The sequence below is a fragment of the Scyliorhinus torazame genome, chromosome 17, assembly GCF_047496885.1.
Source record: "Scyliorhinus torazame isolate Kashiwa2021f chromosome 17, sScyTor2.1, whole genome shotgun sequence".
NCBI classification, from domain to species: Eukaryota; Metazoa; Chordata; class Chondrichthyes; order Carcharhiniformes; family Scyliorhinidae; genus Scyliorhinus; species Scyliorhinus torazame.
Window position 1 is genome coordinate 17,181,848 of NC_092723.1, and position 72,089 is coordinate 17,253,936.

Here is a 72,089-nt window from a genome sequence, read left to right on the forward strand (position 1 = left end):
CGCAGACACGGGGAGAATGTGCAATCTCCACACAGACGGTGACCCGGGGCTAGGATTGAACCCGGGTCCTCGGTGTGTGAGGCAACAGTGCTAGCCACTGCGCCACCCTGAAATTTGTTTTACATAGAAGAGTGTGAGGCTGTGGAATTTATTCCTGGAGTTAACAATTGAAGCAGAGAGCATGGCAATATTTAAAAATAGCTTTAGGGATAGGGGAATAAAGAACTAGGGGTGATAATCTCAGGATAAGAGGTCAGCAATTTAGGACTGAGATGAGGAGAAATTTCTTTATCCAGAGGCTCGTGAACCTTTAGAATTTCCTACCCCAGAAAGCTGTAGATGCTCCATCATCGAGTGTCTTCAAGACTGAGATAGACCTTTTGATATTAAAGGGAACAAGGTGTAAAATTGGAGCTTATGTAGAGAATTAGCTCTGATGTTATTGAATGATAAAGCAGGCTTGAAGGGCTGAATGGGTTACTCTTGCTCCTACTTCTTGTAACGATGGAATATGCTCTTGGAGTTAGAGATTGGAAGAGACCATGTCAACATGTAACAATAGGTTATTAAATAGATCGTTGAGAGAAAGAGGGAGGAAGGGGACAAAGGAATTTGATAACAGGGTGGGCATATGGGATCAGGGCCCATGTTGAGGAACAATACCAACACAGACTGGACAGATTTGTGAGGAATTCTATCTTTCTTGCTCCATAGATGCTGAGCGGCATGTTGTGTTTTTCTAGCTTTTTCGGTTTTCAATGAGAAAAAAGTTGCACTTGAGGGAGGAATACAATCAGTGACTATTTGAGGGTGATAATTTAAAATCAATGCCCTGTGGGGGGAGGGAGGGGAATGTTCATTTAAAGGGAAAATGATTTATCTCTCGAACCGTGCACATTTATTGACAAGGAGTAATCCAGCCATCATGTGACTTGTTCACTGAGATAGCAAAGTACACCCACACAAGTCAAAGACAAAGAAACAATCACATCATTGAAGCATAGAAAGGACTGTGAATTGTAAACTAGTCTCCAATTGTCTGTAAATTTACATTTTGGCCGTAAATCAAAATATCTTAATGGTGAGCTATGGTCATCTGAGTTGTTTCACAATTCTAAAGTGTACTGAGTGAGATAACCACACACTTAATGAAGTCCTTCACTTATTCATTGTTCCTGTGTTTTATGAGTTAAAAAGGCTGGCGGCTATTTTGTTTAGAGTTACCCCTGGGATTATAAAAAAGAGAACTTGCGTGTATAATGCACATTCATGGCCTCAACACTTTCTAAGGCGCTTTCCAATCATTTTGGGATTAATTGCAGGAAACTCAGAAAGCAATTTGTGCACAGCAAGCTCCCACAAACAGCAATGTGTTAATGATCAGATAATGTTTTAATCAATGTTGGTTGAGGATAAACATTGGCCAGGGCACTGGAGTAATCTCCCCTGTCCTTCTTCAAAATAGTATTTCAATTTCACCCGAAAAGTCAAACAGGACCTTGGTTTAACTTTTCGGGCGTCATTCTCCGACCCCCCGCCGGGTCGGAGAATCGCCGGGGGCTGCCGTGAATCCCGCCCCCGCCGGTTGCCGAAGTCTCTGGTACCGGATATTCGGCGGGGGCGGGAATCGGGCCACGCCGGTTGGCGGGCCCCCCCCCGCTCGATTCTCCGGCCCGGATGGGCCGAAGTCCCGCCGATGAATTGCCTGTCCCGCCGGCGTGGATTAAACCACCTTTTGACGGCGGTACTAGGCAGCGTGGGCGGGCTCCGGGGTCCTGGGGGGGGCGCGGGGCGATCTGGCCCCGGGGGGTGCCCCCACGGTGGCCTGGCCCGCGATTGGGGCCCACCGATCCGCGGGCGGGCCTGTGCCGTGGGGGCACTCTTTCCCTTCCGCCTCCGCCACGGTCTCCACCATGGCGGAGGCAGAAGAGACACCCTCCACTGCGCACGCGTGGGAAACTGTCAGCGGCCGCTGACGCTCCCGCGCATGCGCCGCCCCGAGATGTCATTTCCACGCCAGCTGGCGGGGCAACAAAGGCCGTTTCCGCCAGCTGGCAGGGCGGAAATTCCTCCGGCGTCGGCCTAGCCCCTCAATGTTGGAGCTCGGCCCCCAAAGATGCGGAGCATTCCGCACCTTTGGGGCGGCACGATGCCCGTCTGATTGGCGCCGTTTTGGGCGCCAGTCGGCGGACACCGCGCCGTTTCGGGAGAATTTCGCCCCTGATTCCAAACACAACACTTCTGGCAGCCCAGCACACCCTCAGCCTCGCACTGGAGCGTCGGCTTAGATGATGCACTGATGTCCCTGGAGTTGGGCTGGCACCCATGACCCGCTGATGCAGAGACACGAGACAGCTACCCACCGCCCCCCTCCCCTCTGCCACAACCGGCTCATAAACACCATCACAAAGCAGGTCAGATAGTCCCATCCAGCATTGTTTTATGAGGAAGCTGAATTTCTCAGTGTCTCCCATTGATTCTCCTGCTGTAGAGTTGTGTGGTTATCCCCCAGACCCTTCTCCCCAATTACCATTCAGTGACTAATGTTGGAACATGTTCAGGTATCGATTTTGGACTGAGGTAAGGGCTGAACTGTTGCCAATCCTCAAGGAGTCTCCCAGAATTAAAGATTAAACTCTAGTACACTGCTGCGAGCAACATAGCGGAAAGAACATCCTTAATAATTGTTTTTATTTTCTTTGAACACGATTTTTGTTGGTTATAAAAACATTAAAAAGAGAGGGCGTGATTTAATGGAGAAAGTTCTAAGTGTCACATTGGGTGTTCCCGATAGCCAATGCGACGAGTCCGCAGCCCGTATTTAATGGCATTTATCGCCGAAAATGACTCCCCATGAGCTCCACGCTGGTACTAGCTGTCCAGCCAGCTGATTCACCAGACTCACGCCCAGCAGCTCCCCGCTAACAAGGGGGAACTGCTTTTAAATGCTCCGTCCAAACTCACTCCCAGTCAGCACACGAGCATGGCACCACGCAGACCTGCTCCACATTATGGGGATAGCGACCAGGCCAGGCTTCGGGATGCTGTGGAGGCGAGACGGGACACCCCTGTTCCCCCGAGGGGTTGGGAGGACCAGCTGCAGGGCTACCAATGCCACACGGGAGGCAGTGGCAGTGGCCGTCAGCTCAGGTAGCATGGCCAGGAAGAAGACCAGCGACCTCCACCAGGCCGAAAGGGTAAGTTAACACCGGCGCCCCCTGGCACCAGTACCGCCTGCCACCCTCCTGACCTCTGCACCCCCCCCCCCCCCCCCCCCAGACAGGTCAGTGGCTGACACCTCGCACCCTCCCCACTCCTGTGGGGAGGGGGGGTGGGGGGTGGGTTGGCCGAGGCGAGAGCAGTCACGGACAGAGAATTTGGCCTGCGCCGTGGAGGTGAGGATCCACTGCTGCTTCACACGGATGTCTTGCCTCAAGTGAGTTTTTCACATCAGACAAAATGATCCTTCCCTCCCACTGACCACGTGTCTCTTCTCCCGCAGGATCGCCACCTGATTTCCCAGGGCTCACTCCAGCTGCCCCTCTGTCCCATCAAGGTTCCCAGGATCCAGCCAGGACAAGGGGGTGCTGGAGGCTGACCCGGTGCCTGCCACCAGGGAGACAACAGCAGTCTTCACCTCACCTAAATTCCCACCTCCGTGTGTCTCAAGGTCAGGGGGACTGTGCTCAGGTGCTCTCCCTGATCCACACACTCACCCTCTGGCCGCGAGCATATCCCCGGTGCTTAAGCCCAGCTCTGCAGTGCTTGATTGTCGGCTGCTGCCTCCAGGGTTCAGGCAGAGTGTCCAGGCCTTACAGTTTGATTGGAATACTAGGCAATAACCTCGTCTAAAACATGGTAAGTGTACCCACGAGAATGCACTTGGAGGCTGTGACGTGCTCACATAACTAACAAGGCCAATTCCTCATTTGCAATCGGCTGAAGCTGTGCAGCTAGAGGCTGCTCACAGTCAAAGGAAGTTAAAGTGACCTGTAGCACATTAGCAGTGGGGCTCTGCCCCTGATATTGGTATCCACACTATTGGGGGGTGACTTGTAGGCCTCGCTGACGCTATGCCCCTCAACCTCAGCCCAGGGGTAGCCCCTGACCTATGACTCCTAGCACCCCTGACGAAGCCCATTCCCACCTAGGGGTGTTCCCCCCACCCCGTCCCCCCAAGCACTGGGGCAGCACAGTGCCCCTGGGCTGTCTGCCTGGGAATGGATATTTCAAAAGGAATGCTGAACAGCGCCCGTGTGATCACTCACTGGGCAGCTGGTTAATTGCCAGGAGGCCGTCATGAACAAGATGGAGATTGGTGTTAATTGGTCTCAGTTGGTGTCACGCCACAACTTGGTGGGATCCGGAATCAGCCGCTTGGAGCAGGCCAGTTAAATCGCAAACTGATTCGCGCCTGGCGCGGATCCCTATTTTGGCCTCTCCCGCTATTTAACTGGTCCGTCCGGGTCCGTGCCGGGCGCAACGTGGCCGTTAAATCGTACCCGGAGGATAAAGACTTTTGATTGACAGTAACGAATCGCCGAATTAGGTCGTGAAGTATCTGTTTATTTTCCCATTGTTTGAGGGGGGTGGGGCAGGCGGTTGGAGATCAAAACATCGATGTGTCGGTTGGGAATATGGGGTGTGTGGGGGGGGGGGGGTGTGGGGGGGGGAGGGGGGGGGAGAGGGAGGGGGTGGGGGGGTGGGTGTGAGAGGGGGTGTGTAATGAAATGAAAATCACGTATTGTCACAAGTAGGCTTCAATGAAGTTACTGTGAAAAGCCCCTAGTCGCCACATTCCAGCGCCTGTTCGGGGAGGCTGTTGCGGGAATTGAACCGTGCTGCTGGCCTGCCTCGGTCTGCTTTCAAAGCCAGCGATTTAGCAAGGGGGGGGGTGTGAGAGGGGGTGGTGGTGTGCGGGGGGGAGGGGTGAAAGGGGGTGGGGTGGGTGTGAGAGGAGGGGGATGGGTGTGAGAGGGGAGGGGAGAGGGGGTGGGTGTGAGAGGGGGAGGGGGTGTGGGTGTGAGAGAGGGTGTGGGTGTGAGAGGGGGGGAGGGGGTGTGGGTGTGAGATGGGGGAGATGGGTGTGAGAGGGGGAGGGGGTGTGGGTGTGAGGTGGAGGGGGTGTGAGCGGGGGGAGGGGGTATGGGTGCGAGAGGGGGAGGGGATGGGTGTGAGAGGGGGAGGGGGTGTGGGTGTGAGAGGGGGAGGGGGTTTGGTTGTGAGAGGGGGAGGGTGTGTGGGTGTGAGAGGGTGGGGGAGGGGGTGTGAGCAGGGGGGAGGGGGTGTGGGTGTGAGAGGGGGAGGGGGTGTGGATGTGAGAGGGGGAGGGGGTTTGGGTGTGAGAGGGGGGAGGGTGTGTGGGTGTGAGAGGGGGGAGGGGGTGTGGGTGTGAGAGGGTGGGGGAGGGGGTGTGGGTGTGAGAGGGGGGAGGGGTGTGGGTTTGAGGGTGGGGAAGGGGTGTGGGTGTGAGAGGGGGGTATGAGGGTGTGTGTGGGTGTGAGAGGTGTGTGGGTGTGAGGGAGGAGTGGGTGTGAGGGGGGGAATGGGTGTGATGGGGGAGTGGGTGTGAGGGGGGAGTGGGTGTGAGGGGGGGAGTGGGTGTGGGGGGGAGGGGGTGTGGGTGTGAGGGTGGGGGAGGCGGTGCAGTTGGATGCTGGAGATTATGTGATAAAACCTCCAGGAATATACCTGACCAGAATTGGCAACTCCAGCGGCACTGTTCCATCTCATGATTGGCTGATCTGCCGATGCTCTTTGTTCCTGCCCCGTGTGAGATTCCAGAGGGTGTTCATCGAGGAGACAGAAAAGAGAAACTGTGGGAGGGGGTAAGAGAGGGGTAGCAAAATATAGCCGTGAGAGCATACCAGAACCTGTCCTTGCAATGCCCCCAGCCCCTTCCAAACCCCCCACCCCAATCACAATGAGTATCCCGACTGCTCACCCCAGAGTCTTATCTCTGCACCTAATTAAAGTTGCACCTAGTTAAACAAATGCACTTAGAGACAAGCATTGTCTGGCATCTTTGAATCTGTCTATATATATGTTTCTGGAACAAACCTCTTCATTCACCTGAGGAAGGAGCAGCGCTCCGAAAGCTAGTGACATCGAAACAAACCTGTTGGACTTTAATCTGGTGCTGTAAGACTTCTTACTGTGAATTTTAAAGTGTGCGTTCGGAGATTCCAAATGTAATTTACTGGAGTATCGAGATGCTTCTCCAATACACAAGCTGTCTGCTATGGATTCAACACATTGTGTGTGTGTGTTTGTGCCAACTTTGCTAACTATATACAGACCTCTTCCTTATAGGTCCCGAAAGTGATTCACCCATTGTTTAGCGACTGCTGATGGCTTCAATCAATTAAGCTTTGAACTTCAGATTTAAGGTCAACTGTCCTTTTTATCAACACACATTTCAGCGGGAGTTTCAATGGGGCGATTGTAGGTTTCAGTCTCTTTAATTATTCCTCACCATTACCGCTTACATCACCCTGTCATCCACACATTCCCATGTCAGTCCCAGGAAAAGACGGCATGTTGTTGTCCTGGAAACCACCCCATTTTCACAGTCGGATCATTCTTCTGCCATTTTGTCTGACACAATTTCACCTCAGCATCCTCCCCTTTTCCACTGCTCAGATACACTTCGACGGGCACTAACTGTCCCAAGTAGTGGTCATCTACAGTTGAGGGATCGGATTTGTGCCGGCTTCGGCGATACAAGTGTCAGTAAAGGTGCAATTGTCCAGACTTTGTGTCAGGCTGAGTAAGGTTTCGGGAAGACCGTCGTCTATGGAATTCTCTCCCCCAGGGAGAAGTGGGGGCTCAGTTATTGAGAATATTCAAGACTGACATTCATAGAATAGAATCTTAGAATCGCTACAGTCCAGAAGGAGGCCATGCGGCCCATCGTGTCTGCACCGACCCTTCGAAAGACCACCCTATCTAGCCCCAATCCCCTAACCTATTCCAGCGATCCCACCCTAACATGGTCAATCCACCTAACCTGCATATCTTTGGACTGTGGGAAGAAACCAGAGCACCCGGAGGAAACCCACACATACACAGGGAGGATGTGCATCTCCACGTAGCACAATGGGTGGCATGGTAGCATAGTGATTAGCACTGTTGCTTCACAGCACCAGGGATCCAGGTCAGGGTATATTCTAGACCAATCAATAGAGATTAATAGCTGCGATTAGTCGACAACTTCATTATAATGAGTGCAACACAAAAAGCTTCAACAGCACTCGTCTTTGTCAGCAACTTTATTGTTGTTGTATCATGTGGTGGCACAATGGTTAGCACCGCTGCCTCACAGCTCCAGGGTCCCAGATTCAATTCTGGCTTCGGGTGGCTGCCTGTGCGGAGTCTGCACATTCTCCCCGTGTCCGGGTGGGTTTCCTCCGGGTGTTCTGGTTTCCTCCCACAGTCCAAAGATGTGCAGGCTAGGTGGATTGGTCACGCCACATTGCACCTTAGTTTCCAAACGTTTAGGTGGGGTTACTGGGTTATGGGGATAGGGTGGAGGCGTAGGGTGCTCTTTCCAGGGGCTGATGAGCCGAATGGCCTCTTTCTGCACTGTAAATTCTATGATTGTATGACCACCAGGACATCAGTGACCAAACTAGGAGAATCCTGATCTTTCTTCATCTAGTAACTCCCACATTCCTACAGAATTCAATAAAACGTTTATCTCTGGGTGAACACCAGACAAACGTGACCATGAAATCTCCTGGAATGGCATGGCAGACATACCAATAGATTTCAGAGAACTCCAGGCCCACATTATTTGGTTGAATCTCAGTGCCCTCTGGGTAGGGCGTGTAAACCAACTGAGTGGTCAGGGCAACCAGGAATGGGCAATTTGTGCGGCACAGTGGCGCAGTGGTTAGCACTGCTGCCTCAAGGCGCCGGGGACCCGGGTTCGATCCCGGCTCTGGGTCACTGTCCGTGTGGAGTTTGCACATTCTCCCCGTGTCTGCGTGGGTCTCACCTCCACAACCCAAAGATGTGCTGGTTAGGTGGATTGGCCGCACTAAATTGCCCCTTAATCGGAAAATAAAGAATTGGGTGCTGTAAATTTATATTTTTAAATGGGCAATATATCCTTGACATCCTAAGAGCAATTAAAAGATGGAGCAATCTTGGATTTGGATTTTTGTTTATTGTCACGTGTACCGAGGTACAGTGAAAAGTCAATCTCTGACATATTTGAAATTACCCTTTGTTTTATTCAATTACAGGAACAGTTCACAATTACCCAAGGACAATGGTCAGGTGCCATGGTTCAGTGAATAACACTCAGCGTTGCAATTTGCCTTTAAGGGATTGCAGCATTCCATCACTTTAAGGAAAGTGTGTCATGTGATCCAGCCTCAGTTTCAGACACGTACACAGCCCTACTGTTGAGGTCTTCATGCTTTCCTTCCATATATATCTGTTCACATGTGCCTAGAATTACTAAATGAACTCACGACATGTTTACCCAATCCTTTATGAACAATTGATGCCTTTATATCATTAAATCACACAGGATTCACAACTGCACTGCCTGGAAGTGTGGTGGAGGCAGGTTCAATCGAGACATTCAAGAGGGCATTAGATGATTATTTGATCAGAAATAATTAGGGCAGCACGGTAGCACAGTGGTTAGCACAGTCGCTTCACAGTCCAGGGTCCTAGGTTCGATTCCTGGCTTGGGTCACTGGCTGTGCGGAGTCTGCACGTTCTCCCCGTGTGTGCGTGGGTTTCCTCCGGGTGCTCCGGTTTCCTCCCACAGTCCAAAGATGTGCAGGTTAGGTGGATTGGCCATGATAAATTGTCCTTAGTGTCCAAAAAAGGTGAGGTGGCATTACTGGATTATGGGGATAGGGTCGAGGCATAGGCTTGGGTGCCCTTTCCAAGAGCTGATGCAGACTCGATGGGCCAAATGGCTCCTTCTGCACTGTAAATTCTATGATGTATCTATGACAATGTGCAGGGTTACGGGGAAAAGGCAGGGGAATGGCCCGGGGTCATGAGGCTCGCTGGAGAGTTGGTGCAGACACGATGGGCGGACTTTTACAGTCCCGTCATGGCGGGGGTATGATGCAGCCAGCCATTCAAACCTCCATCGACTTCGGTGGGACTGGAAAATCCCACTGGCAGGAGGGACTGGAAATTCCGCCCAGTGGGCCGAATGGCCACCTTCTGCACCGTGGCAATTTTGTGACTCTGTGGTGTTATTAATAATACCCAAAATAAAAATGGAAACATTAATCACAGGTGGCTTCCTTCAGGCTCAGGAAATGCAAGGACCCTGTGTCTGTCCAGGAGAATGGGCTGGCTTGAAGTCCTGGGTTAAAATCTCACTCTACTAGAGTGTTGAGTATAAAATGTGGACTGACGTTCCCAGTGCAGTGCTGAGTGGGGGTGGGGGTCCTATCTTTCTGATTGGACTTTTAATGCTCGCATTCCAAGCATTGTCTGGCATCTTTGAATTTGTCTATATATATGTTTCTGGAACAAACCTCTTCATTCACCTGAGGAAGGAGCAGCGCTCCGAAAGCTAGTGATTCGAAACAAACCTGTTGGACTTTAACCTGGTGTTGTAAGACTTCTTACAATCTTTAAAGGAGCACAGAAGAATTCTGCCTGGTATTGTTGCTAATTGTGTTTCTCTTAATTTGGCTCTGAAGATGGCGGCCAATGTGGTCGCCTTCCTTAATTCTAATTACGTTTGCTCTAGGGTCGCCAGGTATCTCTCGATACCGTCACAAGGTTCAAAACCGAATACTGATCAAAGACGCGATACACCAGTTAGTAAGTTCAAACTCAATGCTCATTTATTTACACACAGTCAAATATGCTCATGCGTAAAACTCTACAAACTAAACTAGCACTACTGCTAAAAGCCTATACTTAGCTTCGGGCGCCCACTCAGTCAGAGGAACAATGAACGTTGTTCGGTTCTGACGCTGCTGGGGTCGGATTGGTACGGAATAAAAGCTAGGAGCGTCTGTCTGGTAGCATGCGTTGACCTTGGACTTACTTGTTCTGATGTTGCTGTTGGGCAGGTCTCTCCTCGGTGAGACCCGGAGCCACAAGAGAGCGATTCTCTCTTGGGGGATTCTTCTTATACCCAAAAGGGGCTTCACGCGCTTTTGGGCGGGCCTTGAACTTGGCCCCAATTAATTGGGCCGTTTCCCAATCGTTCCGATCGATTTCCCCCAATAGAGGGGTGGGTACCCTGATTGCTGGGCGTGCCCTAGGTGGCCGTTGGCCTGCTTTGTTCTGGTCTCCTCTGGCACCGGGGTGTGTGTCTTGCTATTGTTTACTTAAATGTTACATTTTTGTTCCCGGGGATGGCTCATTAGTATGGAAATGGTTTTGCAGTATCGGTCTTGTCTGGGAGCTACGGCTCCAATCAACAGACAAACCCTGCACCTGCTTGCTTTCTCAGTATTGTCCATTTTCCCTGCAATCTTTGGAAAGTGTCCATTTAGTAATCGGGAAGCGGCCATCCCAGATGGCTACAGTATCATGGTCAATATTTATCCCTCAACCAACATGCTGTTTGCGGGAGCTTGCTGTGCGCACGTGGACTGCTGTGTTTCTCTGCATAGCACCATTGACAAGTCCTTTAAAAAAAATTTTGATGGAACTTTCCACAGGAATTAGTTATATGGAAGCATCCACCCAGTGTGCGCCACAGACGATAGAAAATTCCAGAAGTTGTAAGTGCTGTGTTAAAAACAAATCTCAGTGTGGCGCAAGCTTGCTGTGTGTGCAAAATGAAACAGGAAGAGACAAGAAAAAGGACATTGGAATAATTTGCAATCAGCAAACACCCATCTGCAGTTTTACTGATGTCGATTCTGCTGTTATAAATTGTTAACTCAGCCACAACTGTCTTCTTCCAACAACTTAACAGAAAAGGGTCTTTAACCTCAATACAACTCTTAAAAACAATCCTTCTGTTTCGGGAACAGTAAAGGACACTTAACTCATTGCAATACTGTTTAACTTAAAGCAAATAAGAAATAAAGAATAATTAACATTTTTTACTCAGATGTGAAGCTCTGGATTTTCTGACTCCTGTGCGAAGTAGGACATGTATTGAAGAGGAGAATTATTCTGAATGAGCCCAGAAACATTGGACTGGATTCTTCGATTTTGAGGCTATGTCTGGAGCATGTTTCTAGTATTGCGACCAAAAGGTTGGCATTCTCATCCTTGTTTTCTAATCCCTCCATGGACTCACCCCCTCCCTATCTCTCAAACCTCCTCCAGCCCCACAACTGTCCGAGATACATGGGTCCTTCTAATTCTGTTTTTTTGTGCATCTCTGATTGTAATTGCTCCACAATTGGTAGCCATGGGCAGGATTCTCCACCCTCCCCCGGGCCGGAGAATCGGCGGGGGACGGACGGCGTGAATCCCGTCCCCCAGCGATTCTCCGGCCCGCGATGGGCCGCGTGGCCGCCCGTTTTCGGCGAGTCCCGCCGGCGTGAAATATACCAGGTCCGTACCGGCGGGACCTGGCTCTGTGGGCGGTCTGCGGAGCACTCGGGGGTGGCGCGGGGGGATCAGGCCCTGGGGGGGGGGGGCACCCACGGTGGCCTGGCCCGCGATTGGGGCCCATCGATCCGCGGGCGGGCCTGTGCCCTGGGGTCACTCTTTCCCTCCGCGCCGTCCGCTGTAACGGTCCGCCATGGCCGGCGTGGAAGAGAACCCTCCCGCGCATGCGCTGGGATGACGCCAGCACACGCTGGCTCTCCCGCGCATGCGGCAACCTGCGCCGGCGGAGGCCCTTCTGTGCCAGTTGGCGCAGCGCCAAGCCCTTCGGCGCCGACTGGCGAGGCGCCAACCCCGCCGGCGCCAGTCCAGCCCCTGAAGGTGTGGAGGATTCCGCACCTTCCGGGCGGGCCGACGTCGGAGTGGTTCATGCCACTCCTTGGCGCTGGTACGGCCCGCCCCGCCAGGTAGGGGAGAATCCCACCCCATGTCTTCAGCTGCCTAGATTTGGAATTCCCTCCCGAAGCCACTATTTCTCTCCCTCCCTCTCGCTCCCTCTCTCTCTATTTAGGTCTCTCTCTCTCTGCCTCTCTCTCTGCCCATCTCTCTCTGTGTCTCCCTCACTTTATGCCTCTCAATTTCTCTCTATCTCTGACTCTATCTGTATCTCTCTCACTTTGTGTCTCTCCATCTCTCTCTCTCTATCGTCTCTCTCTGTCTCTCATTTTGTGAGTGTGTCTCTCTCTCTCTCGCTATCTCTCTCTCTGTGTCTCTCTCGCTTTGTGTCTCTCCATCGCTCTCTCTATTGTCTCTCTCTGTCTCTCATTTTGTGAGTATGTGTCTCTCTCTCTCTATCTGTCTGTCTCTGTCTCTCATTTTGTGTGTGTCTCTCTCTCGCTATCTCTCTGTCTCTTGCTCTGTCTCCAGCCCCAACCCACCCAACCCCAAGACCTTTCTGCCCACACGCGACCACCCATCCCAACCCTCCATTCACCCCCCCCCCTTTCATCCCTCCCGTAACCTTTCCTTCACCATGCACCCCCCCCCCCACCCCCACCACTATGAACTATGGCTCCCCCCCCCCCCCCACCACTGTGAACTATGGCTGTGGCTAACGGTGCCCTCTGTGTCTCTGCAGGAGAAGCTCTCCCACAATTGCTGGACGAGGACCTAGACTGGCAGAGGGGTGCCGGACATAAGAATCCTCATGACCTTTCTGGGAACGGGTCCTTAAAGTGACGGGGGTGGCCAAGGGCAGAGGGGTCACCAATACGGAGGTCAGTGCACACCACAGAGGTGAGGATCCACCGGGCCACACCCAGGTGGACTGTCACATGTGAGTTGTTGTTGCCTTACTGACTGACCCATCCCTCCCACTGACCACATCTCCATTCTCCCGCCGGTCCTCCACCCGAGGGGGGCCACCCGTCCGGGGTGGCCCCCTCCCCTGCCTCCTATGAGACCACCTCGGAGGAGAGCTCCGAGGATGCCACGGGCAAGAGCACAACGAGGCCGGAGAATGACGTCCAAGGTATTTACAGTCGGGTCTGACCTGTCGATTCCGTCCTTGGCCGACTTTCTATGGGCCGTACCATGATCAATCTTGACTCCCCGTCCTCTTAGTGGAGGTGGGGGGGGGGGGGTCATATTCGGCGAAAATCACGGGGATAGTGATTGCTTCACCCTGTAAGTCTCACGTGGGTTATAACACCTTTCCAATGCAATCACATCCCTCCTATAGCGTGCTCACCAGAACTTCCTTTGTTAATTTGCGGGATGTGGGTGTCGTTGGTTAGGTCAGCATTTATTGCCCATCCCTCGTTGCCCTTCAGAAGGTGGTGGTGAGTTGGCTTCTTGAACCTCTGCAGCCCTTGGGGTGTAGGTACACCCACTGTGCTGTTAGGGAGGGAGTTCCAGGATTTTGACCCAGCGACAGTGAAGCAACGGCGAAATATTTCCCAAGTCAGAGTGGAGAGTGACTTGGAGGGGAACCTCCAGGTGGTGGGGTTCCCAGGCATCTGCTGCTCTTGTCCTTCTAGGTGGTAGTGGTCGTGGGTTTGGAAGGTTTGGAAGGTGCTGCCTAAGGAGCCTTGGTGAGTTGCTGCAGTGCATCTTGTAGATGGTACACACGGCTGCCACTGTTCGCCGGTGGTGGAGCGTTTGAATGTTTGTGGAAGGGGGAGCAATCAAGCGGGGCTGCATTGTCCTGGATGGTGTTGAGCTCCTTGAGTGTTGTTGGAGCTGCACTAATCCAGGGAAGTGGAGAGTATTCCCTCACACACCTGAATTGTGCCTTGTAGATGGCGGACAGATTTTGGGGGTCAGGAGGTGAGTTACTCGTCGTAGGATTCCTCACCTTTGACCTGCCCTGGTAGCCACATTATCAATATGGCTAGTTCAGTTCAGTTGTGTATTCCTTTGCCTTCTTAGTCCTCCAGGTTTAGTTCAATTGGCTGGACAGCTGGTTTGTGATACAGAGAAAGGCCAGCAGTGTGGGTTCGATTCCCGTACCAGCTGAGGTTATTCAGGAAGGCCCCGCCTTCTCAACCTTCCTCCTTGCCTGAGGTGTGGTGACCCTCAGGTTAAATCACCACCAGTCAGCTCCCCCCTCAAAGGGGAAAGCAGCCTATAGTCATCTGGGACTATGAGGACTTTACTTACTCGTCCTCCCGAAATGCATCACCTCACATTTACACAGTTCTGGGGCGACATTCTCTGACCCCCCGCCGGGTCAGAGAATCGCCGGGGGCTGGCGTGAATCCCGCCCCCGCCGGTTGCCGAAGTCTCTGGCACCGGATATTCGGCGGGGGCGGGAATCGCGGCACGCCGGTTGGCGGGCCCCCCCGCTCGATTCTCCGGCCCGGATGGGCCGAAGTCCCGCCGATAAATTGCCTGTCCCGCCGGCGTAAATTAAACCACCTACCTTACCGGCGGGACAAGGCGGCGCGGGCGGGCTCCAGGGTCCTGGGGAGGGCGCGGGGTGATCTGGCCCTGGGGGGGTGCCCCCACGGTGGCCTGACACGCGATCGGGGCCCATCGATCCGCGGGCGGGCCTGTGCCATGGGGGCACTCTTTCCCTTCCGCCTCCGCCACGTTCTCCACCATGGCGGAGGTGGAAGAGACTCCCCCCACTGCGCATGCGTGGGAAACTGTCAGCGGCCGCTGACGCTCCCGCGCATGCGCCGCCCCGAGATGTCATTTCCGTGCCAGCTGGCGGGGCACCAAAGGCCGTTTCCGCCAGCTGGCGGGGTGGAAATTCCTCCGGCGTCGGCCTAGCCCCTCAATGTTGGGGCTCGGCTCCCAAAGATGCGGAGCATTCCACACCTTTGGGGCGGCGCGAGGCCCGTCTGATTGGCGCCGTTTTGGGTGCCAGTCGGCGGACATCGCGCCTTTTCCGGAGAATTTTGCCCCTGATCTCCAGAAGCAGAAAATGAAAGGGTATCGATAGAGAGCTAAACATTCCACAGAAAGCTCTCCAGTTTAAAGAAAGTGAGACCATTGATAATATATTAGCTTTAATCCTGCTTTACATTTTTTCTTAATTTCCTCTTTACAAGTTGTCACTGTTTGCTACAGACTGACACATCAACTAATCCCATTCTCACCCCAAGTTTCCACTGTGAGTTCTTCCTAATTAGTAAACACTCAGCGTCTTACAACATCACCAAGAACAGTAGACTTGACCCAATGAGATGGTTATACCAGATTCTACATTTTCCTCAATTCAGGTTTAAACAAATAACATGACTAATCACTTCCAACATCTCCCCCAGACCTGCATTGCAAATTCTTGCACACCTAGAACATAGCGGGTGCATGGGTTACAGTGGTCCAGCAGTAATGTTATTAGACTAGTAATCCAGAGGCTGGCATGATCTGGAATAAAACATTGGCAGCAAGTCACACGAGGAAGTATTAGGAAAAAGGAGACGGAAGGGTTACAAAATATCTGAAAAGGGGAGAGAGGTGCGGAGAGGTTCAGAGAGGGAATTCCAGGCCTTGGGACCCAGCCAGCTGAAACCATGGCTATGAGAACTGGAGGTTATCAGATACTCGGAGAGCTGCCGGAGGCTACAGAGCCAGAGAGAGGGGAAAGGGTCCGGGAGATTTGGAAACAAGGACAAGAATTTTAAGATCATAAGACCATAAGACATAGGAGCAGAATTAGACCACTCGCCCATCAAGTCCGCTCTGTCATTCAATCATGGCTGATATTTTTCTCATCCCCATTCTCCTGCCTTCTCCCCATAACCCCTGATCCCCTTATTGATCAAAAACCTATCTATCTCTGTCTTAAAGACACTCTGTGATTTGGCCTCCACAGTCTTCTGCGGCAAAGAGTTCCACAGATTCATCACCCTCTGGCTGAAGAAACTCCTCCTCATCTCTGTTTTAAAGGATCATCCCTTTAGTCTGAGATGGTGTCCTCTGGTTCTAGTTTTTCCTACAAGTGAAAACATCCTCTCCACGTCCACTCTATCCAGGCCTCGCAGTATCCTGGAAGTTTCAATAAGATCCCCTCTCATCCTTCTAAACTCCAACGAGTACAGACCCAGAGTCCACAACTGGTCCTCACACAAGCTCTTCATTCCAGGGATCATTCTTGGGAATCTCGTCTGGACAATTGAGGCATTGTCAGACCAGTAGTCAATATAATTCAGCGAGCACTCCGAACATTTCACTCAGTCACAGGCAAGGCTAGTGCTCACTCAGCCAGCTGACCAGGATGGCTGCTGGCCAATGTTAGTTTTCTCCTCCTATGTAGACACTGTTTCAAATGTTCAGAGGATCTGGGCAAGGCCTGGCATTTATTTCCCACCCTCATTGACCTTGAGAAAAACATAGCGAATCACCTTCTTGACAACAACTGAGTGGCTTCCTTGGCCACTTTGGAGGGCACTGAAGGGTCTGTGCAACATTGCTGTGGGTCTGGAGTCACAGTGGGGAGGCTGTGGCGTGCTGGTATTGACACTGGACTAGTAATCCAGAGACCCAGGGTAATGCTCACCAAGGAGATGGTGGAATTTGAATTCAATAGAACAAAAATGGAATTAAAAGTCTAACGACGATCATGTTAACACCGTCAATTATCGTTAATAGCCCACCTGGTTCACTAATGTCCTTTAGGGAAGGAAATCTGCCATCCTTACCCGGTCTGGCCTACATGTGACTCCAGACCCACAGCAATGTGGTTGACTCTTAAATGACCTCAGGGATAGGTCAATAAACATGACGCCCAGATCCCACGAGTCAATAAACCAAAATCTAAGCTGGACTAGGTAAAGCGGGCAGATTTCCTTCCCTGGAGGACATTATTTTTTTTTTACAAGTATTTGTTTGATGATGCTCTGATGCAGCACCTTGGGACTCCTTACTCTCTTAAAGATATTATACAGATGCAAATTGTTATTCTTCACATTGTTGGGCTGTGCGTCCAATCTGCACCCCCCCCCCCCACCCCCCCCACCCCCCCCCACCACCCCCCCCCCCCTACCCCCCCCACCCCACCCCCACCGCTCCAGCATTAGGAAATTCCTGGTTATTTGTCAGGACGGTTAGCTGGGGAACATGGTAAGTGCCAGATTTGTTTGCTTGCATTGGTGTTAGGACCCCAACCCCCATCTTCCCTCTCAAACCCCCGCCCTCACCCACCCCAACCTCTGTAAATTGGAGAAAATGTTTCGAGTTAAAGTGATGCTCTGTAATACAACTGGCCAGGGTAGAAACTGGTGCGGTGAGCTGACTTTGCCGCCTCTGATTTGGAGTGTGACAGTCAATTTACCTTATCTGCCTTTCGGATTAATTGCAAGAGATTCTGTAAATTAAAGAGGCTATTGCTAAACACACAGTAAACGTCACCATTTTCATTGCCAACTGCAGTAATACATCAAAGGAAGACGATGTGTTAATGAGGAATCAGCTCCCATGCTAATGGAAGTGACTCTCCTTACTGTAATCGCTAATCACGGTCAACAATTAAAGCCTAACTCAGCTTAATGAAGTACACAGCCCTTGGCTTGTTCCTTCTCGTTTACAAGGCCTTGTGGCAATTTGCAGTTTATCAGACAGCTGAAAGGTTGTAATTATCAGAAAAGATTGAACAGGCTGGAGACTTGTTTCTCTAGAAGATAAGATTGATAGAAATCTTCGAGGTTATGAAAGAGTTTGATAGGTCACTCGCAGGCAAGACCAGAACGAGACAGTCTCTGATAAATTCAATCGGGGATTCAGGAGACATTTCTTTACCTAGAGAGTACTTAGAATGCGGAGCGTGCAGCCATGGGTTGTAGGTGAGACAAATAGGATAGATGTAATTGCACGAGGGAGAAAGGAATAGAGAATATGCTGGTCGGGTGAGATGAAGAGGAATGAGACAGGTGGGGAATGTAAACATGGACATGTTTCTGTGCTCGAAATACTTTCGAAAACACTTCTGCAGAGGTCTCACCTCTCGCAATCTCTGTATTCATCTCCAGCCCTACAACCCTCTGAGATTTCCGTATCCCTCCAATTCCGTCTTCTTGTCGATTTGAATTGCTCTGCCAACTCTCTGGGCTCTAAACTCAGGGTTTCCCTCTCTAAAACTTTCCAACTCTCTCCCCTCCTCCTCCTTTAAGACAATCATTAAAACCAACCTCTTTGACCAAGATTTTGGCCATCTGTCGTAATGTCACAGTATGTGCGTAGGTGTGAAATTTTACTGTGAAGCGCCTTGAGATATTTTACTCTGATCAAGGTGATGTGTTAGTGCAGTTTATTGTTTTTGTTGCTGCACTGGTACGGTCCTCCTTAATGTTTCAACCAACGGGCCACTCTTATTATACAAGCCCAGGCTGGAAGTTGGTAAATGGCCCCTTGTAGGCCTCCCAGTTGAGGCTTACAACTAGTTCAAAATTAGGCCTTTGACCAATAATTCAGGTGCCTGTACAATTCCAGTTTGTCCATTTTAAGCAGATGAATTTTGGTTAAAATTACCCCGTGCAGTCTAAAATCAATCTTACGGGTGACACGATGGTGCAGTGGTTACTGCCTCACCCCACTGAGAACCCGGGTTCGATCCCGCTCCCGGGTCACTGTCCGTGTGGAGTTTTGCACATTCTCCCCATGTCTGCGTGAGTCTCACCCCCACAAACCCAAAGATGTGCAGGTTAGGTGGGAAAAAAAAAGAATTGGGTACTCCTAATTAATACTAAAAATAAAATAAAATAAAACTTACAATGCAGCAAGAGCAACAGTTAAGCTTGGACCGGCGAGCACGGGTCTGTGCCAAAACTCCTCACTCCGCACGTCCTCGTACAGGTTTACAGTGCAATTGGACGTCAGAATTTTGCTTAACAAAGGCTGGGCAGTCAACATGCCAGGTGCATACATGTGGGCCCTGGCCTAACTCACGCAAAGCCCATTCACTGAGACAGGTTGGAAATTGGGCCTGACCATGTCACAGGATGCGAGACTAACAATGCAAGGAAATGATGACCGTCGCACCATTCCTTCCAAATTCTTCCCCCCCACCCCCACCGCCCCGCCCCGCCCCGCCCCCTTGCCATCAGAATCTTGGCTCCCTCTGGTACAGATTCAAAGCCCAATTACCTTTTTCTACATGTTCTTCCTCACTAATCCAGGAATTGGGTCTCTACACACTTTGGGCGGGATTCTCCCAACGGGCAGCTAAGTGCCGACGGCGGAGTAAAAACGGGAGTGTTTTACTCCGGCGTCGGTGCCCATTCCGGGACCCCATTCTGCGGCCCACAGGAGGCTAGGACGGCGCTGGAGCGGACTCCGCTGCCCCAGCTGCCGATCCCGGCCTGAACCCGGCGGTGCGGGGCCCGCGCAGTTGTGCCGCCGCCAACTAGCGCATGCGCGGTGGCCTTCTTCCCCGCGGCGACTCTGCCGCCAAATGGCGCAGGGCTCCCGGAGCCAGCGCGGAGGAAAGGAGGCCAGGGGGCAGAGAGGCCGGTCCGCCGATCGGTGGGCCCCGATCGCGGGCCAGGCGACTAAGGAGGCCCCCCCCCCCCCCCCCCGGGGTCGGACCCCCCCACCCTCCCACATGCCGCACCCGGACCCTTCAACGCCGAGGTCCTGTCGGCTCAGAGGATGTTAGAACGGCGCCGGCGGGACTCGGCTTTTTGTTGACGGCCGCTCGGCCCATCCGGGCCGGAGAATCGGCGCGCCGGCCCGTGCCGGAGAGTCAGTGCATACCCCGACCGGCGCTGCACCGACCACGCCGCCGCCAATGGCGCCAATTCTCTGCATTGCGGAGAATTGCATCCTGGCATCGGGGCGGCGTGGCGCGATTCGCGCGGCCCGCCGGCGATTCTCCAACCAGGTGGGGGTTCGGAGAATTCCGCCCCTGATGTTTTATTTCAAGACCTATCATGATGAGAATGAAGGGTGGGGGTGGGGGTGGGGGGGGGGGGGGGGAGAATGAAGGGTGTGTGTGTGTGTGGGGGGGGCGGGGGGGGGGGGGGGAGTGCAGGCTGTGTAATTGGGTATATGGTATCCACTCTACCATGTCCTCTCTATAGATAGAAAATAGAATCAAGAGTCCACCGGAAGGCCCCTCATGCCAGCTTCACCATTAATAACATTGTGGCTGATCTTCACCCTAGTTTCCCATTCCACCCACCCCATCCCTTTGTATCTGAAGATCTTGAGCGCACACAGTGACTGGGCACCACCCGAGCGGAAAGAATTCCAAAGGGTCGGACTCCTCTTCTCCAATTTCAGCTCCATTTTTTGGCAACACATCCCATTATCAGGAACGCAATGTGACGAAGTGTGGGCAATACATAGAAATTACAGTCCAGAAACAGGCCATTCGGCCCAACTGGCCTAGACTTGTCTTCATACCCCACATGTGCTTCTTCCTATCTCCTTTGCCTGACTTGATCAGCATAACCTTTCTTCTCTCATGCGCTTATCAAACTTCACCATTGAAGGCAGCTGTGCTCTTTGCGTCCACCCCACATTCTATGTGCAGGACAACAGGGAAATGGTGAAGGAATGGCACTAGACTCGCAATACAGGGAATAGCGCGACTACACAAATGCAGTTAATGTTATAACCACGTCAAAGCAAGCACAGAAGGTGGGAACAAACAGCCGGATCCAGAATTTCCTACAATATTTGTTTACTAGGTCATCCAATTTGCTGCCTTGTTGGTTAACAGCCTCAGTGTCGTGTCTGAGTGAAGAGAAACTCGGAAACTGTTGAATTTATCAGTGACAGTCTTATATTGATGATGCTTAGTTTTGGACTTCTTCACAAGTAGAAATATCTTCAAATATCGACGCAAATGTACGTGAACACTGTTAACTCTAATTAAAGGTGTTCAGACTTCCACCAGTGGCTAAGTCCAGGTACGAAAAACCTTTATCTAACTCTAATGATGTTTCAGACTCATAAACAACAACCACAGAGGTTAGATTAAACTGCCCGAGAGTGTGGTGGAGGCAGGTCCAATCAACGCATTCACGACAATTGGGCTATTATCTGAAAAGGAGGAATATGTAGGCTTGCAGGGGGAAGATGGGGGAATGGCACTAAGTGAATCGCTCCTTCAGCCAGCCAGCACAGACTGGGTGGGTTGAATGGCGTCCTTCTGTGTTGCAACGATTCTATTGTCTAAAGGCCGAGGTGTATGGTAAAACTGAAATGAAAATGAAAATGAAAATCGCTTATTGTCACAAGTAGGCTTCAAATGAAGTTACTGTGAAAAGCCCCTAGTCGCCACATTCCGGCGCCTGTTCGGGGAGGCTGGTACGGGCTGGTACTGCTGAATCACATCAGTTGTGTACAGAGTCACAATACAGAGAACAATGCACTTATACTAATACAGTTGACACTATAATCACGGCAGTGCCATTGCAATATGTGGGAACAATCAGCTGGATCACGCACTCTGCAGTGTCCTAATATGTGTTTGCTAGGTCATCCAATTCACTGTCTTGCTGGTTGAGAGCCTCAGTGCCGTGCGTCCTGAACTGGTACACTCTTTGCCACGGTCTGTGGCACAGCAGTTGCCATGTGGAAGAGTCATACGGTGCCACCCATTCCCTCCCGTGGAGTGTCGGCAGTCACTGGGACTCAGGAAGCTTTCCCCATTGGTTAGCGACTGCTGTACCCGACGCTTATTGACCATCAGGAATTGTCCACAGGTGATTACGCTCAGGGGCTTCATCTGAATGAGTTGCCTTCTGTAGAGTCTGTATTCAGCTAGGTGAAAGGTTGTTTGATGGTTTGTTAGAGAGACAAAACTGAGGTCCGTTCAGGTTCCCGGTAGAGTCACGACATCACGGTTAAGAGATAAGACCTTATTTTCAACCAAAATGCTCCTGATTGGTCGATTAAGTTGGATAATGGATCTTCTCCTGCCCACACGCTCTGTTCGATGTTGACGATTAACCCTGGTGATCCAGCCCTTCAAATAAATTCCTCAATTGAAAAACATACTCCATCTCGAGGAAAGTTAAGAGTGGCCACTACTTCCAAGAGAAGAAACAATAAAACCTCTTGGATAAACTCCCTGAGCTCTGGAGGAGATGCTGAGGATGGAGGGAGGGCGATAGGAAGTCCGATGACGGAGACGGAGCAGCGTAACTGTGAACCAAGGACCCAATAAAATGGCCTGAACTGGATCACAGAAGCCAAATGAAGGAACGGAGAGGTTCGCCTGCCATGGAGTGTGGGGAGTGAGGGAATTTAGCTCCTACACTTGGCTGGAGCGGAGCAGAGAGTGCAACAGCCTTCACGTTGAATACCCAGAAGCAAAAGATAATTAAACAAGTGGCTTTCAGTCGGCCCTGGATGGGCGCTCCTCCACTGTCTCAAGTCACCTTGAGCATCTATGAGTCCGCCAGGTACAGAGCTTCCACTGCCTTGCTGGGCCCATGTGACACTCCGCCAATGACCAGGAGACGGTTCTTGAAGACGATGCTGGAGCAGGTGCAGCGGGCCGTGGGCATGGGCGGCAGGCGCTCCCACCTGTTCTTGATTGGGTGAAAGGCCTCGGCTGAGCCCAGGATTGTCGGCTGGTCACCTGGGAAAACAAACACACCTGTTAATTCATCCTGACCTCACCTCCAAACGGTGCAACCCGTTTGGTCCCCATTCCCCACGCGCTGGCAATGACGCGGTTAACCCAAATTGGAAATGATTGGATTGAGTAAAAATTCAGCAGAAGCCTTGCTTTGTGTCTGTAATATTTAATTACTCTGTTCTCCTGCCCGATTTATTCTCCTCAAATGGGCAGCACGATAGCACAGTGGTTAGCACTGTTGCTTCACAGCGCCCGATTCCCGGCTTGGGTCACTGTCTGTGCGGAGTCTGCACGTTCTCCCCGTGTCTGTGTGGGTTTCCTCCGGGTGCTCTGGTTTCCTCCCACAAGTCCCAAAAGACGTGCTTGTTCGGTGAATTGGACATTCTGAATTCTCCCTCTGTGTACCCGAACAGGTGCCGGAATGTGGCGACTCGGGGCTTTTCACAGTAACATCATTGCAGTGTTAATGTAAGCCTACTTGTGACAATAATAAATATTATTGTTAGTGGACAAAGAGGGGCTATTCCTGACCCCACCCCCACCCATTCCCCAATTCCCTGTTTTCTGCGAACTGCCGCTGTCTTCCCCTGTCTCCACTCCCTCTTCCCCCATCCTCCCATCTCCACTCCCTGTTCCCCCACCCTCCCCTGTCACCACACCCTGTTCCCCATCCTCCCCCCTGTCCCCACTTCTGTCTCTGTCCTGCTTGTCTCCCCTGTGTCCTGCTCCCAGTCGCTCTCAATACCACTCCATCCGCTTGCACCAGTTCCCTGCTGGGACAATGATGAAAGTTCCAGCACTGTCTGACAAGAAGAGAAAGGTTTGGCTCGGACGGCATCGGACAAACTGAACCATTTTGAGATAGAAAGTGTTTCTGGAGAAAGGGTGGAATTTGGGTGAATGTGCTGAGTGGTACGCCCCCTGGCCTCTCACTGGCCCCAATCCCACACCAACGTGGCTGTTCCTGAACGGCCTCCTCAAATTCATGAGGCGGTCGTATCGAACCTGCTGCAGTGGGATTTCGCCCTCACACAAAGTGGCGGCCAAGGCTCAGTTTGGTAGTGCTCTCAACTCCTACCCCAGAGACGCGAGGCCGATGCTGCAGTGCATTACCAAGGGGGTGCTGTGCTGTAGGGGGTGCTGTCCATCGGAGAGGTCCCGTTTACCCTCTCTGGACAATGTAAAAGATCTTGTGGAGCCATTCAAAGAGCCAATGTCCCTCCAAACCACAAAACTACTAAAGGCCATTATCACATTGTGGTAAACCACGTTATTGCATTACATGTATTGTACTGTATTGTGCATGCCTGGACCTGTCCAGGCTGGCTCCACCTGTAGCTCCTCCCCTCGGGCTTCTGTATAGAGGTGGCAGGTCTCTGACTCCGGACACAGTTCGGGTCCAGAGGCAGGAGGCTTGCTGTTTAGTGTATTAAAGCCTCAGTCACGTTCATCACTCGTCGGGTGTTATTGATGGTGTATCACACCTCGCTGTCTGTGGGGGCTTGCTGTGTGGAAATTGCTATTTCTACCCTACAAGAGTGACTACACTTCAAAAAGTGCTTCATTAACGGCTAAGTGCTTTGGGACGTGCTGATATTTGAACAGTGCTGCACAATCACATGTTTTTTCATGCTTTCAAAGAGTGTTCCATGGAATGTAATTCTCAGTAGGACATTGGAGGCTAAAGGTTTTGGGGTAATTTAACAGATGGTTTGATGCTGTGTGAGGGTTTTTCCTGGTCAAATAGCCGATCTCATTTGTCTCCATCTTGTAACTATTTTGCTTCTCTTTGCCTTCGGCATCCCCTGCTGGTGGCACCTGAGAATTGCACACTCTTAAAGTTAAAGGCTGCAGACATTTCTTTGAAAGTAAGACGGAGAACGTGCCCCCTTGTCTCTTCTGCCTTTCCTTGGGCCTCCTCACCCAAAACACATTCCCACCTGGGGAAGGTGGCTGCAGCCGTGCCTTTTGCATGGACACTCTGAGAAGAACAGGGAGCTAAGTGAACATTTTGGTGTCGCCAGCGTTCCATTACTGGCAGCTTGCAATGGCTCTGGCCAGTGGGCAGAGCTCTCAACAGTTCTTCAGAAGGGTAAAGGTTCTAGTTCTTCTCCAGAGACTTGAGCACAAAAACTGGGCTCACTCTCCACGGTGCCAGTACCAGGAACCCCATCGGATCTCCCAGCCACGCCAAGGCACTGGATGGAGAAGCTGACCTCCATCCCATCGGCACTCGTCTCCAAGCAATCAGCGAGGCGGAGGCCAGGACATCGGCCCACGCACCCCTCTGCAGCTCCGTTGAGGCTGACGCCCCAAATATGGCCACTGAGGGTCAGGGCTCCAGCTCAATTTTCAAAATTGCCAACGTGGTGCCAAATAAGGAGACACAGAACCCCACGAGCTTAGAACACGACCAGAACATGTGCACATGGACTCCTTCCACAACGCTCGCACTTGTCCTCCACCCCCGCAAAGAGCATACTCATCCTGGACCTAGTCAGATGAGCACTATATGCTACTTTATAATAACTCCCCATGCGAGGATGTGGAGTTCACCCTCCGCAGGGCCTTACTGTGTGGAGATTTAATACTGGCACGGTCCTGGAGGGCTGAATGACCTATTTTGAGCTGTAAATATTGGTGAGACGATTCCGGACACTCTATCTAAAGAACAAGACAGTGCTAACAGGGCAGGATGATCGCAGAGCTGATGAAGATGAGGGAGCTCATCCTGCCCATCTCAATTCATCCCTCTATGGCAGCCTCACGGTCAAGTCCAGTTTATGTATCTTTGTTTCCCAATGATTCCAAAGCACCATTATTCTCTCCAGAGCCCATTTCAGGTGTTGATCAAGTTGCCATTAATTTTCCACATCATGGCTGTCTCAACACCTCAAATGTGTTTCTGTTGCTGGACTCATAACACAGAGTCTCGGAATCATGAGTTCAAAACTCGACAAAACGTTTTGAGAATTTAAATTGTGTAGAAAATTCTGGAAATAAAAGGGCTTGTATCAATAACAGTCACCAGGAAAATGCTGGATTGTTCTAAAAACCCAAGCAGTTAGGGGCAGCAGGGTAGCACACGTGGATCGCACTGTGGCTTCACAGCGCCAGGGTCCCAGGCTCGATTCGCGGCTTGGGTCACTGTCTGTGCGGAGTCTGCACGTTCTCCCCGTGTCTGCGTGGGTTTCCTCCGAGTGCTCCGGTTTCCTCCCACAGTCCAAAGACGTGCAGGTTAGGTGGATTGGCCACGCTAAATTGCCCTTAGTGTCCAGGAAATGTTAGGAGGAGTTATTGGGTTATGGGGATAGGGTGGAAGTAAGGGCTTAAGTGGGTCGGTGCAGACTCGATGGGCCGAATGGCCTCCTTCTGCACTGCATGTTCTATGTATCTATGTATATGTATCATGTCCTTTGGGGAAGAAAACCTACAGTCCTTCCCCCGCCTGGTCTATATGTGACTCCCGTTCCACCAACTTGTGGTTGACTCTGAGCTGATTTCTGTAGTGTCCTGAAAAGCAAGCAGTTGTACCAAATTTTCTCAAGGGTGTGCAATAAATGCTGACTTGTCCAGCAACACCCATATTAACCATTTTAAACATTTGCTCACTCCACCACCGACACACAGTGGCAGCGATGTGAACCATCTACAAGATGCTGTGAGCGGCACAGAAGCATGGTGGTTAGCGCAATTGCTTCACAGCTCCAGGGTCCCAGGTTCGATTCCCGGTTTGGGTCACCGTCTGTGCGGAGTCTGCACGTTCTCCCCGTGTCTGTGTGGGTTTCCTCTGGTTTCCTCCCACAGTCAAAAGATGTGCAGGTTAGGTGGATTGGCCATGCTGAATTGCCCTCAGTGTCAAAAAAAGGTCCGGTGGGGTTGCTGGGTTACGGGGGTAGAGTGGAGGCGTGGACTTTGAGTGGGGTGCTCTTTCCAAGGGCTGGTGCATATTCAGTGGGCTGAATGGCATCCTTCTGCCCTGTAAATTCTATGATTCTATGCGCTACAACAACTCGCCAAAGCTCCTTCGACAGCACCTTCCAATCCCGTAACCTCTACCACGTATAAGGGCAAGGACAGCAGAACCATAGGAACACCACCAGCTGCAAGTTCCTATCCAAGTCACTCACCATCCTAATTTGGAACTATATCGCCGTTCATTCAGACAGACACTAAGGATATAATGTTGGAATTGTATAAAACACTGGTGAGGACACAACTGGGATATTGTATGCAATTCTGGTCACCATATTAGAGGAAGGACGCAATTGCTCTGGAGAGAGTGCAGAGGAGGTGCAAGAATGTTGCCAGGGTTAGAAAAGTGTAGCTACGAGTAGAGATTGGATAGGTTGGTGTTATTTTCCTTGGAACGAATAAGGCTGAGAGATGACTTGATTGAGGTTGTGCAAAATTATGAGGGAAGAGATTGAGTGAACAGGATAATTTATTTCCCTTGGCGCAGAATTCTAGAACCAGGGGACAGAGATTCAAATAGGTGCAGAAGGTGTAGAGGGGGCATGAGGGAGAACATTTTTACGCAGAGGGTAGCGGGAGTCTGGGCTTCACTGCCAAAGTTGGCGGTGGGGGCAGAGACTCTAAATTCTTGTAAAATGTCCCTGGATCTCCATCTTAAGTGCTGTAATCTACAGCTTTGGGCCGGGATGCACGGAGGTGCGTTTGGAAAGGGCACCTTCGTATCCTCCGGTGGGAATGGATTTTTATTTAATAAATTTGAGTACCCAATTCATTTTTCCAATTAAGGGGCAATTTAGCGTGGCCAATTCACCTACAAAATTCACCTACTGCACATTTTTTGGGTTGTGGGGGCGAAACCCACGCAGGCACGGGGAGAATGTGCAAACTCCACACGGACAGTGACCCAGAGCCGAGATCGAACCTGGGACCTAGGCGCCGTGAGACAGCAATGCTAACCACTGCGCCACCGTGCTGCCCCCCCAGTGGGCATGGATAAGATGGGCCGAATGGCGTCCTCATGTGCTGTAGCTTTTCTATGGTTCAATGGTCCACTGTCGCTGGGTCAAAATCCTGGAACCAACAGCACAGTGGGTGCACCTACACCACATGGACTGCAGCCCTTCAAGAAGGCAGCTCATCACCACCTTCTGAAAGGCAATTTGAGATGGGCGATAAACGCCCACATCCCAAGAATAAATGAATTTTTTAAAAAAACCTCACAAGGGTGAAGTTTTATTGAAAAGATGCAGAGTGAATTCTAAATATTTTTTTTTTGAGGCAGCAAGAGGCAAAATTCAACTCAAGCACCATCTAGTGCTTAGAAGCATTTGGAACATCAACAAGAATCCTACTGAAGCCAGCTAGCCGAGTATAATATTCAGCACGAGACGTATGTGTGGGGATGATTGTTTCCTTCGTGCTTCTTGAGGAGTGTGGTGAACGTATATTGTAACCATTCACCACTGTATTACATTGTACCTCACTGTTGCCCATGTGGGCTCCACCTATGGACCATTGTACTGTACTACACCGATTGTATCATGTTGGTGCCCTTGTGAGCTCCGCCCCTGGCTCCGCCCCCTTGAGCGGAGGTATAAAGAGCAGCTGCCCTGTAGGTGGCTCTCAGTGCAGAGCAGTCACGGGCAGGCACTGGTCTAGTTGATTTAAGCCACTGTTCACTTCAACTCTCTGTCTCGTGTGAATTGATGGTCGCATCAAGGAGCACGGGGGAAACAATCATCCCCGCACTGGATGTTCCGCGCTTACGCCACCCAGGCTGTCTGCGGGGAATGCCAAATGGTACAAGGGGGCCTGGACATTTTACAAAAGGTGGATTAATATTCCAATGGGATAAGTGAGCAATTTACCTAGACCTCCAGCCACTATCACCCTGCCTCGAAGATATGCAGCCGCAAAGTCTGCTCGCTTCTTCTTCATGTTTAAGCGACGCCCTGTCTTCATCCAGCCTCCTGGTTCGTAAAGGATAGAGAACAAAATAAGATTGTGAGCAAAACATGGAAAGGAGAGAAAGAGAGAGGGAGCTGGGCAATTAGTGAGAGGGAACCTAAGAACATGAGAAATAGGGTCAGGAGTGGGGTCATTGCATTCATTGGGGTCTCTCAAATCTGCTCTGCCATTCAATAAGATCTTCTCCTTTAACTCCAGTTTCCTGCACCATCCTATCTGACTTGATCTGCTTGGTGTCCAAAGACCTGCAGGAGCCTACAGCAGGGATTGCAGGTTGCCTATTTGTTTGAAACACTTCCCAGTTTGCCTTCCACTGAAATGAAGACAAAGGAAGATCCCGGCTGCATCTGGAACCCACATCATCCTCAGAGTCTGGAGGTAGCAGTGACTCAGAAACGGAGCATTCAGCTCTGCACCAGCCTCATTCCATCCTCTTTATTTAACTCTTATCAGCTTCTGGTTCAATCCGTCCTCCGCCATATAATTATCCTGCTCCCTCGTATCTACACTCCATAGAATCCCTGCAGTGCATAAGGAGGCCATTCGGCCCGTTGAGTCTGCACCGATCCTCCGAAAGGGCACCCTAACGAGGCCCGCTCTAACCCCGTAATCCCACCTAACCTGCACATCTTCTGGATACTAAGGGGCAATTTAGCATAGCCAACCCACCTAACCTGTACTGTTCGCCTCAACTATTCCCTGTCGTGAGTTCCACAATCTAACCACTCTCTGGTTAAACATGTTTTCTCCTGAATTTCTCACTGGGTTTATCAGTGACTATCTTTGATTTATGGCCTCTAGTTGCGGCGCGCCTGCAATTTATTGAGGAAAGTTGAAGATTAGCCCCAAGGGATACTGGTACTGAATCTTTCAGCTCAGTCCCTTTATCACATACAGTCATGGCAAACCTCACCATTCAACGCTTAGTAAGCGAAATACTCTAAAACAGAACAGTTAGCACAAACATTTAATTGAATACTCGCACATCAGGATACTGGGGACGTGCTGGGATTATTTTCTGGCCTGTACAGAGTGAGCTCTTCCCAGGTGAGGTTCCAGAAACTGACCATTATATCCCGGGTCTAGGAAGAGCAAAAGGTCAATGTTCTTGCTTGTGATCACTATTTAGTGATCCTTAGAGTGAATGGAAGCAGATCTGAGCAGGATTAGGCTCTCCGCTCCATTGCTGAATAGCCTGCACACATTCAATGATAAGGGGAGTCACAGGCTTGGAAGATTGGGCCCAGCATACCGAAAGGATGTGGTATTTGTTCCAGGCGAATGGTATCGTAGGAGACGATGGCAAATGGTAACACTTCTGACTGCCTGTGGAGCCCCAACTTTCAATGTGGTCAAAAACCTCACCTATCTGGCAGCCCCCAATTCGAAGACCTTTGATGAGTTTGTACTGCTTGTTGCAGACCATTGCAACCTCAAACCATCAGTGATTGTGGAGAGACACGGATTCAACACAGCCAGGCGAAACCTATGGGAATTTGTGACGGAATTCCTGATGCGCCTTCGCAAGCTGGCTGAGCATTGCGACCAGGGGCCCTCCTTCCCAGACATGCTGCGAGACTGCCTAGTCTGTGACATTGATAACATGGCGACCCAACGTAAATTGTTGGCAGAACCTTTCTTGGACTTAGAAAGGGCCATAGAATTATCCCTCTCATGTAAAAACATGGAAAAGGGAGTCCAGGAACTCCAGGGCTCCATAGACATGGATGTACATAGCGTTGACCACCCCTCCCCAAAACAGTGAGTAATGCCCCCAGCCCCCCACCCCCCCCCCCCTCCAAGAGCAGGCCTATGGGATCCAGTCACCATCTGTGCAAAGTCGTGGTCAGACCCATGAAAGTAATGACATCAGGGGATATGGGGTATTTAGCTCAGTTGGCTGGAAGGCTGGCTTGTGATGCGGAGTGACACCAACACCATGGGTTCAATTCCTGTACCAGCTGAGGTTATTCATGAAGGACCCACCTTCTCAACCTTGCCCCTCACCTGAGGTGTGGTAATCCTCAGGTTAAATCACCGCCAGTCAGCTCTCCCCCTCAAAGGGGAAAGCAGCCTGTGGTCATCTAGGACTATGGCGACTTTACTTTATCAAGAGAAAGTGGCATTTAGGTTGATGATTAGCCATGATCTAATTGAATGGCAGAGCAGACTTGACAGATGGAAGTGCTCCTGCTCCGGTTCCTATGTGGTTCTTTCACGGTCTCTGGATCAAAATCCTGGAATTCCTCCCTAACAGCACTGTGGGTTTACCTACATCACATGAGCTGAGGTGGTTTAAGAAAGCAGCTCACCCTCACCTTCTCAAGGGCCATTATGGATGGGTAACAAATGGTGGCCTTGCCACATCCTGAAGATGAAACAAAAGGAACACCAGGCATCACATACTCTCCATCGACCAGGCACTGAGACATTAGAACTTTCTTTGAGGTTGGGTTCCACTCACTTGGCTGACACTCTCTACAGGGGGCCCATACATACCCTGCTCAATGTCAAACACGTCGACAGTCTTCACAAACTTCGGCCTCTTGTAGCCACGGGTCTGTTTCAAACCTCCCAGGCTAAAGAAATTATTTTCAGTCATCACACAGCTCGAGAAAGCTCTCCGGCCGGGAATGCTCGGACACCTGGTCCAAGACTTCGCCTCAATGTCATAGACTTCAAAGGCAGTGACCGGATTCTTTGCTTGTCTCCCACCTGTCACAGGAGAAGCACACGGCATTATTTCAGTTCAAACTCCTCTGTCGCACCATTATGCTGCAGGATACCACAGTCACAGATCCCAAACGAAAGCTTTTAGGAGTGGAGGGGAAGGTGAGGGAGAAGAGGATCAGAACTGTTCGAAAGCAACATTAAACTACACATTCCCAGGGCAGTACTGATGGAGTGCTGCACTGTTGGAGGGCCTGTCTTTCAGATGAAATGTCACACTGAGACGTTATTTTCTCAAGTGGGTCTTAAAGATCTGATTGGAAGAAGAGGAGGGAGTTCTGTCTGGTGCCCTGGCCAATATTTATCCTTCACCCAACATTAATATGGCCATGATCATATTGGGGGAAGAGTTGTGCGATGTGGACACGGTGAACATTTGTGGCTCCTGCTATTTGTACTTCTGAGCCTGAAATGGATGCAAAGTAGCTACTGAACCCTGGGGAAAGTGAGAGCAAGGTCTGAATGGATGAGAAGGGCAGGGGAGACTAAGACTTAGCAACGGGGCATGGAAGGCTGTTCCCACTCCATCCCAACACGACAAAGGAGGGCAAAAGAAAATTTGTTCTCTCGGCCTCTTTACCCTCCTGGCAGGCCCCGACTCGCATTAACCCGGGTGCAAAGCTCTGGAGTGTTCCCCTTGCTCAAGCCTGAGTTAAAATCACGGTAAGGGCCTGATCTGCATACTGAAAGAAGGACTCTGCTGTCTTTGGGGATTGGTTTAGCTGGTCCATTCAGAAACCCGAGTAAAGATTGGGGATTTCTGGGTAGATTTCCAGCGGTTCACTGGACTTAAGCTCGGATTAAAATGGCCCTAAAACTGTTTTAATGCTACAATCAGATGCGGTTCAGATCACCCCCTGATCCCATTGGACGGCAGGGCAGGGGGAAGGGCCTACTCCTGCTCTGATCCAAATTCAGTAGCCATGGTTAGATCAAGAGCCAGCAGTCAAGAAAGCAAAGGGAGAAATGGTTGAAGCTCAAGAGATCTTAGAACACACTCAGTGTGGCCATAATTCAACGTTACTCGGGAAAACGCACCCCCAACCCGGAAGCGGGTGAAATTGTGCAAGAAGATGTTGAGCATGCGTCCCAACATCATCGCGCACTCACACAATATTCCGGTCAGCGGGCAGGCGAGAGAGGTAGAAGCCCGCCCGCCCACCTTCAAGATGGCAGTTTAACCCATTAAGGGACTAATTGAAGACACTTTTACGTGGCCTGTCTGCTTTTACTGTTGGCGGGATTAGCCAGACAGCCATCAGCAACCTCGATCCAGGGTGAGATGAACAACCTGGGCTGAAATAAAATATAGAAAGGTGTCTGGGGACGGAGGTTTGTGTTTGAATGTGTTACTTAGACTCTTCTTATGATGTGGCGATGCCGGCGTTGGATTGGGGTGGACACAGTAAGAAGCCTTGCAACACCAGGTTAAAGCCCAACAGGTTTCAAATCACTAGCTTTCGGAGCACTGCTCCTTTCCTGACGGTGAATGAAGAGGTATGTTCCAGAAACATATATATAGACAAAGTCAAAGATGCAAGACAATGCTTTGAATGCGAGCATTTGCAGGTAATTAAGTCTTTACAGATCCAGAGATGGGGTAACCCCAGGTTAAAGAGGTGTGAATTGTCTCAAGCCAGGACAGTTGGTAGGATTTCGCAGGCCAGATGGTGGGGGATGAATGTAATGCGACATGAATCCCAGGTCCCGGTTGAGGCCGCACTCATGTGTGCGGAACTTGGCTATAAGTTTCTGCTCGGCGATTCTGCGTTGTCACGCGTCCTGAAGGCCGCCTTGGAGAACGCTTACCCGGAGATCAGAGGCTGAATGCCATTGACTGCTGAAGTGTTCCCCGACTGGAACGGAACATTCCTGCCTGGCGATTGTCGCGCGATGTCCGTTCATTCGTTGTCACAGCGTCTGCATGGTCTCGCCAATGTACACGCTTCGGGACATCCTTTCCTGCAGTGTATGAGGTAGACAACGTTGGCCGAGTCGCACGAGTATGTACCACGTACCTGGTGGGTGGTGTTCTCACGTGTAATGGTGGTACCCATGTTGATGATCTGGCACGTCTTGCAGAGATTGCCATGGCAGGGTTGTGTGGTGTTGTGGTCACTGTTCTGAAGGCTGGGTAGTTTGCTGCAAACAATGGTTTGTTTGAGGTTGCACGGTTGTTTGAAGGCAAGTGGTGGGGGTGTGTGGATGACCTTGGCAAGATGTTCATCTTCATCGATGACGTGTTGAAGGCTGCAAAGAAGATGTTGTAGTTTCTCCGCTCCAGGAAAGTACTGGACGATGAAGGGTACTCTGTCGGTTGTGTCCCGTATTTGTCTTCTGAGGAGGTCGGTGTGGTTTTTTGCTGTGGCGTGTTGGAACTGTCGATCGATGAGTCGAGCGCCATATCCTGTTCGTACGAGGGCATCTTTCAGCGTCTGTAGATGTCTGTTACGCTTTTCCTTGTCTTAGCAGATCCTGTGTATACGGAGAGCTTGTCCATAGGGGATGGCTTCTTTAATGTGTTTAGGGTAGAAGCTGGAGAAGTGGAGCATCGTGAGGTTATCCGTGGGCTTGCGGTAAAGCGAAGTGCTGAGGACCTTTGATTTGATTTATTATTGTCACATGTATTAGTATACAGTGAAAAGTATTGTTTCTTGCATGCTGTACAAACAATACATACCGTACATAGGGAAGAAAGGAGAGACTGCAGAATATAATGTTACTGTTATAGCAAGGTGTAGAGAAAAGATCAACTTAATACGAGGTAGGTCCATTCAAAAATCTGATGGAAGTAGGGAAGAAACTGTTCTTGAGTCGGTTGGTACATGACCTCAAACTTTGGTATCTTTTTCCTGACAGAAGAAGGTGGAAGAGAGTATGTCCGGGGTGCGTGGGATCCTTAATTAGGCTGGCTGCCTTTCTGAGGCAGCGGGAATTATAGATAGAGTCGATGGATGGGAGGCTAGTGTGTGTGATGGACTGGGCTACATTCACAACCTTTTGTAGTTTCCTGCGGTCTTGGACAGAGCAGGATCCATACAAAGCTGTGATACAACCAGAAAGAATGCTTTCTCTGATACATCTGTAGAAGTTGGTGAGGGTCGTAGCTGACATGCCAAATTTCCTTAGTCTTCTGAGAAAGTAGAGTCATTGGTGGGCTTTCGTAACTATCGTATCGGCATGGGGGGACCAGGACAGGCTGTTGGTGATCTGTACACCTAAAAACTTGAAGCTCTCGACCCTTTCTACCGTCCTTGATGGAGATGAGTGTGTCCAAGAATGCAACTGATTTTGGAGAGTAGTCCATGGTGAGTCTGATGGTGGGATGGGACTTATTGATGTTATCGTGTCGTCATTTCAGTGATTCTTCTCCGTGGGTCCAAAGGAAAAAAGTGTCATCGATGTATCTGGTGTATAACGTCGGTTGAAGGTCCTGTGCGGTGAGGGGGTTTTGTTCAAACTTGTGCATGAGGATGTTGGCATATTGAGGTGCGAATTTGGTCCCCATGGCTGTTCCGTGATCTGGATGAAGAACTTGTTGTCGAAGGTGAAGACGTTGTGATCCAGAATGAAGCGGATGAGTTGCAGAATTGCGTTTGGAGATTGGCAGTTGTCGGTGTTGAGTACTGAGGCTGTTGCAGCAATGCCGTCGTCATGGGGGATGCTGGTGTAGAGTGCCGAGACGTCCATTGTGACGAGGAATGTTCTTGGTTCAACTGGTCCATGGGTGCTGAGTTTCTGTAGGAAGTCCATCGTGTTGCGACAGAAACTGGGTGTTCCTTGTACGATGGGTTTCAAGATGCCTTCGATGTAGCCAGAGAGGTTCTCACACAGGTTCCCATTGCCTGATACGAAAGGATGGCCTGGTGTTAAGAACATAGAAAAATACAGCACAGAACAGGCCCTTCGGCCCATGATGTTGTGCCAAACTTTTGTCCCAGATTAAAAACACATTAATCTACACCCCATCATTCTACCGTAATCCATGTACCTATCCAATAGTCGTTTGAAGGTTCTAATGTTTCCGACTCAACTACTTCCACAGGCAGTGCATTCCATGCCCCCACTATTCTCTGGGTAAAGAACCTACCTCTGGCATCCCCCCTATATCTTCCACCATTCACCTTAAATTTATGTCCCCTGGTAATGGTTTGTTCCACCTGGGGAAAAAGTCTCTGACTGTCTACTCTATCGATTCCCCTGATCATCTTATAAACCTCTATCAAGTTGCCCCTCATCCTTCTCCGTTCTAATGAGAAAAGGCCTAACACCCTCAACCTTTCCTCGTAAGACCTACTCTCCATTCCAGGCAACATCCTGGTAAATCTCCTTTGCACCTTTTCCAAAGCTTTCACATCCTTCCTAAAATGAGGTTGTTGGCCTTGTGTATTTTCGGGAGGCAGTAGAGATCTCCAACTCAGCCTTTATCCAGTGCCGTGTATTTCTTACTCTTACTTTCTCATTTCTTGAGCTCTCCCCGTCAAGGAGCACATTAGAAGCGCCGTCCTGCACATCCACTCTTTTCTCTGCACCCATCCTCTCCCCCCCCCCCCCCCCCACCCTCTCTCCCCCCCCCCCCCCCTTCCCTGGCAAGACTGAGCCTTTCCCAGCGCATGTTTGATGCTGGCTGCCTGTTAATTGGCCAGCCAGCGTGAAACCATGTTCCGTGGTCAAGCGCAGCCGGAAACGCGTTCCGTGCCCGCTTCCAGGATCGCCGGGTGCAGTGCCCAACGGGCGTAAAATCCAGGCCTGTGTAATCAAGAGGCTATCACAGGTGCCCCATCACCGGTTAATGAACAGGAAAATCAAGGCTGATACTCACAGTACGGAGGGAGTACTCCACTGTCAGAGGCACTGCCTTTGGGACTAATTCAAGGCCCTGTCTGCTCTCACAGGTGGACATAAAAGATCCCATGGGACTATTTTGAAGAACAGTAGGAAAATTACCCTTCACCACCACTAAAACAGATTATTTGGCCATTACCACAATGCTGTTTGTGGGGGCTTGATGTGTGCAAATTGAGTGCCTCATTTCCTACATTACAAAAGAACTTCATTGGCTGTGAAGCACATTGGGATGTCCCCGGATCATTAAAGCTGCCCTATGAATGCAGGTTTTCCTTTATCAATGTCTCAGGACTTACCAAATACATGGATCTTGCTACCTCGAAGGAAGGTGCTGGCGGCATATCTGGGTGTAGGCATGGCAGGGAGGGAGAGCCAGACGTCCTTCATGATATCGTATTGCTGAAGGTTGGATTGTGGGCACATGTCCAATCCCATTCCGCCCACTGCATACAAGCGACAGTCTGGAATCACACTAGTCTTTGAATTCATTCCAGGTTTCAATCCAAACATTAGTTATCCAACAAATTTAAATAATCCTCCACAACATCCCCACGCTCCTCTCTGCTGGAACTGACCAATGCTAGCTCTGTGCAGTTTCCTGCTCCCTCAGCCCCGATGATGGCCCATCATGATCTCAGGATTCTGCTTTACAGTCAATGAAATACTTTTGAAGTGGAATGTAGGAATACAGCAACAAATTAGTGCACAGCAAACACCCACAAACAGCAAAGCGATAATGGGGATGCCATGGCCTCGCCGGGCCCCGAATTAGTGTTGGAACGAGGTCATTGAATCTCACAAGAGGCCCTCGCAGGACACTCGAAATGTCTTGCGAGATTTAACGGAGTCTCGGCAGACATCGTGATCTGGAACTTTCTCTCGCTGGGCGACATCCAGATATGCAGATTAAAATGAGTCATTAGGCTGATTGTCCTGCGGGCTGGGATTCACCAGCTGAACCTGGGAGACCTCGACAGGGTGCTGTTTAATACTGGTCCACACAAACAAGGACCAATCGTAAAGGCACCTGGGGGAGGGGGGGGGGGGGGGGGACATTGAACAGGGTCCTCTGAATCAGGCGCAAGGGTAAAAATGGGATTTTCACCAGGTGTCACATAAGTGCTCCCAGTGCTAACAGGAAAGGGTTTCCTCTGCTCCGGTTTCCCCCCACAAGTCCTGAAAGACATGCTGTTAGGTGAATTGGACATTCTCAATTCTCCCTCTGTGTACCCGAACAGGCGCTGGAATGTGGCGACTAGGGGATTTTCACAGTAACTTCATTGCAGTGTTAAAGTAAGCCTACTTGTGAACAAATAAAGATTATTATTATAAAACACTTAAGAGTCAAAACAGAAGAATTGCATCCCTCATCTGTAGGACTGTGCCTCCAGCACCACAGCACTCCCTCGGTACTGAACTGGGACCATCAAACCAGATCTTGTGCCCAAGTCTTTGGGGTGGACCTTGAACACGCAACCTACTGCCTCAGGGGTGGGAGTGCTACCCGCGAGTCCACCTAGGAGGGAAAATACAAAGTTGTGGGGGAAAGAATGGGTCTTGGGGATTAATCTTGGATCAATCAAGCAAAGAGTGCTGAGGGATGAAATGGACCAAATGAGTGGCAAAAGTAGCTCCATTTTACCAAACGTAGTCAGGAAAGTAGAAGAAATATTTGGTGATGAGGACTCCTACTTGTTTGCTTTTTCTTATCCTCACCAAGAACCAGCATCCCCCAGGAGAGGTCAAACAATAAACTAATGTGTGTGATGGGATACTGTGCAGGGCAGACATTGCCTGCATTTCATATCCATTTCATTTTTTAATTTTATTTTTTCTTTAATTTAGAGTACCCAATTCATTTTTTCCAATTAAGGGGCAAAAACCTCGGCGCGTGAGGCAGCAGTGCTAACCACTGCGCCACCATGCTGTCCTTTATACCCATTTCATACGATGCAAACTTTATTCTAATGTAACCAGCCTGATTACATAAGGGCAGAGGCTGGGATTTCTGCGGTGAGTAACTCATCTCCTGGCCCCCAAAGCCTGTCCACCATCTACAAGGCACAAGTCAGGGGTGTGATGGAATACTCTCCACTTGTCTGGATGAGGGCAGCTCCAGCAACACTGAAGAAGCTCGACACCGTCATGCTGGCTGAGGCACCTCCCGTAAAGGAATTAATAAAATATAATCGTACAACAAAGAGGGAGTCATTGGCCCCATCATCCCTGTGACCTCTGTCTGAAAGAGCTATCTGATTAATCCCACTTAGTCCATTCTTTTCCCATAGCCCTGTGCAGGCTTTTATATTTCAAGTATTTATCCAATCCCTACTAAATCTGCTTCTACCTTCGTTTCAGACAACACATTCCCTGGTTAGACCACACACAGAACAGGACCTTATATTATGAAAGGCACTGGAGAGGGAATCAGAAAGAGCTACCATGATGATATCAGAACAGAGAGGTTATACCCACCAGAAAAGGGAGAACAGACTGCGTCACTTTTCTCTTTAAAAGAGAAGGTGAGGTTGTGGCCTAATAGAGGTTTTGAAAATTATGAAAGGTTTTGACAAAGTGCACATGAAGTAGGAAAGAGTCTTTCCACTTGTGGGGAAGAGCAAAACCTGAGGTCCCCCGAATGTAAGATATTCCCCAAAAAATCAGCCAGAGAATTCAAAAGAAACTCCTTCGCCAAGAGGACCATGGGGACAAAGGAGCAGGAGTTGGCCACTCGGCCCCTCGAGCCCGCTCTGCTATTCAATAAGATCATGGCTGACCTGGTTGTGGTATCAACTCCACTTTGCCATCTGCCCCCATAGCCCTCGAGTCCCTTGTCCACCAAGAATCTGTCTACCTCTGCCTTGAATATATTCAGTGGCTCAGCCTCCACTGCTCCCTGGGGGAAGGGAATTCCACAGACCAACGACCCTCTGAGAGAAATAACTTCTCCTCACCTCAGTCTGAAATCTTATTTTTAAACTGTACCCCTGAGTTCCAGTCTCCCCGACAAGTGGAAACACCCTCATCGTACCCATCCAATCAAGTCCTTTCAGGATTTTATGTTTCAATAAGATCCCCTTTCATTCTTCTAAACTCCAACAGGTGTGTAGGCCCAACCTGTTTAAGCTTTCTTCTCAAGATAAGCCCTTCACCCCAGGAATGAGTTCAGTCAATCTTCTCTGAGCTTCTTCTAATGCAATACTATCCTTTCACAAATAAAGAGACCAAAAATGTACAGTGTTCCAGATGTGGTCTCACCAAGGCCCTGTATGGTTGCAGTAAAACTTCCCTACTTTTATACTCCAGTCACTTTGCATTAAACACTAACATTCCATTTGCCTTCCTAATCACTTGCTGATTGTCTGCACATTAACTCCTTGTGGTTCATGTTTCAGGACACCCAGATCTCTCTGTACCATTGAGTTCTGCAAGCTCTTTCCGTTTAAATAATGTTCTGCTCTTCTATTCTTCCTTCCAAAGTGGAGAAGTTTGCATTTTCCCCACATTTTACTCCAGAGGATCACTCCAGTGCAGAAGGAGACCATTCGGCCCATCGAGTCTACATTGACCCTCCGAAAGAGCACCCTATATAGGCCCACGGCCCCACCCCACCCCCACTTAACCCAGTGACCCTACTTAATCTTTTGGACGCTAAGGGGCAATTTATCATGGCCAATCCATCTAACCTGCACATCTTAGGACTGTGGGAGGAAACCGGAGCACCCGGAGGAAACCCACGCAGACACGGGGAGAACTCCACACAGTCACCCGAGGCCGGAATCGAACCCAGGTGCCTGGTGCCGTGAGACAGCAGTGCTAACCACTGTGCCACCGTGCCACCCCAAATCTACCAAATTGTTACCCACTCACTTAACCTCTCGATATCCCTTTTCAGACTCTCTACTTCCTCTTGACAACTTGACAACTTATTTTCTTATGTATCTTGATGTCATTGACAGATTTAACTAGCATACATTCAGCCCTCTATAGATTGCAAATAGTTGAGGTCCTGGCACTGATCCCTGTGCCCTGGCCAATGTTCATCTCTCAATCAACATCTCTAAAATCTGATCATTGCCAGATTAATGTTTGCTGTGTGAATGCTGGCTGACACATTTCCCACATTACGGCAGTGACTAAACTTCAAAATTACTTTCTTGACTGTTACCACCTGCTAACCCGAGAAAAGGGCGCGTTACTCTCTGCTTTTTGTTCACTAACTAATCCTTTTTGCATGCTAATAAATTAGAGAGTGGTTAGATTGTGCAACTTGCCAGCATATGGAGTAGTTGAGGTGAAAAGTTTAGATGCATTAGAGGGAAAGCCATAGAGAGAAAGGAATAGAGGGCTATACTGATGGTTGGGTCAATTGGCCTTTTTCTAGGCTGTCTATTCTATACAGTGCTATACAATAGCAACTCAGTGCCTGAAAAACAACTCATCTCCCCACCTTATCTTTTATCAATGACCTTAAATCTGTGTCATAGATTATCATAGAATTTACAGTGGAGAAGGAGGCCATTCGGCCCATCGAGTCTGCACTGGCTCTTGGAAAGAGCACCCTACCCAAGGTCAACACCTCCACCCTATCCCCATAACCCAGCAGCCCCACCCAACACTAAGGGCAATTTTGGACACTAAGGGCAATTTGTCATGGCCAATCCACCTAACCTGCACATCTTTGGACTGTGGGAGGAAACCGGAGACCCGGAGGAAACCTACGCACACACTGGGAGGATGTGCCGACTCCGTACAGACAGTGACCCAAGCTGGAATCGAACCTGGGACCCTGGAGCTGTGAAGCAATTGTGCTATCCACAATGCTACCGTGCTGCCCCAGGGTGGGTATCAGGGTGTCCTCCTGATTCCCACCCTCTTGCCATCGGGAACAGTTTCTCTTTATTTAGTTTTAAGCCTCCCTCAAGGACTTCAGCACAAAACTCAAGGCTGACACTTCCAATACGATATTGAGGGAGTGCTGTCACATACGACATTAAAATGAGGTCCACCTGCCCTCTATGGTGGATGGAAATGATTCCATTGCATCACTTCAAAGAAAATTAAGGGAATTATCCGTTGTGCCCTGGCCAATGTTCATCTCTCAATCAACATCTCTGACATCTGATCATTGCCAGATTAATGTTTGCTGTGTGAATGCTGGCTGCCACATTTCCCACATTGCAGCAGTGACTAAACTTCAAAACAACTTTGACTGTAAAGCATTTTGGGATATCAGGAGCTTGCGAAAGACACAATAGAAATATAAGATTCCTCTTTTTAAATTTCCTCCAACAAAATCCCTCATCATTTTGGACATCTCTCTGAAATTTCTCCATGACCTTCTCTGCTCTAAGAACAATCCCAGTTTCTCTACTCTCTCCAAGTAACTGAAGTTGGTTATCCCCAGGTTGAAGGTTACCTTTTATCGCCACCGACACTCCCATGGCAGCTTCGCACAGGCCCCGCCTCTGTTCCCACTTGCCTTCATCCACGTTGTACATCTCCACCGTTGACAGGGGGTTCTGGTGAACTCCCACCCCCCCGATGACCAGAATCTGTTTGCCCAGGGCGGCCACGGCCACACCCGCCCGCGGTGTGGGCATGGGGGGCAGAGTGGTCCACTGATTGGCCTCCGGGGAGTAAACCTCGCAGTTGCTCATCGGGGTGCCGTCTTCGTCGCAGCCTCCGATGAGGTAGAGCTGCCCCCCACTCTCCACAGGTGTGCAGTAGACCCGGCCCACGGGCAAGGACGCCAGGGGCTGCCAGTGGAAAGACTTGGCGCTGGGCACAGCCATGGCATTTGACCGTATGTGTGTGTGTGTGTCAGCAGGGACTCATCCTGTCGAGCATTCCTCCGAGGTGTCAGAGTTAGAAGACCGTTTTGCTGAGTCTAGTCTCCATTCCCAGAGATCATTCCTGCCTCCAGCAGGTGCAAGTGTTTAGCCAATACGGAGGAAGGCGAAGCTGAAAAGGAGATAAAAAGAAGGCAAATGAAGATTGCACTACCGAAATATGTAGTAAGTGACTTTGACTCATTCCAGAGTACAGTTTCAGGTTGCGTAGGGTAACCAGCATCTCACCAAAGCCACCACTTTCCCGATGGGGAATTTCCCTGGGCAGTGAATGACAACAGGCTATTTGATTTTGTGAGGCATTGCAGCTAAGACTGACCATCTTTATAGTGGACACATGGATACAAACAGCTTGGGTCAAAAATGCCCGTCAGGAGCAGAAATCTGGAGGCATTTCTCCCTTCTTGGATCCGACTCAGTTGCTGCACCCACTCAATTCAGGCAAGTGAGTGCGTGATACCTTCCTGCCCCAAAAGGCACATACCCACTGAGTCATCAGGGGGAGCTCTACTATCAAACCGTGTTTAAACCACATTTAAATAAATGGTTTCCTCCCTTTACTGAAAGCACCTGGCTTAAATTATATCCATTATGTAAGTGTCTCTCCAAGTATTGGTTCTGTGTTATAAACTCAATATAATTTAATGTGAACCCATACCTGCTTTATAAGAATTAAAGAAAGTGCAAAAAAAAGCTCGCATTTACATATGTTCATAAGATATAGGAGCAGAATTAGGCCATTCGGCCCATTGAGTCTGTTCCGCCATTCTATCATGGCTGATTATGTTCCTCATCTGCTACCTACAATGTTACAGACCAAGAGCTGGATTTACATGGTGCCTTTGATGGCCTCATGATGTCCTAAAGCACTTGACAGCCAATGAAGAACTTCTGAAGGATAGCCACTGTTGTGATGTAGGGAATGCGGCAGCAGATTTATGCACAGCAAGATCCCACAAACAGCATTGTGATAATCAGCAGTAGGGAGAGGGATATTTATTGGCCCAGGGCAGCAGGGAGAGATTCCTTCCTCATCTTCAAAATAGTGACCGTTGGGTCATTTATGTCCACTGAGGGGGCAGGCCAGGTTTAACTTCTCACCCATGGGCAGCACGGTGGCACAGTGGTTAGCACTACTGCCTCATGGCACCGAGGTCCCAGATTCGATCCCGGCTCTGGGTCACTGTCCGACTGGACTTTGCACATCCTCCCCGTATTTGCCTGGGTTTCGCCCCCACAACCTAAAGATGTGCAGGGTACGTGGATTGGCAAAATTGCCACTTAATTGGAAAAATGAATTGGGTACTCTAAGTTTTAAAAAAAACTTCTCACCCAAAAGCATTTCTTGAAGTTCCAGTTTAGTTTGTACCCCCCACCCCTCCCCACTCCCCTTTATGTTGGGTTTTAACATCCAGCATGGAGGCGATCGGTTGTCTAGACCCATCAGGAAGTGGTTTAATGCACTTATCGATAATCCTATCCACTGTGAGTGCGAACATTCAAGTCATGGCATCTGCCATGTGCGACCAACCCTCCTCGGCTAAAGTCACTTCATCTGTGAAAAAAAATTATTATTTTTGTGTTGGGAAGAATATTTTGTCCGGCGTGGCTTTTGACCTGAGGGTCCCTTAACTCCGGTAATTCCTCGTCAACCCTCAGCAATTGCATGTATAACCAGGATTGGAATCTGTAAATTGTTTAATGTTCGTTCTGGTAAATCAGGCCAGAGTGGCCATGAGTCAAATCCTGAAACACCAGCCGTGCTGGAATAGGTGCAAAAAGATACATTATTGGCAAACTAAGGGAAGGATACAGCATGCTTCCATAATGTGACCATAAATTGACTGTAAATGTGCCACTGCAAAATTACTGGCTAACCATTGTGACACGACCAAGATGTTCATGAAATTGTGAAACGATTAACAGCACAAGTCTAAAAATAAATAAGTAACATACTGCTGGGAATCTTAAATAAAAACAAAAGTGCTGGAAACACTCAGCAGGTCAGGCAGCTTCTGTGGAGACAGAAACCGTGTTAACATTTCAGATTGATAGCCTTTTGTCAGAATTTTTTTTCCAAAAAGCTTGTACGCCAAGGGGTTAACAAAATCTGGTTTAGGTCTGGAATGATAGAGTGAACCTGAATTCTCAATCGCTTCTCATCACTTCCCAGGGCGGCCTCAAGTGGATTCATTCTTTCTGGAAAGAGTTTAAAAAGAATGAAAGGCAATTTCAGTGAAGCATACAAAATTCTTACAGGGCTCAACAGGGGGTCGGGAACCAGGGGCACAGACTCAGAATAAGGGGCAGGCCATCTAGCACTGAGAGGAGGAGGAATTTATTCACTCAGATGGTGGTGGATCTTTGGAATTCTCAGAGGGCTGGGAAGGCTCAGTTATTGAGCATGTTTAAGACAGAGATCAATAGATTCCTCAATGGTAAAGACAAAGGGATATGCGGAAAGTGCAGGAAAATGGAGGTAGAAGATTAGTCATGATCTAATTCAATGGTGGAGCAGGTTCACGAGGCTGAATGGCCTACTCCTGTTCCTATTTTCTAAGTTCCTATGTTATATACTGTTATGGGCCAGGGTTTAGAGAACCCCAAAGTGTATCATGGAGTTCACCTGACCCACAACTTTTAATAGATTGTGGTATGGGGAGCACACGGCCCACTCTACAGGTGTGGTAGAGCAGAAATAGAAAAGTATTTTTTAAAGCAAAACAATGTTTATTCTATGAACTCAAGTTAACCTTTTTAAAACATACAGTGAACATCTTAGCAACCATTAATTCAAATACAACCCCCAAAGATACAACACTAAGTAATCCTTTAAGCTTTCCTTTTAACATCCACAAGACTTAAAACACCTTTTACCAGAAGCACATTAGGTTTACATTCACTATGGAGAACATTTATAATTCTGAATTCACCAAATGACCAAGAGATAGTCTTTTGATGACAGAAAGGTCAACAGTACACCTGCTTGGTCTGGCTTCAGCTCCAACATTGAAAACAAAATTAAAACACACTCTGCAGCAAACAGCCTAAAACAAAAGTAAAAGGCTGACAGACAGCCCAGCTCCACCCACACTCTGACATCACTGATAAACACCCATTTCTTAAAGGTACATTTCTTAAGCACCCATTTCTTAAAGGTGCTCTCACATGACAATATAGGGAAACAGAACAGTCAATTTGCACGCCACTGGGTGTGTGAGCCTTGAAACAGTGGGTAGAGGTCCTGCCTCTAAGTCAGAAGGTCATGTGTACCAACTCCAGTATACAGAGCCCAAATCAAAGGTTCTCGGACAGGTTTGTCCAGAGGCCTTCAGAGGTCCCCATAAGGCAGTCTGTAGGTGCTCCTGAGCCCTGCCAGGTGAGGAGGCCCTCCTAACCTGCCTGGAGACTTGCCCCTGGTCTGCCACTGGAAGGCTGCCTCCAGGCAGCAAAACTGCTCCCTTCCCCCACAGATGGGGTATGGCAATTGCAGCCTCCCCCCCCGCCCCCCCCCCCCCCCCCTCCCACCCCACCCAACCCCTCTAAGTCCTCCTCTGGAAAATGACGCCAGAGGGATGAGATGGAGCCAATGAACCAGCAAGCTGGCAGGCAGGGCTGTTTTTGGCACACATCCGGCCTCTGCTTCTGGGCCTGGTGGAGGCCAAGAATTCTGCCCCTTGTCTCTAAATAAGGACTTGACATCCACTGGGTCCTTGGCTGTGATGGGAGTGGATGATGACCTCTGGCTCCCCAGGCCATTGCATCAGGCAGATGGGGCTTCAGTTTAATGTCCCGTCCAAAGAGCAGCAGCTACGACAATCCAATCTCAATACTAAAGTATCGGCCTGTAGCTTTCAAACCCTTGAATGAAGATACTTCTCACTCAGAGGCCGGTGTCATGCTCACTAAATCGAACCACTGCATGGATCACTATTCTGTTAGTTGCTGCTTTTACCCAGTAAACCAATGTTGAGAAACATTGGAAGATCCAGCTGGCGACTATGGCCAATAAATTCCAGGCCATGTCTCAATTAGTTTAGATTTAATATTTCATGGCATCTGGGCATCCGTGGCAAGGCCAACGTGGCTTATCCCTAATTCCCCTTGAACTGAGTGGTTTGTATCGCTGGCCTGGCTTTATCAGAGGGCAGTCAAAAGCCAAACGCATTGCCAGGGGTGTGAAGTCACATGTAGGTCAGACCAGGTAAGTACGGCAGATTTACTTCCCCAAGGAACAGTCATGAACCAGATGGTTTTATAACAAAAAATGATGTCGGTAGTTTCATGGTCTCCACTACTGCGACTAGCTCTCAATTTCAGATTTTATTCATCAAAATTAAATTTCACCAATTTCCACGGTGGGATTTGAACCCATGCACCCAGAGCATTAGCCCAGATCTCTGGATTACTGCCCCCCCCCCCTCATTATTAAATGTTATTTTCTGAAATAAACTGACCTAACTTGTATCCCGAGGAAAACTGTGTCATGCAGTGACCATTTTATAGAATCCCGACAGTGCAGGAGGCGGCCTTTTGGCTCATCGAATCTGCACTGCCCCTCCGAAAGGGCACTCGACCCAGGCACGCTCCCCTGCCACCTAACTTACACATCTTTGGGCACTAAGGGACAATTTAGCATGGCCAATTCACCTAACTTGAACTTCTTTGGACTGTGGCCGGAAACCGGAGCACCCGGAGCAAACCCAAGCAGACACGGGGAGAACGTGCAAACTCCACACAGACAGTGACCCAAGGTTGGAATTGAACCCGGGTCCCTGGCACTGTGAGGCAGCAGTGCTAACCACTGTGCTGCCCACTGAAATAGTTGTTGACTGAAATAGTTGTTTCAACAGAATTTAATTCCCTTTCATGCTCCATTTAAACATGACGTTTTCTTCTAAAAAAAAATGACAGCCGTTTCTATTGGCTGACCTGTGAGAGTTAGACCCGAAGGTGTCCATCACAAACATTTAGCCAGCAGGTAATGTTTACAGGAGGTTAACCATAAGCATGCGATTCATTCTCTCGGAAGGCTACTGAATCTTTCAGCTTTCCAAAGCCTCTGATTTGTACAAGCCTCCCCGAACAGGTGCCGGAATGTGGCGACTAGGGGCTTTTCGCAGCAACTTCATTGAACCCTACTTGTGACAATAAGCGATTTTCATTCATTTTCATTTCATTCGAGTTTGAGTGACACACCTTGGTACTTACAGAGCTTTGTCTAGTTTATTTTCTCGCGGTTGGGTTCTCTCGTGGCTGAGTCAGGGTTAAGTGGCAGAAAGCACCTGTCCTCTTCGGTTTCTTCCAGCAGCAACACGGAGACTCAGCAACAGCTTATGTGACGATTCCGTAGCCAGGCAACAGACTCTTCCCCCACCCTCCCTCCGTCGTTGATAACCTGTCACACCCCTGCTGAATAATCCCATCAAACGTAACTCATCTGCAGTCACCTGCTCCAAGCTACGTTGAGATGAAAAATGCAGAAGGTGACAGCAGTTCCCGTCTCGGCTCTGCGGTGGCTTCAGGCCCCAATCCCTCAGCTCGTTTCCAGTGCGGGAGCTAATAAAGTCTCCCTCGGATATCGCAGTAATCGGGCATCAGTGAATTGGATTTCACATCACTTACCAGAAGAAATGCTGTCTGAACAGGTCATGAGGACTGGCCCCATGAGGTGGCGCGCAGGCAGGATCACTCTGAATTTTACACACTCGCCATTTCAGTTACACAGAATCATTTATAAGGGCGCATCTTGAGGATCAGAGCAAAGAAATGGTGGTGGTGGTGGTGGTGGTGGTGGGGGGGGGGGGCGGTGGGGTGAGAATCACATCTACAATTTTCTCCAGGACAGCGCACAGTCCCACAGAATGATGGCTGTCCTTTGGCACACTTCTCCACGCCCGGTTATCACATGGCCTTACGTGGTGAATGTTCGGAGCTTATTTGACTGAGAGGGAGGGCACGTCGTAAGTCATGTCTGAACCTGTTCTCGCCGGTCTCCCATACAGGCGCGTTTACCAACAGGGACAGCAATCAGTGACAGGGCCTGGTGGAGGCGAGACGGCACTAATAGGTATGGTAGTATACTGGTTATATGTCCAGACTAATGTAAGGCATTTTTAACATCGCTTGAATCCCTGTTTGTAAATTAAATATGATCAGTTGTGTGGACAAGTGTCTGGAGCTCACCGGATGGTGGGGATATGGATTGCGGAGGACATGGGGATGAAGGGAGAAGAGTTGTGACACTGAAGCCATCACCACTGGGGCTCCAATCATGGCCATGGCTCTCTTGCTTCTGAATCAAGACGACGTAGGTTGAAGGTGAGTTTCAGGGACGTGAGCAGATAAGCCATGCTGACAAACCCTGTGCAGTACTGAAGGAGTGCTGCAGTGACTGAGGTGCCGCATTTCTGATAAGACTTTAAGCTGAGGTTCTGTCTGTCCTCTCAGGTGGATGTGAAAGAACCTATTGCCCCAATTTCGAAGAAGAGAAAGGGCATGCCTCCTGGCATCCTGGCCAATATATACCTCAAACTGCCAGCAATAAAACAGATCAGCTGGTCAGTATCGCATCACTATCCCTGGGAGTGTATCATGGGAAAACCGACTGCTGCATTTTGATACACTGCACAAATGACTTTAAATGTGTTATAAAGCACTTTGGGATGCCCTGAGGTCATAGAAAGATGCTATGTAAATGCAATTTCCGCCCAACGCCATATTTTCTGCTCTTGTTTTCTACCCTGTGCCTTCTTATGGGCTGGTTTAGCTCACTTGACTGGCCACCTGGTGTGTGATGCAGAGCAAGGCCAGCAGGGTAAGTTCAATCCCCGTAACGGCTGAGGTTATTCATGAAGGCCCCGCCTTCTCAACTTTGCCCCTCGCCTGGGGTGTGGTGATCCTCAGGTTAAATCACCACCAGTCAGCTCTCCCCCTCAAAGGGGAAAGCAGCTTCTGGTCATCTGGGACTCTGCCGACTTTATTGTACCTTACCTGTACATGCACAGCTGGATGTCAGATCAGTGTTGACTGTAATGCTCTGTAGTGGAATAGTTTACTAACACATATCCATGAAGATTGGCTTTTGGAACAAGGAACTGGGGTGCAGTCGGAATTTCACTCTCTCCAGTAGTTAGCTCCCACGGCACAGTGACCAAGGAGCAAAGCGTCCACTTGTTGCTCCAGTTATAATAAGGATTAAGGAGGTAGCTGGTCAGGACATTGTTTGGAATCATTGTTTTATTCACCATGTGGCACTGGCATTGAAAGGAATCCATCTGATCTTGAAGAGATGTTGAAAGAAAGAAATAATAATAATCGCTTATTGTCACAAGTAGGCTTCAATGAAGTTACTATGAAAACCCCCTAGTCGGCACATTCCGGCACCTGTTCGGGGAGGCCGGTAGGGGAATTGAACCCGCGCTGCTGGCCTTGTTCTGCAATGCAAGCCAGCTGTTTAGCCCACTGTGCTAAACCAGCCCCTCTGAAAGTTGTGAATTTCATTAAACCCACCGCAATCATTGCCAGGCTTTTTGAGGTTCAGTGTTCTGATATAGGGCCTGAACACACACATTTATTGTTCCACACAGAGGTACGTTGGTTGCCAAAATCAGGTGCCTGTCAGAGTTTACGAACTGAGGTATGAAATCCATGCTTTTCTCCTCGAGAAATTGTCCTCTCTGATTCGTTTGGTGATGAAACTTGAATGCTAATTATGTCTTACCTTGCAGACATCTTTTCAATTCTAGATGAACTGAACCTCAAATTGCAAGGGAAGGATGATGATTGCTTCCGGCATTGGGAAGAAATAGATGCTTTCCAAAAGTCATTGAACGTTTGGCAAGTGCGAGCACAAAGCCAAAACTACTACATGTTCCCCACACTGCTACGACACAAAGGAAACAGTGTTAGTAAGGGAACTGTCAATAAACTGACAAGCCTTATTCAGTCGCATCAAGCAGCATTGATCAACAGCTTTTGTCGCTACTTTCCAGAGGAGAAGTATCAGATTTTGAAAGAGACGAGGTGGGTGAAAAATCCTTTTCAGTTTGAGATCCCAGAGTCAATTATTACTTTATAGCTGAGTCCAGATAAAGAGACTGAACTTCTGCGTCTCACCTGTGGCAGCACATTAAAAACACGCCACAAGTCCATGAGGTTGTTGGCATTCTGGAGTAGCGTCTCCGAGGCGTATCCAGTGCGGAGTAAAACAAGCATTTTGTTGCTATTGCCTTTCACAACTACCTACATGTGTGGGGTTGGACTTTCCGTCCTTACAAAGAAGAAGACAGCACGAAGGAACCGGCTGAACTCTGCACCTGATATGCGCAGTTCCCTCTGCTGTGAACCTAACTGGAGTGAGATCATGGGGACCAAGTCGACTCACCTGTCACATGACAAGTAAGTGAAAATGGTGTGTCGTGAAGGTTGGCTGGCGTGGGTCGCGAAAGTTGGTCGACATGGGTCGCGAAGGTCAGCTGGCGTGGGTTGCGAAGGTCAGATGGCGTGGGTCGCGAAGGTCAGCTGGCATGGGTCCCTAAGGTCGGTGGTGGTAAAAGTAGGTCCATGGGAAAAAAATTTGAAAAACACTGCTCCACTGTAAATCAATACCTTAGCCAAGAATAAAGGAATGCGGAGGCAGCTGGCATCAGAGAGATGATATAGCTTCAGAAACTGTGATGAAAGGAAAAAGGGTAAGATCATTTAAATAATTTCACTGCTGAAAATCATTGCGGATTAATGCAGTTTCAGGATCAGTTTGTTTTCTCATTCCCTGACGCCAATTATTCATGCAATATAAAATCAGTGTTAAAATCCTCCTCCAGCTGCATTATTGATAGCGACTGGTTTTCCCTTATCAGCATCAGCTCAAGGTCAAACTGTATTCCTCGACTGGGAAAACAGCAATTAAAAAGAAAAACACAAATAATTTCAAAATCGAAAAGCAAAATACTGCAGTCGACTGGAAATAAAAAATAAAAACAGAAAATGCTGGAGATGCTCCGCAAGAAACAGAGGGGTGAGATCGACCGGCCGCATTGTGCACGGAATGCAGGACAACGCGGTCGACAGATGCTGTGAGATCCCACTTTCGGGATCTACTGTGTTCGCCACGCCCACGCGATCTCGCGAGACGCCACGATGTGGATCCGGCCCATTGTGGGTGGGATCACTTTCTGGCCAATCTGCATATTAGAGTGAGACAGCTAGTTTCAGTCTAATATGCATTCCCGAGATCTAACCAAGGCTTGCGATCTAACTCTTGTAGATCCCAGGCGAGCGCTGATCTCCACATGGGCGTTGTATAGCATGGTGTTTCTTGGCACTCCAAGCGCAGGGAAACACCTGGCTAATCTTTACTGTGTGCAGTTCTGGCCGCCTCATTTTAGGAAGGACGTGGAAGATTTGGAAAAGGTGCAAAGGAGATTTACCAGGATGTTGCCTGGAATGGAGAGTAGGTCTTACGAGGAAAGGTTGAGGGTGCTAGGCCTTTTCTCATTAGAACGGAGAAGGATGAGGGCCGACTTGATAGAGGTTTATAAGATGATTAGGGGAATAGATAGAGTAGACAGTCAGAGACTTTTTCCCCGGGTGAAACAAACCATTACAAGGGGACATAAATTTAAGGTGAATGGTGGAAGATATAGGGGGGATGTCAGAGGTAGGTTCTTTACCCAGAGAGTAGTGGGGGCATGGAATGCACTGCCTGTGGAAGTAGTTGAGTCGGAAACATTAGGGACCTTCAAGCAGCTATTGGATAGGTACATGGATTACGGTAGAATGATATAGTGTAGATTAATTTGTTCTTAAGGGCAGCACGGTAGCATTGTGGATAGCACAATTGCTTCACAGCTCCAGGGTCGCAGGTTCGATTCCGGCTTGGGTCACTGTCTGTGCGGAGTCTGCACATCCTCCCCGTGTGTGCGTGGGTTTCCTCCGGGTGCTCCGGTTTCCTCCCACAGTCCAAAGATGTGCAGGTTAGGTGGATTGGCCATGATAAATTGCCCTTAGTGTCCAGAATTGCCCTTAGTGTTGGGTGGAGGTGTTGACCTTGGGTAGGGTGCTCTTTCCAAGAGCCGGTGCAGACTCGATGGGCCGAATGGCCTCCTTCTGCACTGTAAATTCAATGATAATCTATGATTAATCTAGGACAAAGGTTCGGCACAACATCGTGGGCCGAAGGGCCTGTTCTGTGTTGTATTTTTCTATGTTCTACGTTCTATGTAATCTCACGCACTACGGAACTCTGTCCCCATTTGGATAGATCGTTACATTTCAGCTCAATGCCTGACCTTTAGCTCTTGATTTTTTTCTCCACTGATGCTGCCAGACCTGCTGAGCATTTCCCACATTTTCTATTTTGATTTTGTGCAGTGTTAACAACTTTTTGGCAAATCACCTATAATTAGACACTAATGAGCAGTCTCACCTGACCAGTCACCAATTATATCACTAAGTTCGAATAGGAACTGTAGCATGCTGGTTATGTTACTGGACTATCCAGAGGCCTGGACTATTATTCCAGAGGTGAGTTCAAATCCCATGTGGGGGAATTTAAATTAGTTATTAAAATAAATCTGGAATTAAAAAGTCAGCAGTGATGATAATAAAGCAGCTGGATTGTTGTTGTAGCCATCTGGGATGGCCACTTACAACTCGGAACACAGGAACTCGCAAAGCATAGCGGGCAAAATGTTGTCTTAGTCGATAGGTGTAGTTAACTAGTAGTATTTATGTTGCATGACTAATTGTGTGCAAATAAAGCACCCTTGACCTTGAACTAACTGGTGTTTGGCTCTTTGATCGATAGCCAGTTGAACCTTGTGGTGGTATTATTCGATACCTGGCGACTGAGCATTAAAACATGGATATCAAAAGAGAGGGCCAACTCACTGATTGCCATAATTGGAACAGAGCCACAGAAAAACTCAGAGGAAAAGAAAGCACAACATTGTAATAATCCACCTGGTTCACTAATACCTCTTGAGGGCCAGAAATCTGCTGTCCTTACCTGATCGGGCCTCTATGTGACTCCAGACCCACGGTAATGTCGTTCAATCTAAATGGCCCAGCAAGTCAGTGTGTACTATCTACAAGATGCACTGCAACAACTCCCCCAAGGCTCCTTCAACGGCATCTTTCAAACCCATGACCTCTACCACCTTGAAGTACAAAGACTGCGGACACATGGGATCACCACCATCTGCAGGTTCCCCTCCAAGCCACACACCATCCCAACTTGTAAATATATCGCCATTCCTTCACTGTCGCTGGGTGGAAATACCTAGAATCTGGAATCCTAGAACTCCCTCCCTACCAGCACTGTGGGTGTACCTACACCTCAGGGACTGCAGCGGCTCAAGAAGGCAGCCCCACCACCACCATCTTCTCAAGGGCAATTAGGGATGGACAATACATGCTGGTCTAGCCAGTGATGCCAGATCCCATGAACGAATATTTTAAAAAGTAATTGAATTCAAGAAGGCTGCTACCCACCACCTCCTCAGGGGCAATGAGGAATAGACCATAAAAACTGGCTTTGCTCCAATGCACTCAGGAACACCAACAGTAATGGGGACTGACTGGGTGGTACTAATCATATCATATATATATAGAATTATATAACTTACAGTGCAGAAGGAGGCCATTCGGCCCATCAAGTCTGCACCGGCCCTTGGAAAGAGTATCCTACTCAAGCCCGCCGGTACGTCAGTGTAATGGTTAAGTCACTCGACCAGTAATCCACAAAAATATGAATTCAAAGATCACCACATGGAGACCTTAAATGCAGTTTTCAAAAATCTGCTGTTAAAACTGGTATCAGCAAAAGCACCCAGATCGTTGTAAGAAACTAAGGCTTAGAAACTTGACTTAGAATCGAGAGTTGCCATCCACTGAGACGTGGCCACGATGCCATCGCCAGCTCAAAGGCACGGAGGCCAATTTTGGTAAAAGCTCTCACTGATTTCGGAGCAGAGTGTTAATTAAACCTGGGACCTCCTCACCTTCAGGGTTCTCTCGCTCACTGGAAACATTCACTGATCCATCCCGGAAGCTGACCAAGTTAATCTTAAACCATTGAGAGAATATTTATCCTGAAGGTTTAATGTATTCAACGCGTTTGAACTATTGCCGTGCCGTGCACGATTCTTCGTGTAATTTCTCGCTGGCTGTAAAAGTGATTGAGGATTTTCTTTCTCTTTTGGTTTTAACGGGGTTCACAGTTTTCGGGCTTGCAACAACAACAATTCTGATGGAACAGGTCAAGTTTTATCAGGTAATCATGACCTGTGAATTAATAAATGCCTCTCCACGTCTCTCTTTTAAAGCACACACACCTGTTTGACCATTTTTCTTTAGTCCTATCCTAACATCTCCTTGTGTCAAATATTGATTGCTGGTGCCCCTAGGGATGCTTGTACTAAGCCAAAGGCGCTATATAAATGCAGTTGGTGTTGATGCTGTCACGGTATTCAAGCTCTTTTAAGGGGAGTGTAATATCCCGCATGGGAGCTAGGGGGTGGGAATGCTTGACTTCCCCGTGCTCCTTGCAGAGTACGAGCTCCCCCATTAGGGGCAGGGTATCTCGATTACCCAGAGTATATAAGGTCGGCCTTTACGACACCGACCAAGCAGGGACCCGGTAGGGGTCCACAGGGAAATGTACGTGTATCGCTTGTAAATAAATCTTTGTTCTTATTTTTACTTGGTGTGGACTCCCCGTGTCCTTATTAAGATAGCACGAAGGTTGGACATAACAGTGAGGCTGTTCAGGGATGTGGGTCCAGGCTAAATTTGGAGGATATTTCCAGTGATCATGACTTTAACTTGGTAGTGGCTTCATTAATTTCAATTGGCCCATTCCCCACAAACATTATACATCATAATTAATAAGTGTGCAGATTTCAGAAAATCATCAGAGACTATTATATTTTAATGAGTTGACTCAAATGCAGTTGATTGCATTAATGTATCATTAGGCCAAGGGTAGACCGAACGACCCCTCAGGCATGTTCATCTGTCCACCTACCCACCTTGCCTCGGTAAACCTTCATACCCTTACCCTTGAAATTTTCAGCTGACTCCCCCCCCCCCCCAATTGATTTTGGAGGGGGGGTGGGGAGTGAGTTTGAGATTTCCATGACCCTCTGTGTGAAGAAATGCTTCCAGCCATCACAGTCGAGTGGCCTGGCTCTAATTTGCAAGAAGCCGGAATGTTATGCTCCCCCCGGGCGGGTTCTGGGGCGGGGAAGGAGGGAGGGTGAAATTGCATGGATGGGATTCCCTCCGGGTTCCTGCCCACCTCGACCTGGTAGTGAATTTACACTGGCTCAGGTAGAGCTTCGGACTGGAAGCCCATCCTTGCCCCACTTAAGGCCCTTAGGTGGCCACTTTAAAGCTATTTGCTACCGAACTTAAATTTTTATGTGGATGAGCAGATGACAGCTCAGAGGGGAAACGTGTAAATAAAGATAGTTTGATTTCAGGCAGCAAAGGTATAGGGGATCACCCCTTAATGCCTGGTGACCCCCCCCCCCCCACCCCAGCATATCCAGAATGCCCCCCTCAGATGGTCCATGTGGTCCCTATCTCCCTCCCCCCACCGGGACCCCTGCCATTTACCATGTCCTCTGGTTCCCCAGACTCAGTGCCAGACAGCTCCCTGTAGTGCCTCTTCCGGCCACTGCAGCACTATTGTCGGAGGGACTGGAGAGCTGCTGGTCAATCAGATTGGCCAGGAGCTCTCCAAGGTGGGACTTCCTCCCAAGTGATGGGCAGAAATCCTGCCTTATGTCAATCAAAGCTCGTTAGAACATAATGTGGCATCGGGGCCACTGAAGTCGACGGGAACGTGTTTCCCACCTACTCTTCGAATGACAAGGGGCCAAGCCCCGCAATTCTGTTATAGACTAGAGGAAATAGTTTCCCTCTCTACCCTTTCAGACGAGAATCATAGAATCCCTACAGTGCAGAAGGAGGCCATTCGGCCCATTCAATCTGCACCAATCCTCTGAAAGAGCACCCTACCCAGGCCCACGCCCTCCCTCCCCCTCCTATCCCCATAATCCAGTAACCCCACCTATCCTTTTGACACTAAGGGGCAATTTAGAATGGTCAATCCACCTAACCAGTACATTTTGTTTTAATCATCCTCAACATTTTGATTAGTTTACCCCTTATTCTTCTATGCTGAAGGGGGTACAAGCCTAGCCTGTCTAACATGTCCTCCTCAATTAACCTTTTTAGCCCGGTATCAATTAATATCATATCAACACTACCAATCAAGCATAACTAGGACACCTCATGCAACCAGACACTGGCACAATAACCTTCGGAAAATAGCACTTCTTTAAGAAGAAGGTTGATTGTCCTACTCATTCTTTGCCAAGTTCAGATGTCAGTGTGACACTCTCACCATGCAGATGAAAAGGTTGTAAGTCCATCCCACACCAGAAACCTGAGCGTATAACCAACGCTAGCACTCCAGTGCAACACCGAGGGAGTGCTACACATTTGGAGGTGCGTCTTTCGAAGGTGATGTTAAACCAAGAGCCCATCTTCCCTTTCCAATGAACAGAAACTATGTTGAAGAAGACCAGGGGTGCTCTGCTTGGTGCCCTGGACAATATTGATCCCTCAATCAACATCACTAAATTACAGGTTATCTGCCCATTATTACACTGCTGTTTTTTTGTGAGCGTGCTGTAAATTGGCTGCCATGTTTCCTATGCTGCAGCAGTGATTAAACCTCAAAAATACTTAAATGGCTGTAAAGCACTTTGGAAAATTCGATAGTTGTGAAAGGCACTAAATAAATCCAATCTTTCACTGTCAAACAAACCATCACGATGTGGAGTTCTCATCCTGGATAGTTATTACCCTATACAAAAACATGAGGATGGGATTAAATCGTTCTTTCGGTTACATTGCAACAACGAGATGAAAAACAGTGTGCCACCTTTCAGATTGGAATACTCACCTGTTTCCGGTTTTGACCTGAGGGAGAAAGAAATTCAACGAAACATGTCCGATCGGATCCGCTTGCAGAGGTGGGAAATGAGACAGCTTCTTATCATTAATTAAACCAGGCTAATAAGTTCCAAAAGGATGACTGATGCGGGTCACACTTCGCAAAGGAGGACAAATTCTCCTGTTCAGTTGCTGTAAGACTCATTAAAAGTGAGCAGTTCTCTCATTCAGGTGTTCGGTTTTTCACGCTTACGCTGTCTCTGTCTGTGCGTCACAAGCTGAGTGAATGACAGACCTGCCAAGGCAGAAGGGGCTGGTTTCTGAGATCAGCACAGATGAGTGTTAGTGACGGAGGAATGTTCTTAGTGTACAGCTCTGCAAAGATCAGCAGGACCAAAAATTACTGCTGGATCTGGCAGTATGAAAGCAGAGTCAATATCCAATCCAATGAGGAAACAGTTCAGGCATGACGAGCTTTGGCACTTGCTGGGTTGGGTGGGTGTGCAGAGAATCAGCCAGAGTTCTTACATCTGATCATTATCTAACGTCCCTCACCCAGAAAATGCAAGTGCTTGGGGTTCACATGAGTCTCTAGTGTGACACCTAACATGGTCAAATAGCCTGTTGAAACTAACTCTATACTCATAGGGCACTTGGGTGGAAAGAGAACAGTGCCCAGGAGCCAGACTCACAGACAATGATTGGCATCTTCATCAACAAAGTGGAGAATATTGACAAATACATTATTGGCGTACATCTGTGTGCACAGACGTTAGTTTCTGGAACAAGTCATTTACTGTTCTCACAATATATTGAGCCAATGTTAAGTTTTAATACTGTATAAATAGCCCCATGAACTGATGAATTTTATATAGAAATCCCTCAGTTTTCTAATAAAAGCAAATTGCTATTTCGGATGCTGGAAATCCGAAATAAAACAGACAATGCTGGTCTGGTAGCATCTGTGGAGAGAAAAACGGTTAACATTTCGGATCAAAATGAATAAAATCCCTACAATGCAGAAAGAGATCATTCGGCTGATCAAATCTGCACCGACCCTCAGAAAGAGAACCCTATCTAGGCCCACTCCTCCACCCTATCCTCGTAACCACACCTAACCTGCACATCCCTGGACACTAAGGGGCAATTTAGCATGGTCGATCGACCTAATTTGCAGATGTTTGGACTGTGGGAGGAAACCAGAGCACCCGTTAGAATCCCGCACAGACACGGGGAGAACATTCAAACTCCACACAGACAATGATCTAAGACCGGAATTGAATCCGGGGTCCCTGGCGCTGTGAGGCAGCAGTGCTAACCACTGTGCTACCATACAGCTCTGCACTGCTCTGTGAAAGGGCCATTAAGATCTGAAACGTCAAATCTGTTTCTCTCCACACCCGGACCTGCTGAGTTTACCCAGCATTTTCTGCTTTTATATCCCTTCCTTGTCCAGCCCAACGCTCCAGCAGAGATAGCAAACAACTGACTCAAATCCGGTTTTGGTCCTTGGGGGTCAAAAGTTCAAGGTCAAACCAGGTTATTAACCCACTCCTGTCTGATCTGTGACTGAGTTGGTCCCAGGCCCACTCCAGGCACTTGAGCATCAAAGCTGACACTCCACAGCAGTACTCAGGGGAGTGCTGCACTGTCGGAGGTGCAGGAACGCTTTTCCCTGGAGGAGGCCTGTCTGCCCCCATACAGTAATGTGACAAACTTGGCCTCACACCCTTTCAAAAGAGATTCCGACCCTGGCCAGCGAGGCAACAAAACACACCCATTGTGCCTGCATCTAAAATAACTGAGAGGCAGGAACCTGGTCCCAACAGAAAAGAGGGAACATCCTGACTGTTATTTTTTTTTTGAAACAAATTGTTCTTGATTACCTGTGCTGGTGAGGAATGCCTGCCAGACCAGTCAACAATCAGAAAACTTGCCTCTTGATGTGAATCCCTCTCGATTCACTGACTCGGAGATCAAAGCCAGGGAGAAGCTTCCTGCAGCTTGCTCTGTTCAGTGAACAAAGCCACTAGCTGATTAAACAATCCCCAGCAGCCAGTCTCCGTCCGCCTCGTCCCCATTCACTCAAACCTCTTCCCTCCCCGTCGTCCAAGGGCGGCGGCCACCCTCAACTTTCCCAGAGCGGGAGAGCTCCCCCCCCCCCCCAGCTGCTGGTTCGGTGCCCGCCTGAGGAATGACTGCCTGTGGGGGAGATACACACCCTCCTGCCCCTCTACAAATATTCCAACCATCCACAAAAGCGCTCAGTCCGTCCAAACCTCCCACACTGCGATTGACCAGAGACCCAGCCCCCCCCCGCCCCCCCCGATAGGAACAGAGGGGAGGGGTTCTCCTTACATCAAGCAGGTAATTTTTGTAAATTAGGTATTCTTTTTAAGTATCTCCATACCTGGGAGTTTGGGTCCTCTCGCTGCTTTGTGAGTGCATCGACTGAATGGGTGTTAACTGTACATGATCCACTGAGGGGACAGATGTGTTCCTGCCCCTTCATTCAAAGCCAACACATTGAGATAAGGAGGTGGCTTCAGCACGTTGCATCACTTATACCAAAAAAAACCCTTCAAGAATCTAGAATACACTCTCCAGGAAGAGGTGAGGGTGCAGAGGGAGATTCACCAGAATGTTTCCAGAAAAAGGTTCATCCCCACATCCGCCCTGTGTCTCTCCCAAGGAAATCTGCCGTCCTTACCTATCTGACCTGGCCTACATGTGACTCTGAAATGACCCAGCGAACCCAGATTTCCTTGCCTAAATGTGCATTAAGGGGCTGGTTTAGCTCAGCTGGTTTGTGATGCAGAACAAGGCCAGCAGCGCAGGTTCAATTCCCATACTAGCTTATCCAAACAGGTGCCGGAATGTGGTGACTAGGGACTTTTCACAGTAACTTCATACTTGTGACAATAAAAGGTTAATATTATTAGTGAACCAGGTGGATTTTACAGCAATGTGGTCATCATTATTGGATCTAGCCTTCAATTCAAGGACAATTAGGGATGGGCAAAAATGCTGGCCTTGCCAGTGACACACAGCCCATTAAAGATATTTTTAAAATTGAGAACTTTTGCAACCAGGATTAAATTGTTTTTAGGTCAACCATAGGCCTATAATCTTAATTACACATAAATGTAAATAAATATATTTTCAAACAATTTTCTTGAAGCAATTTTTAGATTCCAGTTATAGGAAAAGAAAAGTTGCAATTGTAAATTCCCTTTCACACAATCAGGACATCCTAATTTTCTATACAGGCAATGAACTATTTTTGAAGTGTAGTCATTCACTGGATTGTGCCTGTTAGTTTATCACACACCGAGCATTGGAATGAGTTCATACAGACTCGAAACGTTAACTCTGCTGCCAGACCTGTTGAGTATTTCCAGAACTTTCGGTTTTTATCTCTTCATGATATGTTCAGTGTTTTGTTTCCAATTTTACTGGACTGAATATTTTTCCTGTGTGGGTTCTCATAGAGTGCTCATAGAATCTAAAGTGCAGAAGGAGGCCATTCGGCCCATCGAGTCTGCACCAGCCCTTGGAAAGAGACCCCACTTAAGCCCACACCTCCACCCTATCCCCGTCACCCAGTAACCCCACATAATCTTTTTGGACACTAAGGGCAATTTATCTTGGCCTTACCACCTAACCTGTGGGAGGAAACCGGAGCACCCGGAGGAAACCCACGCAGACCGCAGAGAACGTATAGGCGCCACACAGACAGTGATCCAAGCCGGGAATAGAACCTGGGACCCTGGAGCTGTGGAGCAACAGTGATACCGTGCCACCCAAGCAAATTTCAAGGTTAGTGCTACAAAGATACTGCCAACATTTTCCACTTTTCGCATTAAATTGCCAGTATTTGTTCCCGAGGAAGCTGCTTTGACCTAAGTGCTTGAAGGCACCGCTGAGATTCAAACTCAGTATCTCCTGTTTACTAGACAGGCGCTTTCACCACCTAAGCCAGAGTGCCAGTCAAGCTCAGTACAGGAAGAGATCGGGGCACCATTTTTAAATGTTGCCCCAGTCTCTCAACCTCGCTCGGACACCACAACAGATCCCCCAACGCACCAACTTACCACTTAGCATGTCTTCGCGCTCGCCTCATCCCACCTCTTAAGGCTGGAGCACGCCAGGTCTGATCCCTGGCATGGGGAACCTGGGAACCTTGGCACTGCCAGCCTGGCACCCTGGAAGCACCCCTGTCAGCCTGGCATTGCCACATGGGCATCCTGGCAGTGCCAGGGTGCCTGCATGGCAGTATCAAGGTGCAAGGCTGGCAGTGCCAAGGTGGCCAGGTGGCAGCAGGAGTGCCAGGGTACCTGCCCAAAGTCTGACTACCCGGGGGCCTCCGATGGCCTGGGATATTCCCCCCATGTGCAGATAGGGGCTGTTTAGCACAGGGCTAAATCGCTGGTTTTGAAAGCAGACCAAGGCAGGCCAGCAGCATGGTTCAGTTCCCGTAACAGCCTCCCCGAACAGGCGCCGGAATGTGGTGACTAGGGGCTTTTCACAGTAACTTCATTTGAAGCCTACTTGTGACAATAAGCGATTTTCATTTTTCATATGACTGGTCCATGTTTGGCACGAGGTTTCCCAGGCCTGGCTGTTCATTCCCAGGCTTCGGAAGAATCAAGCACCAATATCTTTAAATGTGCCTAATGGCTCACTTAAATATGTTAACCTGGATCTCGTCCAATGACGTGACGTCTCGTTTGATCTCGTGCGGTGTTCCAAGCGTCGCTCATCTCGCAAGAGGCCGTTCGATTGCATCCATAATGTCACCAAGTCTGCGGATAACACACAGCTAGGTGGGAATGTGTGTTGTGAAGTAGATGCTAAGCGTCTTCAAAAGGATTCGGACAGATTTTGGTGGGTAAGAATGTAATGTGGTAACATGTAAGGTTATCCACTTTGATAGGAGAAACAGATGCACAGAATATTTCTTAAATAGTAAATGGAAGCCTAACATGCAGGTGCAGCAGGAAATTGGGAAGGGTAATGGAATGTTGGCCTTTATCGATAAGCATTTGAGTACAGGAGTAGTGTTATGGGCCAGGGTTTAGAGAACCCCAAAGTGTATCATGGAGTTCACCTGACCCATAACTTTTAATAGATTGGGGTATGGGGAGCACACGGCCCACTCTACAGGTGTGGTACAGCAGAAATGGAAAAGTATTTTTTAAAGCAAAACAATGTTTATTCTATGGACTCAAGTTAACCTTTTTAAAACATACAGTGAACATCTTAGCAACCATTAATTTAAATACAACCCCAAAGACTACAACACTAAGTAATCCTTTAAGCTTTCCTTTTAACATCCATAAGACTTAAAACAAAACCTTTAACAGAAGCACCTCAGGTTTAACTTCACTACTGAGAACAGTTACCGCGTTGAAATCAGCAAATGGACATTCATAAGCTTGCAGAGATTCACACACATCCTGCTGTGATTGCAGCTTCTCCAAAACTAAAATGAAACCAAACCCACCCTGCAGCAAAACGCCTAAAGCGAAAGTAAAAAGCTGACAGACAGCTCAGCTCCACCCACTCTCTGACATCACTGCAGTAATAAACACATGTTTCTTAAAGGTACTCTCACTACAGATATTTATATACACATCCATTTATAAACACCCATTTCTTAAAGGTACTCTCACATGACACCTCCCCCCAAGAAAAGAAAATTAACCATCAACTTCAAGATGGTTTCATTTTTCACCTTTTCACTATCCTTTCAGAAATTCACACAGTAAATATACTTTGTCGTTTCAAAAAACAACACACGCAAACAGGTATAATAATATAGCCCATTTTATTTTTGTTCTTCTTCCTCCAACTGGAATCATTCTCGATTGACAGTCTCTTTGAACAAGAAGGTCTCTGCACAATACGTCCATTTCTCTACGCATTGGCATTTCTCTTTAAAGTCAAATACTTTAGTTCAATCTGATCACAGAGTCCCTTGTAAGTCTCCAACACAGGAGCATTGGTTATCACAGCTTTCAGGCAGTCAAATGCCTGTTGAAACTCTGCTGTCAACTGAAATTTTCGACATTTCTTCAGCAAGTCCATCAGTGGAGCAATCACGCTACAAAACGTTTGCACAAATGTTCGATCAAATCCACTCATGCCAAGAAATCGCATTATTTCCCTTCGTCTTGAGGTTATCGGAAACTCCTCAAGGAAAGTGACTTGGGCTTTTCCAAATTCACTATTGGCTAGGTTTACCACCAAACCCGCCTCCTGAATAACTCCATCAGATGTTTTAAATGTTCTTTCCATGTCTGGCTGAAAATTACCAGATCGTCGATGGATACCGCACAATTGGGTAATCCAGAAATGACTTTGTTAGTTAACCGTTGAAATGTGGCTGGGGCGTTTTTCATGCCAAATGGCATAACTACTCCAGATGTAGATCCCATCTGGAGTCACAAAAGCTGAAATCTCCTTCGCCCTTTCGGATAAAGGTACCTGCCAGTAACCTTTAAGTAAATCCAGTTTGGAAATAAAAGCTGATTGCCCCACTTTCTCAATGCAATCCTCCAAACGTGGGATAGGATAAGAGTCCATTCTTGTAACTGCATTAACCTTTCTATAGTCCACACACAACCATTGGGTACTGTCTGGTTTTGGTACCATCACTATGGGTGAGCTCCATTAGCTGCAACCCACTTCAATTATGCCATTTTTAAGCATACTCTCAATCTCTTTGTTAACCTGTGCCAATTTTAAAGGATTAAGTCTGTCTGGATGTTGTTTGATTGGAACAGCATTTCCCACATCTACATCATATATAGCCATTTTAGTACTTCCCAATTTATCTCTACAAACTTGCCCATGTGATATCAATAACTCTTTCAGGTCAGTTAGTTTTTCCTCTGGAAGGCAACTCAACAATTTATCCCAATTTTTAAGAACATCCTCATTTTCCAATTTAATTTGAGGTATGTCAAATTCACAGTCATCTGGATTTGGTTTGTCACTCTGAGTTAGAATCATTAAAACCTCCTTTTTCTCTCCTTTCCTTTCAAAGAACCTTTTAAGCATATTCACATGACACACTCGGTGAGTCTTCCTTCCATCTGGTGTATTTACTACATAATTCACCTCACTTAATTTCCTTTCAATCTGATAAGGTCCACAAATCCTTGATTTTAAAAGCTCACCTACCATTGATAACAATACTAAAATTTTATTTCCACTGGCAAAACTACGAACTTTGGATTTCTTATCCGCTACCCATTTCATCACATTTTGTGCAACTTTTAAATGTTGTCTGGCCAATTCATCTGCTCTATTTAATTGTTCTCTAAAATTTGACACGTAATCCAATAATGTAATTTCCGATTTCTCACTCACCAACTTTTCCTTAATCAATTTAAATGGTCCTCTTACCTCATGACCAAAAATTAGTTCAAAAGGACTGAATTTGGTTGACTCATTAGGTGCATTCCTAATCGCAAACAGTACGAATGGAATTCCTTTATCTCAATTCTCTGGATAATCTTTACAATAAGCCCTCAACATTGTCTTTAATGTCTGATGCCACCTTTCTAACGCTCCCTGCGATTTTGGATGGTACGCAGTTGATTTAAATTGTTTTATTCCTAAGCTATTCAGAACCTCTTTGAATAACCTGGAGGTAAAATTTGATCCTTGATCCGATTGTATTTCTGTGGGTAGTCCATATCTAGTAAAAATGTAAGTAACTCCTCCACACTCTTTTTAGCTGTAATATTACGTTATGGAAACCTAGTAGACACATCCATTATAGTCAAAAGACATTGATTCCCACTTTTCGTTATCGGAAGCGGTCCTACGCAATCAATTAGGACTCTTGTAAAAGGTTCCTCAAATGCTGGATTGGGTATTAAGGGTGCTGGTTTTATCACTGCTTGAGGTTTCCCTATGACTTGACATGTGTGACATGATTGACAAAATTTAACTACATCTTTATGTAGTCCAGGCCAATAAAAATGTTTTTGTATTTTAGCTTGAGTTTTCCTTATTCCCAAATGACCTCCCACTGGTACCTCATGTGAACTCGCAACACCTCCTTTCTATACCCTACCGGCAATACTACTTGATGAACGTCTGCCCACTTTTCATCTGCCTGCATATGTAAAGGTCTCCATTTTCTCATCAAGACATCACTTTTACGGTAATAATACTCTGGTATACACTTAGATTTCTCTTCCATGTATGCTTTCTGATACATCCGTTTTATTTCTACATCTTTCTGTTGTAACTCCGCCAATTTTCCTGAACTAAAAATATCCGCCTTATCCTCCACCTGTTCTTGTTCTTTTTCAACCATCTTATCAAAAATCGTGATAATTGCACTTCAACTTCATCTTCACTCTTTGATTTCACCTCTTCTCTTAACCTGTGACTTTGCGACCTTGTTACTACACAATCCGGAAAAATCCCAGGATATTCGTCCTTCAACACTTCAGTTATCTGATTTTCCACTGGCTTATCAACCACAGTAGGCAACATTCCCATCTGCGATCCAGCTATATCATTACCTAAGATAAACTGTATTCCTGGACAAGATAGTTACTCTATTACTCCTACCACCACTTCACCACTCTTCACTGGACTTTCCAACCTTACCTTATACAACGGAACACTACTCCTCTCACCTTGAATTCCACATATTACCACCTTTTCTGGCAATATTCTTCCTAATCTACATAACTTTTCATCTCTTACCATTAAAGATTGACTAACTCCCATATCTCTTAAAATTGTGACTTCTTTACCTGATCCTCCTGATACACATGAGTAAACTTTACCCACACAAGTAAATTCTTTAGAGACATCTGGCACCTTCTTATCCATCACCTCTTGATCAGGCTGTACAATCTTTTGCACCTCCTTCGCTTCACTTGGGCTTTCCTTTGCCACTCAACAAACCCCACTGTCTTATCCTGTTTTTCCACATCAGCCTTCCCAGTGCTTTTCTTCAACCACCAACACTGTGACTTTACATGGCCTAGTTTATTACAGTGAAAACATTTGAAATTTTTCATGTCTCTTCCATCCTCCTGGATTTCTTTTTTAATCTGACGTACACTCGCCTTATTATCTCCCATCAGATCACCTTTACCTTTACCACTTGAATATTTCTCATGTCCCCAGTTTCGATCCCTCACCGGCTGAAACTGATGTCAGAAACCAAGCTTTGATTTATGAACTAATTCATAATCATCTGCCATTTCTGCTGCTAACCTCACAGTTTTAACCCTCTGCTCTTCCACATGAGTTCTCACTACATCAGGAATTGAATTTTTAAACTCCTCCAAAAGTATAATTTCTGTGAGAGCTTCATACGTTTGGTCTATTTTCAAAGCCCTTATCCACCTATCAAAATTACTCTGTTTGAGCCTTTCAAACTCCATGTATGATTGACCAAATACTTTCCTGAAATTTCTAAACCTTTGTCTGTAAGCTTCAGGCACTAGTTCATATGCACTTAAGATGGATTTTTTCACCTCTCATATGTCCCAGATACATCCTCCGGTAGTGATGCAAACACTTCACTAGCCCTACCTATCAGCTTTGTTTGAATCAGTAATACCCACATGTCTTGTGGCCATTTCGTTTGTTTAGCTACCTTCTCAAATGAAATGAAAAAGGCTTCTACCTCCTTCTCATCAATCCTTGGCAATGCTTGGACATATTTAAATAGATCCCCAACAAGCCTTCGACTATGACGCTCTTTCTCACTATCCTCATCACTATCATCTAACTGTACGTTTCCCTTTACGCCTGTCAATTTTAACTGACTGTCATGTTTCATGGCCATTTTCTGAAGTTCAAACTCTCACTCTTTATCTTTTTCCCTAATCTGTATCTCCCTTTCTCTTTCTTTTTTCTCTCTCTCTTTTTCTTTTGCCTCTCTATCTCTTTCGTATTCAAGCTGCTTTAATTCTTTCTCATGTTCCATTTGTTTCATTTGCAACTGAATTTTTGTCATTTCCACTGAGTCAAACTGTATCTCATGCAATTTTAAATGCTTAACCACAGCCATAATTACCTAATCTTTTTGCATTTTGTCAAGTAATGTTAACTGCAATGTTTTTGCCAAATCTAACAGTCTGCTTTTAGTCTCTGTCCGTAAGGTACTGCATGTGACCGTCTCCACCCTGAAAAACTTCAGAGCCTCTTAAAGAGCCATTGTCCACAACACACTCCCTACTTAAACTAAAATACCACCTGAAAAGCAACTACAATATGCTCACCCCTCACTGTCTTTAACTTCACTAAGCCAATCCAATAAATAGACTGTTATCCCCCTCGAGCCCCCAATTTGTTATGGGCCAGGGTTTAGAGAACCCCAAAGTGTATCATGGAGTTCACCTGACCCACAACTTTTAATAGATTGTGGTATGGGGAGCACATGGCCCACTCTACAGGTGTGGTACAGCAGGAATGGAAAAGTATTTTTTAAAGCAAAACAATGTTTATTCTATGAACTCAAGTTAACCTTTTTAAACATACAGTGAACATCTTAGCAACCATTAATTCAAATAAACCCACAAAGACTACAACACTAAGTAATCCTTTAAGCTTTCCTTTTAACATCCACAAGACTTAAAAACAAAACCTTTAACAGAAGCACCTCAGGTTTAACTTCACTACTGAGAACAGTTACCACGCTGAAATCAGCAAATGGACATTCATAAGATTGCACAGATTCACACACATCCTGCTGTGATTGCAGCTTCTCCAAAACTAAAATGAAACCAAACCCACCCTGCAACAAAAAGCTTAAAGCAAAAGTAAAAAGCTGACAGACAGCCCAGTTCTACCCACTCTCTGACATCACTGCAGTAATAAACACCCATTTCTTAAAGGTACTCTCACTACAGATATTTATATACACACACATTAATAAACACCCATTTCTTAAAGGTACTCTCACATGACAAGTAGTGATGTCTTGCTTTAGAATAAGCGCAAAATGCAGCAGATGCTGGAAATCTGAAATAATTTTTTTTAAATGCTGGAAAAAACCTCAGCAGGTCTGGCAGCATCTGTGGAGAAACAAAGGGAGTTAATGTTTTGAGTCAGCATGACTCTTCGAAGAAGTGGATAACTGTGTGCCGTTTTGGTCCCCTTCCCCTGGGAAGGGTATTGTTGCCACAGGGGGAGTGCAACAAAGGTTCAGCAGATGTGTTCCCGGGATGACAGGACTGCCCTTTAAAGAAAGATTGGGGAAACCTCTCGAGTGTTTTGAAGAATGAAAGGTTTCTCATTGAAACCTACAAAATACTTAAAGGGATAGAGAGGGCAGATGTGAGTAAGACGTATTCCCTGGTTGGGGAGTCTCAAACCAGGGGGACATAATTTCAAAATAAGGGGGAAGCCACTTTGGAACGAGCTGAGGAGAATTTCTTCACTCAGAAGGTCGTGAATTTTTTGAATTTTCCATCCCAGAGGAATGTGGAAGCTCAGTCATTGAATTTGTTTAAAGTAGAGATTGACAGATTTCTAAATGCCAATGAAGTAAGGAGATATGGGGATAGTGTGGGAAAAGGCATTGAAATCGATGATCGGCCGTCATATTAGTAAGTTTGCAGACGACACAAAGGTTGGTGGAATTGCGGATAGCGATGAGGACTGTCAGAGGATACAGCAGGATTTAGATGGTTTGGAGACTTGGGCGGAGAGATGGCAGATGGAGTTTAATCCGGACAAATGTGAGGCAATGCATTTTGGAAGGTCTAATGCAGGTAGGGAATATACAGTGAATGGTAGAACCCTCAAGAGCATTGAAAGTCAGAGAGATCTAGGTGTACAGGCCCACAGGTCACTGAAAGGGGCAACACAGGTGGAGAAGGTAGCCAAGAAGGCATATGGCATGCTTGCCTTCATTGGCCGAGGCATTGAGTATAAGAATTGGCAAGTCATGTTGCAGCTGTATAGAACCTTAGTTAGGCCACACTTGGAGTATAGTGTTCAATTCTGGTGGTCACACTACCAGAAGGATGTGGAGGCTTTAGAGAGGGTGCAGAAGAGATTTACCAGGATGTTGCTTAGTATGGAGGGCATTAGCTATGAGGAGCTGGTTGGATTCAAACTGGGCACAAAGGAAGAGGGTTCTGGTTGTTGGAGGTCAATCATCTCAGCTCCAGGACATCATTGCAGGAGTTCTTCAGGGTAGTGTCCTAAGCCCAACCAACTTCAGCTGCTTCATTAATGACCTCCCTTCCATCATAAGGCCAGAAGTGGAGATATTTACTGATGTCTGCACAATGTTCAGCACCATTCGCGACTTTTCAGATAATGAAGCAGTCCATGTCCAAATACAGCAAGACCTGGATAATATCCCAATCTTGGGCTAACAAGTGGTAAATAACATTCGTGCCACACAAGTGCCAGGCAATGACCATCTCCAAAAAGAGAGAATCTGACCATTGTCCTTTGACATTCGATGGCATGGCCATTGCTGAATCCTCCACTATCAACATCCAGGGGTTATCATTGACCAGAAACCAAGCTGAACTGACCATATAAAGACTGTGGCTGCAAGAGCAAGTCAGAGGCCAAAGATTCTGTGGTGAGTAATCCACCTTCTGACTCCTCAAAGCCTGTCCAACATGTACAAGGCACAAGTCAGGTGTGTGATGATGCTCCACTTGCCTGGATGAGTGCAGCCTCCAAGAACATTCAAGAGGTTCAACGCCATCCAGTGCGAAGCAGCCCACTTCATTGGTGTCCCATCTACACACATTCACTCCCTCCACCACTGACACACAGTGGCAGTGGTGTGCACGATCTACAAGATGCACTGCAGGAAGTCAGCAAGACTCTTTTGACAGCACCTTCTATCCTGACTTGGAAATATATCGCCATTCCTTCACTGTCGCTGAGTCGAAATCTTGGAACTCCCTCCCTAACAGCACCATGGGTAGACTGTGATGTATGTCGGAATTTCACCTATATTGTATGATATGTATTTGGTGCTGGAAGGGTTAAAAGCCTGGGCTAGTGTGCGGATGCATCTGCTTGCAGTAATTTCTTTTAAAGTCATGGTTTAAAAGGCAGCCATGCTATTCAGCTACAGAGGTGTAACTAAAGCATCATAAAAGATAAAATCATCATTCATTCCAGACATGTATACTTTTTAGCTGAAATTGGGCTAATTTTATTTATAGGAAGAATGTTTCCTGGGGAGTAGTTAGTTAGAGGCATTGTGTTTGGCCTTAGTAAGGTGATGTATTAATGGGAGGAGTCAGGGGCTGAAGCAATCAGGTCTTGAGTTTCAGTTCAATAAAAGATTGGGATGTGAACAGACCAACAGCTTCTCTCAAAACAATTTAATATTTGCCTGTGAACTGGACAGGAGCTTTTTGCCAAAGGCTGACAGGTTAAACAGTAGTCTGAGACAGACAAGAATTTTCATTCTGTTTCCTGACTGGAGTTTTCTCTCTCTCCAATCAGCCTATTAAAATGAACTCTATTCAAGAGTATAGCAGGTAACCCTGTGTCTGCTAACTGTATTTGAAAGTGGATTGTGACCCGAGGTGGGTTTGCTTGAGCAGAAATAAAAGGTAGAAGTTAAGAGTTGGGTTTAATTTTATTGTTAGGCGTTGTTCAAATGGTAATTGTAAGCAAGTCAATGGATAACATTTGCTTTCCAGTAAGAGCCATTGGTTGGTGACCAGCCGCAGGATCCATGTTTTCCTTTTCCCCTCCTGAACTCAGCAACACTGAGGTTAGTTATTTGCAGCTGTCCCAGCTGAGATTTGCCAGCTCAGCGTAGATTGAGATTCAGTCCTGGGATTTTCCTATTACTATCCCAATGACGGAGGATCATTACCAGTCGGACAAGAGATTTTACTTTTAAATACAGTCAGTCATCCAGTGCCTCACATGGCACCATTCCTGCATTATAACAATGTCTACCTTCAAAAGTACTTCATTGTCATGGGCGGCACGTGGCACAGTGGCTAGTACTGGGACTACGATGCTGAGGACCCGGGTTCGAATCCCGGCCCTGGATCACTGTCCGTGTAGAGTTTGCACATTCTCCCCGTGTCTGCGTGTGTTTCGCCCCCACAACCCAAATATGTGCAGGTTCGGTGGATTGGCCACGGTAAATTGCCCCTTAATTGGGAAAAAAATAATTGGGTACTGTAAATTTATATTAAAAAATACTTCATTGTCTGTGAAGTAGTGAAGATGTTCTTCTTTTCAAGTTCTTCTTTTATCTTTCATTTCTCCCTGCGATGCAAAGGCGTTTTAATCCTGTAAAGGTGGAATTCCAGCGCACAAAGATAACATAAAAATAAAAGCCACAGGAAAAGCTCAGAACCAGAGTTAATGTTTCGAGTCCAAAATGACTCCCCCTCGAAACTGAGAAAGCTGAAATATTTTATTATTCAAGGCAGGAAAATTTAAAAAACCAATATGAACCAGCCTTTATTAAAACCTTTCCACTGGGGAGTATAGCAATATTTATCAAAGTAATAATGAACATCATACAGTAAGCTCCAACTTAATTTGGAAGTAGCCACTGCATTCTTTTAAATAAATGTCACCATAGTCCCAGAGTATGCGAGACTGGTGGTGATTTAACCCGAGAATCACCACCACACCTCAGGCGAGGGGCAAAGTTGATGAATAACCTCAGTCGTTACGGGGAATTGAACCCGGGTTGTTGGCGTCGCAAAACAGCCGCCCAGCCAACTGAGCTAATCAACCCAAAATGAAATCGAAACATTGGAAAATAAATATAAAATGATACATTTGTCCCTATTTGACCCTATTTGTTTCCTTTCAGGATATCCCAATTATTTTTTTTTCCAATTAAGGGGCAATTTAGTGTGGCCAATCCACCTAGCCTGCACATCTTTGGGCTGTGGGGGGTGAAACCCATGCAGACACAGGGAGAATGTGCAAACTCCACACGGGCAGTGACCGAGGGCCGGGCTCGAACTCGGGTCCTCAGCGCCGCAGTGCTAACCACTGCGCCACCATGCCGCTCTCTTTTCAGGATAGCTGCTTTGAATTCGTGGAATGGTTTGTATTTCGCTGAACTTTGTTCCATCTCTTCAATATCATTTTTTTCCCATTAAGATGGATATTGATCATGGATCTGCACTGGCATCTCACACGACAATGTATTTAAGGTCATGTAAATTGCCAGGAATTGACCATTTTTATCTTCTCATTCA

At 47.9% G+C, this 72,089-nt stretch overlaps 1 protein-coding gene across 3 annotated transcripts; it reads right to left on the reverse strand.

The window, feature by feature from the left end:
- Nucleotides 1-20,716: 20,716 nt before the first annotated feature.
- On the reverse strand, nt 20,717-59,336 carry klhdc8a (kelch domain containing 8A). 3 transcript variants are annotated; one of them, XM_072480124.1, is made up of 6 exons: nt 59,294-59,336; nt 41,481-42,025; nt 36,358-36,522; nt 30,983-31,198; nt 28,384-28,485; nt 20,717-22,540 (listed from the first exon to the last, which is right to left on the reverse strand). In XM_072480124.1, the coding sequence occupies exons 2-6, from the start codon at nt 41,854-41,856 to the stop codon at nt 22,347-22,349; spliced, it is 1,053 nt and encodes a 350-aa protein (XP_072336225.1). In that variant the 5' UTR covers nt 41,857-42,025; nt 59,294-59,336; the 3' UTR covers nt 20,717-22,346. The 3 variants fall into 3 exon arrangements, with proteins under 3 accessions (XP_072336225.1, XP_072336226.1, XP_072336224.1); XM_072480125.1 differs by lacking the exon at nt 59,294-59,336 and adding an exon at nt 58,770-58,985 and having other exon boundaries at nt 36,358-36,504; XM_072480123.1 differs by lacking the exon at nt 59,294-59,336 and adding an exon at nt 58,770-58,985.
- Between the last annotated feature and the right edge of the window lie 12,753 nt (nt 59,337-72,089).

Excerpts from the sequence above, each read along its gene's own strand:
- klhdc8a (XM_072480124.1), bottom strand. The coding sequence starts at position 41,856 with ATGGCTGTGCCCAGCGCCAAGTCTTTCCACTGGCAGCCCCTGGCGTCC. Across the intron at positions 36,523-41,480 it reads AGTGTCGGTGGCGATAAAAG|ACTGTCGCTTGTATGCAGTG; the intron begins GTAACCTTCAAC and ends GTGTGATTCCAG. Across the intron at positions 28,486-30,982 it reads CGTGTTTGACATTGAGCAGG|GAGGCTGGATGAAGACAGGG; the intron begins GTATGTATGGGC and ends TTTACGAACCAG.